The sequence below is a fragment of the Phaseolus vulgaris genome, chromosome 3, assembly GCF_051622355.1.
Source record: "Phaseolus vulgaris cultivar YP4 chromosome 3, ASM5162235v1, whole genome shotgun sequence".
Lineage (NCBI taxonomy): Eukaryota > Viridiplantae > Streptophyta > Magnoliopsida > Fabales > Fabaceae > Phaseolus > Phaseolus vulgaris.
This window is the reverse complement of record NC_143500.1, coordinates 47125798-47196100: the sequence shown is the minus strand read 5'-3', so window position 1 is coordinate 47196100 and position 70303 is coordinate 47125798. Positions and strand designations below refer to the sequence as shown.

At 31.2% G+C, this 70303-nt stretch overlaps 9 protein-coding genes and 1 pseudogene across 16 annotated transcripts; 1 reads left to right on the top strand and 9 right to left on the bottom strand.

Moving 5' to 3' along the window:
* Positions 1–486: 486 nt before the first annotated feature.
* LOC137808142 (putative serine/threonine-protein kinase PBL19) lies at positions 487–3435 on the bottom strand. Of its 2 annotated transcripts, none has more exons than XM_068609106.1 (4): positions 2645–3435; positions 1879–2139; positions 1590–1712; positions 487–1184 (listed from the first exon to the last, which is right to left on the bottom strand). In XM_068609106.1, the coding sequence occupies exons 1-4, from the start codon at positions 2966–2968 to the stop codon at positions 756–758; spliced, it is 1137 nt and encodes a 378-aa protein (XP_068465207.1). In that variant the 5' UTR covers positions 2969–3435; the 3' UTR covers positions 487–755. The 2 variants fall into 2 exon arrangements, with proteins under 2 accessions (XP_068465207.1, XP_090155765.1); XM_090299639.1 differs by having other exon boundaries at positions 1590–1740; positions 2645–3311.
* A 3965-nt stretch (positions 3436–7400) lies between these two features.
* Positions 7401–13362, bottom strand: NPSN11 (Putative plant snare 11). Of its 2 annotated transcripts, none has more exons than XR_016519224.1 (10): positions 12937–13282; positions 12760–12852; positions 12344–12437; positions 12175–12212; positions 11929–12017; positions 11413–11492; positions 8974–9030; positions 8792–8876; positions 8622–8696; positions 7401–7940 (listed from the first exon to the last, which is right to left on the bottom strand). XR_016519224.1 is itself a non-coding variant. In XM_068609104.1 (10 exons), exons 1-10 carry the CDS (start codon positions 13011–13013, stop codon positions 7851–7853), a joined length of 786 nt encoding a protein of 261 aa, XP_068465205.1. In that variant the 5' UTR covers positions 13014–13362; the 3' UTR covers positions 7401–7850. The 2 variants fall into 2 exon arrangements, 1 of the variants encoding a protein (XP_068465205.1); XM_068609104.1 differs by having other exon boundaries at positions 8784–8876; positions 12937–13362.
* A 6193-nt stretch (positions 13363–19555) lies between these two features.
* LOC137805670 (uncharacterized) lies at positions 19556–20310 on the bottom strand. Its single transcript, XM_068605609.2, has one exon. The coding sequence runs from the start codon at positions 20301–20303 to the stop codon at positions 19590–19592; it is 714 nt and encodes a 237-aa protein (XP_068461710.1). The 5' UTR covers positions 20304–20310; the 3' UTR covers positions 19556–19589.
* A 2668-nt stretch (positions 20311–22978) lies between these two features.
* Positions 22979–24018, top strand: LOC137808139 (large ribosomal subunit protein eL43). The gene is made up of 5 exons (XM_068609103.2): positions 22979–23046; positions 23152–23191; positions 23477–23565; positions 23670–23752; positions 23832–24018. Exons 1-5 carry the CDS (start codon positions 23044–23046, stop codon positions 23893–23895), a joined length of 279 nt encoding a protein of 92 aa, XP_068465204.1. The 5' UTR covers positions 22979–23043; the 3' UTR covers positions 23896–24018.
* A 2674-nt stretch (positions 24019–26692) lies between these two features.
* On the bottom strand, positions 26693–29493 carry LOC137808138 (putative casein kinase II subunit beta-4). The gene is made up of 5 exons (XM_068609102.1): positions 29142–29493; positions 28768–28989; positions 28385–28494; positions 28134–28299; positions 26693–27217 (listed from the first exon to the last, which is right to left on the bottom strand). Exons 1-5 carry the CDS (start codon positions 29296–29298, stop codon positions 27087–27089), a joined length of 786 nt encoding a protein of 261 aa, XP_068465203.1. The 5' UTR covers positions 29299–29493; the 3' UTR covers positions 26693–27086.
* A 2230-nt stretch (positions 29494–31723) lies between these two features.
* On the bottom strand, positions 31724–31836 carry LOC137808863 (U6 spliceosomal RNA; annotated as a pseudogene).
* Positions 31837–32252: 416 nt separating this feature from the next.
* LOC137808137 (uncharacterized) lies at positions 32253–36881 on the bottom strand. The gene is made up of 3 exons (XM_068609101.1): positions 35591–36881; positions 33589–33847; positions 32253–32954 (listed from the first exon to the last, which is right to left on the bottom strand). Exons 1-3 carry the CDS (start codon positions 36523–36525, stop codon positions 32790–32792), a joined length of 1359 nt encoding a protein of 452 aa, XP_068465202.1. The 5' UTR covers positions 36526–36881; the 3' UTR covers positions 32253–32789.
* Positions 36882–41387: 4506 nt separating this feature from the next.
* On the bottom strand, positions 41388–45628 carry LOC137808136 (putative casein kinase II subunit beta-4). 2 transcript variants are annotated; one of them, XM_068609099.2, is made up of 5 exons: positions 45313–45628; positions 43306–43524; positions 42967–43076; positions 42713–42878; positions 41388–41871 (listed from the first exon to the last, which is right to left on the bottom strand). In XM_068609099.2, the coding sequence occupies exons 1-5, from the start codon at positions 45467–45469 to the stop codon at positions 41741–41743; spliced, it is 783 nt and encodes a 260-aa protein (XP_068465200.1). In that variant the 5' UTR covers positions 45470–45628; the 3' UTR covers positions 41388–41740. The 2 variants fall into 2 exon arrangements, with proteins under 2 accessions (XP_068465200.1, XP_068465201.1); XM_068609100.2 differs by having other exon boundaries at positions 42716–42878.
* Positions 45629–46997: 1369 nt separating this feature from the next.
* On the bottom strand, positions 46998–50451 carry LOC137808135 (coiled-coil protein). Of its 2 annotated transcripts, none has more exons than XM_068609098.2 (3): positions 50236–50451; positions 49531–50072; positions 46998–47288 (listed from the first exon to the last, which is right to left on the bottom strand). In XM_068609098.2, exons 1-3 carry the CDS (start codon positions 50417–50419, stop codon positions 47196–47198), a joined length of 819 nt encoding a protein of 272 aa, XP_068465199.1. In that variant the 5' UTR covers positions 50420–50451; the 3' UTR covers positions 46998–47195. The 2 variants fall into 2 exon arrangements, with proteins under 2 accessions (XP_068465199.1, XP_068465198.1); XM_068609097.2 differs by having other exon boundaries at positions 46998–47337; positions 50236–50450.
* Positions 50452–58373: 7922 nt separating this feature from the next.
* Positions 58374–62539, bottom strand: LOC137808134 (calcineurin B-like protein 9). 4 transcript variants are annotated; one of them, XM_068609092.1, is made up of 9 exons: positions 62390–62539; positions 61477–61610; positions 60494–60576; positions 60001–60060; positions 59508–59616; positions 59362–59414; positions 59038–59118; positions 58787–58899; positions 58374–58690 (listed from the first exon to the last, which is right to left on the bottom strand). In XM_068609092.1, exons 2-9 carry the CDS (start codon positions 61553–61555, stop codon positions 58627–58629), a joined length of 642 nt encoding a protein of 213 aa, XP_068465193.1. In that variant the 5' UTR covers positions 61556–61610; positions 62390–62539; the 3' UTR covers positions 58374–58626. The 4 variants fall into 4 exon arrangements, with proteins under 4 accessions (XP_068465193.1, XP_068465194.1, XP_068465195.1 ...); XM_068609093.1 differs by having other exon boundaries at positions 61477–61655; positions 62390–62537; XM_068609094.1 differs by having other exon boundaries at positions 62334–62523.
* Positions 62540–70303: the final 7764 nt, after the last annotated feature.

The following is a 70303-nucleotide window of genomic DNA, read 5'->3' as shown; positions in this document are numbered from 1 at the left end:
AAACCATTAATTTATTTTATTCATCTTCCCGGATCCCTAATCAAACTCAGAATAACAGGAATACAAATATTAATATATTCAAATTGATTACGACAGAACTTAAGTCATTAAGGCTCTAATTTTCTATTAATAAAAGTTAAATGGGTTTAGTTAGACAATGAAAATCCTCACTAGTTGCAGAAACGCCTACACCACTTACACCTGTTTTCAAAAGTGCATGTGTCATTCTACCGGAACAGACTTTTCACCTGTACACCGTGCGTTTCTTCTACTTTTCTTCATGAAATTAGAAGACACAAAGACAAAAAGAAATCTTGTTCTTTTTTTCTTTAAAGTACTATTATTTGATCTTAGAAAACATTTTCTGTTTTTTGTTTTATTATAATATATATTACCTGTTAAATTATTTTATTTTCTAATTTGACTTGGCTAAACAAATCATTTCAATTAGTCCTGCTATTGCTTGTGAGAATAAAGACCATCCACATCCTTATATTTTCTCTTATATTTTCTCTGAAGTAAAGAATAATTTTATTAATTGAAAATTTCGTACAATCAAGGTGTATTTAAGCCAATAGTTGAAAAAGCAAGAAATGACTTGGTTTTGTTTGAAATGGGCAAACGAACCAGAACCAAAAATACCCAAAATTGACTTTCAATATTGAGGAGAACATGTGGATGGTGGTAAATAAGAAGAGATGGTTAAAATAGTGAGTTTCCCAGGAGTTCTTGATCCTCCAAAAAAACAAAACTCACTATTTACTTTTTCTGACCAATTTAGACCGGGATGAGGAGGATTCAGCAATGTCCTGAGAAGAGTTTGAAGTTTCTGAATGTTGCAATGCTTGCTGCAAGGCTTCCACTATCTGACTCATGGATGGTCTATCTTCTGGATTCTTCTTCAAGCAACTATCCGCTAACTTGGCTATTTTGCGAGCTCCTTGGGGAGAATACTGGTTCCTGAGACGTGGATCCATTATCACCACGAACCTGCTGGTGTCAGCAGGGTACTGTTTGACCCAATCTAGAAGCTTTTGTTCTGCTGAGGGACGGTTTCTTTCCAGTGATCTTCTTCCTGTGAGGATCTCATACAGCACTACACCAAAACTCCACATGTCGCTCTGAACTTTCAGATGACCCGTTTCAATGTACTCTGGTGCAGCATACCCTTGTGTTCCAACCACCTAATAACCAAAGAATACAAAAATATAAATAAGGACAAATCATTGGTCATGAGTTCATAACTTTTGTTGTTGTAATGAACAGATAGGACAAGGTCTTCAAATACGGTGTGCGACGGCAATTTCGACTATTCCTTTTGAAGGTGTTCATGACCGCAGTTGTAGTCACATCAGTCTTATTATCCACAATATCAAATAACATAACAAAATGTGACTAGCATTACAAATTTAAAACCTTTGATACGATCATAGCCATGTTGCTAAAATCACATCTTAAGGGGTCAGCTAAGGTTAAATCACCAAACCAGCTTTAGTAGAGGTGTGCATAATGAGTGTATGCATGTTAAGTTCCCACAATTAGGTGCCTTGAAATATGAAAGAGGCATTAACTATCTGCAGTGAACTTACCGCAGTGGATACATGAGTCTGATCACCTTGTGGTCCTTCTCTAGCAAGACCAAAATCTGAGAGCTTTGGATGGAAATCCGCATCCAATAGAACATTTGAAGATTTGAAATCTCGGTAGATCACCTTCTCGACATAAAAATGAAAAGATTACCTCCAAAGACAGGAACTCAGATTTACGATTAAAGTTTACATGGGAAAATGCTAAATACAAAAATGGCATGTAACAAAGTTGAATGAAATGACAAGTATATCATCTCAACTTTTGGAAAGTATGGGACTTTTGAGGTACCTGAATTTCCAGTCCTTGATGGAGATAAGCTAATCCTTGAGCAGCACCAAGCATAATCTCCAATCTTGTTTTCCAAGGCATGCATGGTAAACTTTTATTGAATAGGTGATCCTCCAAGCTCCCGTTGGGCATGAACTCGTACACCAACAGTCGTTGGATTCCTCTTTCTCCATCCACGGAGCAGTACCCCAAAAGCTTAACCAAATTTGGGTGATTAACAATGCCAAGAAATTGAACTTCAGCAAGCCATTCTTTATGACCCTTTGTAACAAAAAAATAACAACCATAAGAATGGAGGTACATTAGAAACGTAGAAAACACATATTTTGATAATTCAGTGGCAAATAAAAAAACAAAAGCCAAGCACTTGCTGTGCTTCTGGATCATTTATGTCATACGCAGAAATAATTATCTGATTTTTTATGACATCAAACAGACAACAATGTAGTTGCAAATATCTCATAGCTATTTTTTTTATAGAAATATCTTACAACTATTCTTGTGCTCACTGCACCGAGCTGTAAAGAATTGTGCACTATCAGTTTTGGATCCCAAAGCATAAGATTTTTCCTTCAGGAGAACACGGTATGACAAACAATAAAACTATAACCCACCATCAATAAAATAAAGTTGACTAGGGTCAAACGTAACAGTTAACTATTGCAAGAAAAAGAGAGTAATAGTAATAATGATCATAGGAGCCAAATCTTTAAAGAAAAGCAACAGAAAAGAGAGAAATTGAGGAAGGAAAAAGAAGCATGTATACCTGGAAGCCACGCGTGTTGAGCCTTTTGATTGCTACTGGAAATGGATCACCCTGTCCATCGGAGGGTCTGATGGATCCTTTATACACACTCCCGAACCCCCCTTCTCCAATTTTGAGCGTCCTATTGAAACCTTGGGTAGCATCTCTGAGCTCTTGCAAAGTGAAAACTCTGAAGCTGTTCTCTTTCTCTCTGTACAAGTCCTTCACGCTCTTGGGCGAAGATAGGGAGCCGGTGGAGTTGGCGGCGCGGTTCACGGCGGGGTTTTTCTTCTTATGCAATTCGGGGGCGGATTTACACTTGTCTTTGAAGAAGAAACACTTCATCTTCTCACCATCAAACCAAGGAGAAGGGAAATGATCAGAAGAAGAAGAGGAAGAGATAATTAAGTTGATGACCCAGATGAGAAAATGGGACCTTGATTATATATGTGAATGGTGAATTATGATAAGGAACAAGAGATATGAAAAGGGAAAAAAGTTAGCTTCCGTGAAGTGAAAGAAATGTATTGAATGGGAACGATGAAGAAGAAGAAGGTATGAAAGTAATAAGAAAAACACATCCGCGTGGGGGAGAGAGAGACGATGACAGGAGTAAAGCGGGTTAACGACGTTGTGTGTGTGTGGAAGAAAGACCAAAAGACCAACAAAGAAAGACCTTTCAAAGGTTAAGGTGATTTTTTGTGTCTGTGTGTCTGATAGCTGGAATTAACAAGTACTTTTTTTTTTCTTGACTCACAAAAAATTGGGTCGTGTCTCATACCTTCCTTTGTCATGTCTATCTTTAATTTCGTAACTCACAAAATGTGTTCATTCTGTCCTTTTCTTCATGCCCAATATCACGGGCACAACCTTTGTATCTCTTTGACTGAAACTCTCAAACTAGGTTTGATATAACTAATCAACAAAAAAAAAATATACAATCTAAATTGAATTATACTTTTAATTTAGTTTGTTTAGTTCACAGTTTAAATAAAATTAGGTTGAGTTTATCATTAATTTGTTTGTGATTAAATATAATCTATTATCTGTGTAAAATCTTCACACATATAATGTATCAAAATATAAGAAAATTGTAAGTAAGATGTTTTTATTATATACTAGTAGGAGTTTCTCTCCCCAAATTATAAGTAAATTTTTTTTCATCCTTAATTCTGAATAACAAGACATGTTGCATGCATAAAGGTTGAATTGCAAATCGATATGTTATTTACAATGAGACATATAATTTAGTATTTGAAGCATGGAGTTTACTTTATGCTTTTAACAAAATATATTACAAATTTTGATTTACTGGTGAAAGATAGAGCAAAGAAAAAGATGTGCATTAAAAGTTTCTCTTTATAAAAGTTATTATTTTTTCTTTCTTGTCATGTTTTCCTAAATTTCTGTGTCTTCAAATTACCATGATTTATGATGTGATCTTTGAACTGCATAGGAAGAATGTGCGCAAGTTTCAAAATGCGATTATGAAAGAGATCAATGAATTTGTGTTGGAGACATCACCAACTTTCGCCAAATAATATTTTTATAACACTGAAAGTAACTCTAATAATCTCGTCCCTTATAATAAATAATATGTTTAATTACTGAATAATAATCTCATAGTTAACAACAATAATCTCATATATTTTAATAATCGCCTTCATAATTTTATATTGTTTATAAATCAATGTAAATAATCGTATAAATTAAAAGTTAAAAATACATTTTATTTAAGAATTATATTTAATTATTATTTAATAATCTCATATAAGTTAAGAGTTAACGTCAATAATCTTTTATCTTTTAAAACTTGACATCAATAATTTCATATTATTTAAAAATTGATGTTAATAATTTTATAGACTAAGAATTGACGTCAAAACACTTCTATTTTTCAAAAATTAAATTTCATTATTATTTAATGATTTTATATAACTTAAGAGTTAACGTGAATAATCTCATATCTTTTAAAAGTGGACATTAATAATTACCTTATATGGGTCGATGTAAATAATGTCAAAAGTTGACGATAGAGTACTTCTGTTCAAGAATTGTAAATTTTGTTTTGAAAGTAGTATTGTGGCCAGCAGTGACTTTAGCAGTATAAATCATGAACTATTTAATTCTTGAAAAAAAAATCTTTTATCGGTACCGTTGGAGAATCAATAATCAATACTTTCTGCTGCATAGTGCTATTATTTTGTTCTTTTTTTTCCTTTTCTTGTTTTCATTGGAGTGAATATGTTCTGCAAATTACAATCTATAATATAAATCTCATTATTTTACTATTATAAATTACTTGGATACTTTTTAGGGTCAATAATAGTGATAATAATTCGCTTTAAACTACAAAAGTTATATTCTCACTGTGAATGAGATTTAAAAACTAAATATATAATGAACTAAATAATGTTAATTTGTACAAGTAAAAACTACATTCATGTTATGTTTGACTTTTCAATTTTTTATTGGTCTGCTTTCACCTTTTATATTGGTAAACTCTTTTGGATTTTGAATTAGGTCAAACTGAATTTTGGATTATCGTCACTTTGGGAAAAGCCAAAGTTTAGAAGAAAAAAAGACCCTCATATAGTATTCTTTTATTGTTGATTATAAACAATTTATATTTTAAAATATTATGTTAACTCTTAGCATATATTAATTTTTAAAAAATATTCCACAAGAATATAGAATGATTAAATAATAACAAATATTGGTTGATATTTTTTTTTCACTTTTCAAGAATGTCATGCACCTAAAAGTAGTAAAAAGATGATGCTGTGTATTGATCCAATCAGACCAAGAATACAATTACTTTGGATCACTCTGTGTGAGAATTTATCTTGCTGCATGTTAAAAAAATACCTATCCAAACAAAAATAAGCAAAAATTTATATATATATATATATATATATATATATATATATATATGTGTGTGTGTGTGTTTTTTAATGGTAATAGATTGTAGATATTTAGGAATTTGGATACATCATACTCATATTCGTTAATAAGTAATGAAAAATACATCTACCTTTTACTTATCAATATAGTTGAACTAAACAATTTTATATCTATTTGGAATTTTAACCATTAACATTATTTTTCTTGCTTTCTCTATTGATGATCAAATGGCTTGCAATATTGTGTTATCATAGTTTGGTCCTTTTGAGCAGAATGGTTTTAAAATCATACGATAGCATGTAATGAGTAGCATAAGATAATAAATCTCTTTAATTACTATAATTTGTGTGAAGAATTTTAATAAATGTATGATATCATTACATAGTACAACTAAATTAGGAGATCTTAAGAATTTTACATAAAAACTCCTTCAACTAGAGGAAAAAAACACAACATTAAGTAAGTTAATTAAGTTTTATTATAATTAAAATAAGTGTTCAAGGAAGTCTAAAATAAGTAAGTATATAAGTTAGTGATCAACAATCAAGCAAACAACTAAAGGAATAAGCTTACAAATCAAGAATTAAGGTAATGAAAAATAAAAGCATGTGAAACTATTTTCTATTGGAGGAATAATCTTACATTAGAAATACGAGCCAAGAGTAATTTTTTTTTATCCAAACAAATAATTTTATTTAAAAAAACATATTCAATTAATTATTAAGAAACATATGAAAAATAATTGTAAGCAAAACCACATAAGAATAAGTGCATTGCTCCTAAGAAGTTTTGCATAACAAAAAAGATTTATGGTTCAAAATTTGATATGACAGATGTCCGTACGGTTTTTTAGTATATGTTTTATACTACTTGTTTAATATATTGGGGACCAAAATGAAAGTGACTTCAATGAATACCTTCTCACGGTCTACAAAATTTTCTATCGTTCCAAAATTTAGGAATATGTTGAATTCAAATATCTTTTTAGTAGATAACTATTTTTCTTAATTTAAAATATAATATAAAAAATATTTTTTTAAAAATTAAATTAAACTAAACCCTCATTTGATCAATTAAATAAGTTATATCATAGAAAAATAGTTATTCAACTTTGGTATGTTAGTATAACTATTTATTTAAGAAAAATAAATCATTAGTATAAATACTGTCAATTTTCATTAATAATACAGTGCATTATATTAAGAGAAAATTTTACTTATATGATTCATTTGTTAATAAGATTGGTGCACAGTATTATTAATATAGCATATGATACCATTGACGTAAACTCATAATATTTTTTATATTGACATATTTTTTTCTTAAATAAAGATTGTGCCAAGCAAAAAATTCTAACAACTAATAATGATTTTATTTTTTGTGTATAGCTTTTTTTTATGAGAGTATTATACGGATTCCGTGTTATCATTATTATTATCATATGATTTTAACTTTTTTAAGTAAATAAGAAATTCAAATAGTAAATGGGAATCAATAATTCATATTCTAATTTATTTGTGTTGTATTATATATATAATGCAGTACCAATCACGACACGAATAGTTGGCACATGAATGACAGTAAATTTGTCACCTAGAAAAAAGGTTTTCGACTCATGACCACAAATGGACCACAGTCCCTAGTCCCTACAAGGATCCTCAGTCAACGTCAAAAATATCATTCTTATCAAAAGTCATGCAAGCAGCTACTAGAAGACAGGAACCACCTAAAAAAATAATTTTGCAACCAAATAGATTGTCTCAGTCTCAGCAATAAAATAATCCCCAAAACCATTCATGAGCTGATGGATCCATGCGTGACAGAGAGCAGCAATGTGGACATCGATTAAACCAAAACAAAAAGATTTGCAAGATTTAAAAATAATAAATCAGTGCTTTATATTATAAATTGATAATACTAGGTAGGTTTTTAGAAGTGAAGGTATACAGTAAAAGGCACCGTATATTACAAGATGGACAACAAGACAATCAACAAATAATCTCGAGGGCTCATTTGTTTGGTTTTCCCTATGATTCGATAGACAGAACCTGTATAGTAGTAAAACTGGTTCGGTTCAAGAAAAAATCCAGCATGCATTCCTAGACCCACGTTCTATTATGCCTCAGGCCAACCAACCCCTCTTCACTATTATGTAATACAAACTCAATTAATGGCAACTCTGTTTCTGGAAATAACTTCAGCCAATGTCATCACCATCAAACCAAAGAGCATCAAATCAATTTGATGAAGTCATAAACATTTTCATTTTAGTGCCCCCAACGCGCTTATCCAGTCATCTCATCACCATGTTCATTTTAACTTTTCAACTGTGACTCCAAAGCAGTCTTCGGTTCTGAACTGGAGGAGCCAGTCCTGGAATGTCGCGAATGTCCTTGTTCCCCGGATGCACAAGCTGAAATTTTGAAAGTAAGTCATAATAATCTCAGCACTGTCAAGATTTAATCAATAAAAACTAGTTTGGCAATAGGCTTCTGGAATCTAGTTCTATTAGGTTGTGAATGAAACTTTTTACCAAAAAGAAAAATCACATTCTTAATTGTCACATCCGAAACTACATTTGAATTTTAGAACTTCTTTCACCACTTTTAACTGCCCTGGACTCAATCAAGGATATTTTTGTTTTACATTTTTCCAATGCCACCGGCATTTTGGAGGATGAATTGAAGTGATGGGGACTAGTTTTTGGGCACCGTAACGGTGAAAACAATCTTTTTCAAACATATTGCAAATAGATTTTGGAAGTAATTTCTGATGTCTGCCGTGGCTGCATTGATCAATAATAAAAACATGAATCTTGGCATATCGCATAAAAATACATAAACTACTATGAAGGCCATCTAATTCCGTATCCAGTAAGACTTGGCAACGGAAGTTATTTTTCATGGTTAATCGGTAAATAAATATAATATCCTCCATAAGCAACATATACATGATTTATCCTTACACATTGTCAAGCAATTTTTACCATTAAGTACAAAAAAATTCCCGGCCCAATTAATTTTACCTAGAAATACATCAATAGAGGATAACGGTTCTGAATAAAACCTTTAGTTAAAACGTAATATGCTCTTACCTTCACAATAATGATAGCAATTACTCCCACGACAATAAGGAGAAGCAGCACCATAATACACTTGTCAGTAGCAACCTATTATAAAAACACCTATACGTTACATGAATGATTCATATAGCAACTATATTGCAATGAAATAATGTGGATTCTGTAGAAATTGACCTGCCTACCGATTTCCTTCACTAATTGTGATGCTTTCTTTAAAGAGAAATGGATCGAATCCAGTTCATTGACGACTCTGCTCATTTGTTCCGTCTATACATAGAAGAGCGTACACTTAGCCCCATGTCAAATTCAAGTCTTTTTTTTCTTGGCTAATTTTGGGGTATGGGACTATGCATAAGATTCATACCTGAGCCTTAAGAGCTGCTGCAGTGTCTGTACCAACATTTATTGTTTCTTGAACGACCTATGATTCAAAGGGATTAAAAGCAATCAACTTCCAATCAGCAAACTTCCCCCCTATACCCACAAGACGGACGCAAAAATTAAATGTACAGAATCTTCAAATTAAACATCATCAAGAATTTTTCTTTTCACAACTTTCTCATCCCTTCAAACTTCCAGCGGACAGGTAGTTCAATTATGGCCATTCAGGTTAGTTACACATAAAACACATGTTTTTTCCACATAAAATTCAACAATGCATATGGATAACTTCTCTAATTGCTACACTGGTCTAAAAGAATATACTATGTCATACAAAAAACCTTACAATCATCTTAAAATAAGATAAAATAAGATATGCTTCTTTTGAACAAGGGTGTTTGTCGGCCTGCAACAGAAGGAACAGAAGGGGGCCTTGGATTGAGATGAAGTTTTTATATCCAACATGCGTCAATGCTTAAACTTGGTTGGGAAATGTTAACCGTGTCATCTGAATGGGCAAAATCATTCAAGCAAGGGTTATGAGAAGAATTAAGCCTTCTAGCCTTTCAATCTTTCTTCCAATTTGAGCACTGATAAAACTCAATATTGAGGAAGTTCTTAATAACATTACATGGCAGTTAGGAGATGAGAAGAACATCAACTTTTGGATAGATAAGAGGCTCTCTAGGCCTATTGTAGAAACTCTCAATATTTCTTAACAACTTAACTCTTTGAAAGCTTCTGTTGCAGATTTTATTCAGAATCATAAATGAAATATTCCTGGAATTTTGGTACAAAACCATTCTGATCTGGTTGCTGAGATCAGTAGAATTTATATTCCTTTTTGTGAAGGCCAAGACTGTTTGAGATGGGAAAATACAATTGATGGTATGCTTTCAATGAGACTAGCGTAAAAGCACATAAAAGAATATGGACAGATCATGGCCAGGACTAAAAACATCTGGAACAGGGCAATCTCTCCTTCTAAATCCTTCATGGTGTACAGTAGTTTCCACGTGTAGTCATTGTTGTCAGCATGAGGAAACAGCTGGTCATATCTTTCTTCACTTCTGCTGCCAGGTTGTGGAATTAACTTTACCATTTTATCAGAATTCCTATTGATCACACTTCTCGAGTCTACTTGGTCTGTTATCAAAAGAAGATGGAGTGATCAGGTGAGGACCATTATCTAAGCTGCTGTGATTGGTATCATTAATGAAAAATGGTTCAGCAGAAATAAATGGAGGTTTGACAATGGTAGGCTCATGAAGAAAAGAATTTTTGCAATTGCTAATCTTGCAGGTAGTACTTGTGCTGGTATCACAAATAACAACACTGATAGGCAGCTAGAGGCTTTCCCTGAACCAGCTGCTTGTGTTGGAATTTTCAGAAATAATTTGACTACTGCATCAGGATGCTTTGCTGCTCCAATTGGTGTTAAGGGTGCTTTTATGTTGAAATTATGAGTGTTATTTTGGCCATTGAAATTTCTTATGGCAGAGGGTGACTGCGTTTTTGGCTGGAATGTGATTCTCTATTCATGGTTAAAGCATTTTCTGATGTATCCTTGGTACCTTGGAACTTAAGAAACAGGTGGAAATGTCCTGAGCTCATCAAGCGTGTGTATTTTAGGGTTTCACACATTTTCAAGTTGTGCTGATAAACTTGTGGTCAATGGGATTACTTTTCTGGGTTAGTTCTTTGCAATGATATCCCATCTTTTGTTAAGCAAGACATTTGTAGAGATCGTTTTGGCCTGTCAAACTAGATTTTCTAAAGTAATAGTGGATTTGGTTTGGTTCCCCCACTCTTTTTTGTTTGCTTTATTTCTTTAATGATATTTTGGTGTGCTGAAAATGATTGATATAAGCTATGTTGCCAATTGGTAGGGATTGTAGTCTTATATAGCTATGCCTTTGCATAGCCTACTATTATTGAAAAATATTCTTTCTCCCTCACCCTCCATCACACCTACTTCATTTCCTGGAGAGCCAGAAAAATTCCAGCAAAGATGATGATAGAGAAAATGGGAGTGAACAAAAGCAAGATTGGGACAGCAGTTCTGCAACAGCATAATGTCAATTTAAAAAACTCAAAAAGTTTACAATGTATAAATTTAATTGAGGAAGAACATGTAGCAAATATATTGTAGGAAGCAAAATGGCAAGCAAGTGCCAGTTAAACAACAAGAAACAAATAAGATTATAGCAGGAGAGAAAAATAAGAAGACCAGAAAGACGGTAACGATAACATAAGGTCCCTGCATTTCCACAGCTGCTACATACAAGAAACACGTGGAGGAACCAAGTGATTTCACTCTGGTTTCCTTGGACTAGAAAAAATACAACAGCAACCAAACTACAAATAAATGGGTTGTACACTGCATATTTTAAAAGATGTGATACCCAGTAAATAGACCAACCTTCTTTCCCCTTTCAATGGCTTGATCTGTATCATCCATCATCCTATTCCCCTGTTCCATTAGCTGTTCGTTTGTCATTGCTGTAATAAATCATAAATGGTCAATGTTAAGCACAATAGTATATATCTTAATTCTATTTGCTAAACAGCTTGTTTTTAGTTTCCTTTCTTTTCAAAGGCGTTTAACACCTCCAGGCGTTTGACCAAAAGATATGCATATGTTTTTTAGTGACAAAGAAGGCAGAAAATATGACATTAAAAGAGAAGTAATAAATTATTGCTTCTCCCAGGAAGCAAAAGTAGAAACAACATTGTTTTTAGACAAATTTATTTCCTTCTAATTATACTGTTTTTATCCGACTTACATACTGGTTGGCAACATATATGTCTGTTCTAGCAATAATGTACCAGGTAGTAAAACAAAAATTATTATAGACTTTCATTTATTTGACAGCAGAAAATGTGACACGAAAAATAACTACTCGCATGTACAACATAAAGAAATCAGTCTGCTTACAGGATGCTAGCAAGCCATTTTCTTCAGCATAACCTTCAGATGGCCCCTCAAAGAGTTCAATTCGTTTATGCTCAATGTTTACAGCATACCTGCATTGCAATATAGCACACACTAGAATTGGTCATTGCTATCAAGGAATACATTCAATCATGTCAGAATATAATGACTTTCGAAGTTGAAGAAGCAAGAAAAACCTATGTCTGCTAAACGGGCTAAATCGATAGCTTATACCATGTTTTTACTTACTGTTTTTTCAAAGCAACATATGAGTTTAACTCTTTGATCTGCAACAAAAATAGAAGATGCTTGTAAGTAACATTGACAAACGTCGTGCATAATTTATGGAAACCAATAAACCTAAAATGTGAATAATATCGGTTAAAATATAGGCAAAAAAAATCTACAAGCATCTCACCAATGACTGCTTTTTCTCATTCAGCATTTTGTTGGTTTCTCTATCAAAGCTATTCTCCAAAGCTTTGACTTCTTTATCGAACTCCTTGATAAGCCTGCAAAATGAGATCCAACCGTAAACACACTAGACGAAGCAGCCACGGCAAAACCTCAAATCCAATGTGTGCTCCAATGCCAAACGATTTCACGAAAATCACACAATCAAGCTTTTGAACACAGATCAAAACCTCACGCTATATACAAGTTTCTGGTCATGAATTTTCAATACTACAGATCTGAAACATGTGACACATTATACAGGCTCTCCTGCACAAAGCTTGCATCAATGTGACACAAATGCAATTCCAATACCGAATGATAAACAACAACATCGAAACTCGTTTAACAAATGATACGTATATGGAATGTGAAAAGTACCGTTTACATTCTCTCATTTTCTCCGTGAGTTCTTCCAACTGCCTGCTCTGTCTATTCGAATCCTTAATCTTCTCCAACTTCTGAAATCCATTTCTGTAGCAGAAACAAAAGAACAACATATGAGAAAACAACGTAGAAACGAAACACGAAAGGAAGCAAGGAGGTTGAGGTTCTGACGATAGGAAGCGGAAATTGTCGGCGATTTGCCCGTCGATCTCGGCCAGGTCCTCGCTGATCGCCGACAATTGATCCATCTCGCAGCGAGATCTGAGGCGGAGGGGGCTGTTTGGATGAGGCTTTTAGGAGTGAGAAAATGAGGAATGTGGGTCAGATTTCGCGTTGCTCCCAAACAGCGCGCTGCTGCGGCACTTGGTTCGTTTGGGATGGATCTTCACTGTCTGTCCCTTCCTTTTTTACTTGCGAGGAACAAACAAAAAATATTGGGTTTTTCTTCCCTCCTCTCCCTCGTGATTTTTATTTTATTTTTTATTTTTTTTCTACAGCAGCGTTCTGAGTTGTTTTTTCTAATATTTACTATTATATCTGTAATATAAACGTTAAATTTAAACCGCTACTACCAGGTTTAGGAGATTCCGTGAAGGTGGATGATTGTGGTGTGTTCCGTCACACTTTATTCATTATCGTTGTTTGTTATTGCGACATGGTTGTGCTGTGTGTAATCCACTTCCCTATTTTTCCAAATCAACATTTTCTATTTTCCTTTAACAGGTAAAGAAACTAATATTTACTATTCTTAAAACAGTTAATATTAAATTATTTATAAAATTAAAATTATTATTATTATAAATAAGGTTTGTTAATATGCACTCAATTAATAAGTTTTAATTTGATTTTTTTCAAAAGATTTAAGACAAAGGTTAGCAATGTTTATTATGTATTTTTGCTAACACACAAACAATATTTGTTAATTCTTTAAATCAAACAAACTTGTTTACTTATCTGATTTTTAATGTATTTACTAATTCTAACATATATAAAACTACAGTAACTTGACAGTAACAAAATTTAATTTGTATAGAGTTATTAAAGAGATGCTTAAATGTGTTTTTAGTTATTCTGAAATGAGTAAGTTGGGTTTGTATACATTTTTTTTTCTTATTATAAAATTATATATTATTATTTTTTGTATTGAATAAAATGTCAAGTGACTATTTTAAATCATGTATATATTAGTGTTGTGACATGACACTTAGAAAATTCTTAATATCTATAAAATAAATATTTTTTTGTCTATGTTACTAAGAATATTAAGAATAATAATTGTAAATTTTTAGAGATAAAAATTAAAGAAAAATATATTTTATAGACTAAATAAAAATTCATAAATTTTATAAGAACTAAAAATATTGATTTCAAATTTTATATAAATGAAAACAAACAAACAAAAATTATATAAATCAAAACCAAAATTCGTTGATTTTATATATTAAAAATTATAAGCTTTTATAAGAAAGTGATTTTATTTTTATTGTCTTTTAAAAAATAACCTATTTATTTTAAACCTAATTTAAAATTATATTAATTAAATGTTATTTAATTCTATTGAAACCTTTAGATAATATATAAACATTGAGGTAGCCCTAGAAACACAGAAAAATTGTTGTTTCTTTTCTCCATAAGAAAGTATCAATCACCCTTACACATGGTTGCTTTTCTTGGGTCATGCAGTTGGTGAGTGATGATTTTTTTTAAAACATTCAGTTTAATATTCCAAAGTCATATGTATATATATTTTTTAGAAAGATATCATTATATTATAAAAGTTTCTTAAATATTTCGAATGTGGCTTATAAAGATCTTATTTATGTACTTTTAACCCCTAGTAAGAATTATTCACAAATAACTAATGCTAGATGATTTGAACATATATATAAAGTATTCATATGTGATATTATTATTCCTCAAATCTTATATCACGGCATAAGTTGTTATTTATGTCAACCCTGGTGATATATAAAGACTTTATTATTAAATATATTTGTTAAGATTTAATTTATCGTCAAATATATTTTATTTAAAAATTTGTTTTTTAGTAATCTAAAACAAGCTGCTAAAGTACCAATATATTGTAATAAATGTTTAATTAATTAAGGCTTAAATAGATGTTCCAGTTGTTAAAACAAATTCATAGTACTATTTTAATTATTTCCTTACTACAAGCTATTTGAAAATAATTAATTTCGCTTAAAAATAGAAAAAAATATTTAATCTATCAATTAATAAATAATCTTTTAACATATTAATTTAGTTACTAGATTGAGAACTTACAAGTAACAATTCCCCCACCCCTACCCCTATCATACCCCAATCATCGGCAATGATCGAGCATGCTTCGTCTCTAAAAAAGAAATCTTAAGCAACTTTTTTTGGATATTTTTTAAGATAATAGTTAATAAGCTTAACAGTTTATTTGACAAAATTACACTGGTAATTTAGTTGGTAGTTGATAAGATAGTTTTTAATTCATAAGTTAACTAAAATAGTTGATACGTTCGTTAGCTTTTAATTTTTAAGCTCATTCTCAGTTCATAAGCTAGGTATTAATTGATAAACTCATAGTTGATTGATGTGTTTGACAAAATTAGTTGGTAATTGATAGATAAATTAGCTTCGATTTAGTAAACTAGTCTGGTAAGTTTTTAACTTAAAAAGTTAAAAACTAATAAGTTAACTCATCATGTTAAAGATGTTTGGTAAATTAGTTTATAAGTATAAAATGGCATAAAATTTTAGAAATATATGTTATCTAATTAAATTTTTATATGTTTTAAATAATTAAATGTTTTAACACTTTTATTTTTTTATTTAAATAAGTTATTTTATTTAAATGAGTTTATATAAGTATTAATTAAATATTTTTTTATTAATTTAAACTATTGTTATGTTGATTTTTTTACCATTTTTATTATATGTAATTTTCACATAGCATCATTAATTATTCGTTACTTTAACTTATTTGAACTACGTAAAAAATTAAAAAGCAACTCAACAAATTAAAAAGCAGTGTAATAATTAATCGTGTCTATGATATCAAAATAGATAAAAACATAATTAAGGATGATAGATAAATATATTAAAATACAAGAGATAATAATAGAAGAAAATTATATAAACTACAATTTATAATTTATAAGCTAGTTGAATAACTTGTAAAATAAATTACTTTGAATTACTTATCAAATACGGTTTACCTTATGAGTTAGTCAATTTAGTTCATAAGCTACTCAAATAAACTAGTAAATAGTTTATTGGTCTTACACATACTTTATACTTTTATACATGTGAGTTTAATCTCAATTATTATATCAGAGGTGATAGATAACTAGTTGATACATGTAAAATAACATAAAAAAATATATAACTAGATAATTTTTATTATATAAATAAAATTTGTGTTTCTAAAAAATATTATTATATAATTATAATTTTTAATTTTTAAAATATTTAATTTTATTAATTTTTCACTACTTTTATTTATTTTTTAGAAGTATATTTTTTATATAAATAAATTATTTTATTTAAATGAGTTAATTTAATAAGTATTAATCAAATTAAATTCTTTAATTATTTTACTTATTTTTTTAATTTAAATTATAGTTACACTGAATTTCTTTTCTACAATTTTTTTTATAATTTCCACATAACATCATGTGATAAATTATTTAGTGTTAATTAGTTTTTTTTAAACTTAAACTACGTAAAAAATTAAAATATAAATATAAACCAATAAATACAAAATAGTAGGAGGAAAGATAATGTTAAGTTTGAGTTAACATTTAGATATAAACAATATCTAACATGGTGGTTAACCAATACAATGATAACATCACTTTTTGACTGAAAAGAAGTAGAGAATTGGACAAACTCACTCATTATAGATTATGAGTATATAAAAGTCATGAACAATTTGTCTAGACTTTTTATCATTGAGGATCTTGATCATGACCGACTTGTCTAGACTTTTTATCATTGAGGTTCTTTTGATAATATGGTTCTTTCCCCTTTACCTTGTCAAGAGACATCTTTCAAACAATATTCAAAGATCTTATGTAAAGACATTTGAAGACTTCATTATTGATGGTGATCAAGGTCTTACTCACGAGCTTCCTACCCCTACTACTTATTTTTGTCCGTGTTTTCCCTCCACTCACCTGTTTATCCTTCCAAGTGCTCTTCATATGTAAGATAAGGCAAAATCAAGGATGAAGTGACTAACAAAGATATTTGGAATAGAGGACAAAACACAAATTTTAGTGAGAATTGAAGACAACCCTTTGATTTTAACCAGAGTCGCAAAATTACTCATATATTCTGACTCAGTGCTACTCCGGGATACCACATTATATTTGTGCGAAGGCCAAGATACAATATTTGACCCAAGGTAAATACAATACTCAGTAGTTGACTTACGATCATCAACATCAAGGCCCCAATCGAAATCACAAGTCAAGGATATGAAATGTTTACTTTTTTCAAATGAAAAAAACATGATCCGTGGATCCAACAAAATATTACAAGATGCGTTTTACTACTTCCAATGATGCTCATGTGGGCAATGCTTGTATTGACACACCTAATTGACAACATAAGCAAGTTATGGTCGCATGATCAAAATGTATGGTAAAGGTCCTACTGTAAAGTAAGACGAAGGGATGAAATTATCGGAGTTGGTTGAGGCTTGGAATCCAATATTTTTGTGTGAGCTAAAAGTTCCTTAATATACCGAGACTGAGATAGATAAATGCTGTCATATTTTGTCCAAGAAACTTCAACACCAAAAAAGTAATGCATAGGCCCTAAATCTTTCAAAGAAAAATAATTATGTAGCATTGATATAAGATAATTGATAACATTAGATGAGGTACCTATGATGATTATATCATCAACATAAGTAATAACTAAAAGAACAAATGATTCCTATAATTTGACAAAGAGAGACAAGTTACTTTTTGTAGAGTTGAAAACCATGTCTTACAAGGTGTAACTTAGCTTATAGTAGCATGAATGTAGTGTCTGCTTAAGGCCATGGGTAATTTTTTGTAACTTACAAAAAAGATTACAATTACCTGAAACAAACCCAGGTTGTTGTTACATGTAAGCAATTTCCTCTAAATCACCATATCTTATTAAATCCATTGACAATAAATATGGTCTTATGCCTTTGAAAAGTTTCATCAACATTAAATTTATTTTTAAACACTCATTTACGACCTACCATCGTTGCACCTGAAGAGAGAGGAGCAAGAGTCTAGGTATGATTTTTAATGAGATTTTTAATGAGAGCATTATATTTTTGTTGCATGATTTTATACCAATTAGGGGAAGATAATGCTTGCTTAATAGATGTTGAATCACAAAGAACAAAAGAATAATTTAATGTATAAAGTTTTGGTTTAAAAATTCTAGCCTTACCTCTAATAACCAAATGGTGGGTGACTTTTGAAGTAACATGAGAATTGATATCATCAATATTTAGAGTTTTAATAAATAAAAAATCAATATTTAGAGTTTTAATAGAAGCATTAAGGTTGTTATTAGTAGATGGAAAAGGTAAAATAGTAGAACATGGACTATGTAAAATTAGTAGGCATAAATCTATTAATAGTATTAGGATGAGATACATATTTAATGACAACTAAAGGAGAAAAACTAGTGAGACAAAACATTTATAGGAATGGTAGAACAGAAAAAATGACATGGATTTGAGTAAGGAAACATGTTCGTTAAATATAATATGACGTAAAACATATGTATCATTTGTTTTGCAAGCTATAACCTAGAAACAAAAAGCAAGTAGAACAAAAATCTAGCTTATGACGATTGTAAGGATGCAACAAATGATAACAAGCACACCCAAACAATTTGCAGTAACTTGAAATTTAGTATGAAGAAAGAAAATCCAAGTATATTTATAAAAAAAATATCCATCAATGAAATATAATATTTAGCACCCTTAGACGCACACACACAGAGAAGGATCCCCAAACATAAATATAGACAAGTTGTAAAGGAAGGTATACAAAGTTGTAGGTGATAGAAAATATAATATTACATTTAGCACATGGATAATAATAAAAAAATGTTTTACATTAATTTAAATTGTTTCACATCCTAAAAAAAAAGAGTGATCAAGTGTAGAATGCTAAAGATTAAAAGTAGATTGTCTAACTAAAGAAGTATCAATAGGTAAAAAACTAGTTGAATGCTGAAACGTGGGAAAAACATACAATCCATCCTTAATTTTTCCTTTTTTCCTTTAAGAAGACTTGATTTTTAACCTAACAATGGTTATAATAAAATTCAAAATACACATTATTATCTTTTGCAAATTTAAAAACACTGATGATATTTTTGTTAATTCCAAGAGCATGCAACAAATTATTTAAAAATAAAGTATTGTTCACTGATGTGTTGTATAGTAAAACAAACATTTCCAATATATTTGATAAACATACTAGAAGATAATACTATATTAAGTTAAGTTAATTACGGTGCATTTAAATACTCTAATAATCTTATAAAGAGTTACGTTATGACATATTTAATTTCTGTTTTTAAATTTTATTATATCTTTTGTGTTGATTTAAAAAAAAAGCATAAGTATTTTTTCTTTCAATAGTTTAGTTGAAAACAAATATCTGTAAAATATATTTCAAAATTGTCTCTCTTTATAAATAATGAATTTACTAATAATATTAAACAAAAATTAAACATTTTCAGTCTTCTAACCTATAATAAAATAATTAAGACATAAAAATAATGAATCATTTGCCTTCTAAATTCAATTAACACATTTAAATTCTCAAAAATTAAAAAGATATGCCTAGACACAATATTAAGAAAGGTACAAGATTCAAGCATACATCATAAGAAAAGCAAAGGGGAGATCCTGATTTGTGTGCCCCAACATTTGGTGTTGCTAATATTGGAGAATTATTAAGGTTGTCTCTAGCAGGAGTAGGAGCTGAAGAAGGTGAAATAGGTGAGGCCTTACATAAAGGTTCTGTGCTTTTAACGCATGTAAGTGAAGGAACACATGTACAAACTTCTGACAAAATCCCATCAATTCCATGACACCGAATTGAGGATCCTGCTACACATAAATTTGGACTGATAACTTTAACGTTGTTTAGAACATAGTTCTTCCTACCATTGTTAGATACTCTTAGCATGCAATTAGGCAATGAAGTAGGAATAGTTGTTCCAGTGGGGAACTGTCCCAAGACTTCAAAGAGCAGAGGTGATGGAATTGAATGCCTGAGCAAGAAATCGGAGACAGATCCTTCTTGCAAAACCATGTTAGCGAGCATTCGATCGTTGGGCATCAAGAAAGTCACATTCCCCACCAGTCTTGTATCAGGTGGAGACATGTTGATGAGCATCACAAAGGTAAAGTAATTGGCCCTTTGCATCTCTCTAGTTGCTGCAACCAGGTCTTCATTCCTTGCAACCATTTCTGTTGAGGTGGCTGACAAAATCAATATCAATGTGAGGAATATCACCATGAACATGTTATGTGTCATGCTGAATGTTTTCTTCATATGTTGCTGGCTTGGTTCCTCTCCTCTTTTTAGGAAGGTGGTTTTATGATGAAAATGACATTCTAGGTAGATTCTCAGAATTGAGAAAGGAAAAGAGGTAACTTTTTGTGTGCACATGTAAAGTTGCTGGTTCACCTACTGAGCTCCTCATGCTTTCTGGATGATTGGAAGCTCAAACCAAAGCATGTATAATGAATTTTTTCATAACTAGCACATGACTTTGGCCTTCCCATGATTCTCCTAATACATTAGAATGTGATAAAAAAACATTGCAGGAATATGTGGCTTTGTCTCTTTTATTACTGTAAAAAATAAAATGCAAACTTATACATCAGACAACATCAGTAATATATTATATAACAAACATGTTAATAAATGTATTTTTTTTTATTGTATATCGTATTCAACCTCTTCTTGGTTATTGTTGCCATTATATTAAACCTGGACTTGTAAATGTGGCAAAATCTACATAAAGGTCTTATTACGTTGAGTTTGATTCACAACTACTTATTTTGCAACCTAACCTCATGTATCTTAATTAGAATACATATAATAATTGTAACTTATTATTAATAAAATTCATTATCACAAGAACAACAACATAAAAAAAAAATAAAAAAATACATAGATGGTTATATGCCAATATGTATTTATTCATTCAATTCAAACATGATCCATACACAATTATTCAATTTTTTGTTCCTTAAAACTAACACTCTTACAAAATTATGTATCAAATTAATTTTTAACATTACATAACTTACTACCCAATATATAAATAATAAAAAAATAATAATAATAATGACGTGGCAGAAGTCGTGTCAAGTTGGCACGACTTCAGTATGACAGGGCAGAAGTCGTGTCAAGTTGGCACGACTTCAGTATGACATGGCAGAGTCGTGTCTAATTGGGACAATTTGTGCATATGAAGTCGTGCCGAATTGGCACGACTTGCCTAAATTTGTAATTTTTTTAAAACGGATCCCATTTTTGGTAAAAAGCAAAAAAAATAATCCCATCATGGTCAAAAACCCTTATCCATCTTTTCAACACATAACTTAAGGGACTAAATGGACTTTATTCTAATAAAATATAAGTCGAGGTATATTCAACTATATTTGTTGCCACGATGGTCAAACTTGACTCTTGAGCCTATTGTTCATCACTCGTGAGAGATTCAAAATAACTTTGCAAGAATAAATCTTGATAAACCTATTTGACAACAACTAATTTAGGACTTTTACATTAGTTGCAAATTTGAGATAAAAGAATCCTTTTAAAAGTTCAAAATTTTCAAGGGACAATGAGTCATTTTTTTGTAACAAATCATATGATTTAAGGATATCATCCAAATAGAGCATATCAACATGAATATCATCGTGAGATCCTGAATCAACCCTATATCTTCATCAAATTTCTTCAACTTTTGACCAACAAAAGATCATGTAACATCCCTAGTTTTACCCATATTTAATTAAATAAAAGTAAAACAAACAATATTTAATTAACCTATATCTCATAATTGTATCTCAAAAAGATATTCATCCATCTTCACAGATGGAATGTTACAGATCCACCCTCCACATAGCCAACAACAACTTCAGGAAAGATATCAAGACTGCCAACTCATGCGTGAGACTATATATTATGGGTGGTCCGATAGCGGCCCAATAGCGGGTGGCCTGATAAGTCCAACAAATACTCGCTAGGATAGGCTCGAAATGACTCTGATACCATATTACGAAAGTGGACTTTAAGCCTAACTCAACCCCATAAAACCGGCTCATATGATTGAGGTTTGCACCCACTTATATACAATGAAAGGCTCTAATCTCTAGTCGACGTGGGATCTCCAACACATAATTTTTTTAATTTTAAAAATTTCAAAAAATTTATTTATTATTTTCTTATTTGCATATTCCCATCAAGATTGAAAAAAAAAAGTACTAACTATAATGATTTATTTGATTTTCATAAGAAAAATAAAAATTTGAATTACAACCGTGAAATAAATGAAAGTAACAAAAACTCATAATGAAAGTGGAAGAAAGAAAAAAGTGGTGAGCCACAAATTTTCAATTACTAGCAAAAGAAAAGCTAAATAATTTATATATAGTTCTTTCTAAAATTTTGTTTTGGAAAAGCAGTTTTGAAAACTAAACTATAACATCAGTCTTAAAATTTATTTATAAAAAAATTATTTTTTTATATGGTTGTAATATATTCATATTTATTAAAACAAATTATAAATCTACACTCTTAATATAAATATTTAAATAATAATATTTATTTGATTTTAAATATTTGTTTACTACAATTATCACTAATGTTATCGACTATAAACAATTTTTTTTAAATTTGATATTAATTTTTTTAGTTTTAAATTTAAATAATTCTAAAATGATAAAATAGCCAAAATAAAATATAAAATATTAATATAAACATAAAATAGAAAAAATTTATTTACGAAAATACATTTATAATAAAGAATCCCTAAATAGGTATAGATTATATAATATTTTTAAAAAACATAAAGCAAAATCTAGTAAGTAAATAAATCAGAGTTCAATAAGAACCAATAAACCGGATATTTACCGACCCGACCCGAACCCAATGTGGTTTTCTATAAATTTCGGGAAATGACGATTAGGGTTTCTGCGTCTGCTCCATTCATTCGTTCACCGCCCCCAAACCTCTCTGCAGCGCCTTCGATCCAGAAAACATGGTATTCTCTCTTCCCTCTCTTTCCATTCTCAAGCATCTCACGTTTTTTTCTATTGTTATTATTGTGCCTCATTTTATGTTAAAACTGCGCATTTTGTTTTTGCAGACTAAGAGAACAAAGAAGGCTGGCATTGTTGGAAAATATGGTATGTATTATTGCTTCGATTTGACCCAAATCTCATGATGTTTTATGCAATTAGATTGTTGGTTCAGTCTTAATTTTGTTGCTTCCTGTCTTAAATCTTATTTAGTTTTGAGAATAATGTTTATTGGTTGATGTATTTTTATAATGTGACGATTGCTTGCTAAAACACTTTGTTTTGGAATGAAGATTGTTATGCGAACATAGGTTGTTAAGAATGCTGTCACAGGAACATGTTTATTTTGCTTTAATTAATTCCTGAGCAATTTTTCCGATTTGTTTTTATCAGGTACCCGTTATGGTGCCAGTCTGCGGAAGCAGATTAAGAAGATGGAAGTTAGTCAACACAGCAAGTTCTTCTGTGAATTTTGTGGAAAGGTAGCTAAACCTTGGTTTCTTGTATATGTTTAGATCATGTGTCCACTAAGTTTACACTAGCGTTTCAAAATGTTTGAATTCTGATGTTCTAATTTTTCTGGCAGTATGCTGTGAAGAGAAAAGCCGTGGGAATATGGGGATGCAAGGACTGTGGTAAAGTGAAAGCAGGGGGTGCTTACACTTTGAAGTAATGCTCTTCTTCCTCTGTACATAAATGTTTTATTTTCCAAACCAGAGACCTAATTTTGTTCTCATTGTTTTGGCAGCACCGCAAGTGCCGTGACTGTAAGGAGCACTATCAGGAGGTTGAGAGAGCAGACTGAGAGTTAAGCTTGTTGTTAATGCTATCAATTAGATTTGTTTGGAAGTTGTTAGTTTTTGTTCACAGTCAAAGTAAACTCTTTTAATTTTTTTATCTGAGTTAACTCTTATGAATTTAGTTGTTTTGGACTCTATGTCGGAGTAATTTTGCTTATAGTTTCTTTTTATCGTTGCAACTATAGTCTCTGAATCTACATTCTCAAGTATTTTATTTTTAAGATTTTTGTTGTTGGAGCTCACCAATGCTTTACTCCTGATCGTTTTTGGTGTATACCGATCATTGAAAATAAATTTTTGTATAAAGCTATTAGGTTTTTAAATTGAAATTCTGTTGGACCAGTTTTCATAGAATTTTTGTTTTAAAAATGTGTCAAGTGAACCGAATTTATTTGGAGAGAAGTTGGATTCTTAGATGTTAATTGTAGAAAGTTTATTTTGAAGGAAGTTTTAAGTAGTTAAATGGATAGGTCGAACACTTGAATTCTTGTTTCTTGTTGTCCGGATTACTTTAAGGATTTTTTATACGGTCATTAACGATTAACGACTCAAATTGTTTAATAAGCCTTTAATTAAGCAAATTATTATGTAAAAATTGGAAATTTAAGAATTAAAGTGATCGAACGCCTTTATATGCGTGACTGGCAATTTGATATGTATTGTGATTTATCAAATAGACAAGTGTATTAGAACCCATTTGTTTTGGATTTATTTGAATGAGTTCTCCAGGGAAAAATAAGAAAAACTGTAATTTATATTTTATAAACTAAAATTAGTTTAAGTATAAAATGGAAATAATTTTCGTTTAGTTTTTATCTTATTTTATTTTTGTCTCTTTAAAAGTTATTTTTTAATTCAATAAGAAGCCACTTTTTAATTGTTCTTAAGGAGTTAATGAAAATTATCCAAATATATAATGGTTGATTTTACTTTTTAATGGTGTTAAAATGTTTTTATCATAAGGTTGGCATGCCAATTTTAATTTTGGTATTCTATTCTGTACTGTCTCTTGTTGTTTATGTTTCAGAAATTTTGCAAAATATGTGACTTTCATCTTTTAAACAATTTTGTGTTCTTTTCCAAATGTCAAATGTTAATTCTTTGCAGTATTAATTATTTTTTAACCATTCTCTGAGATGATCTAGCCTCAGAGAATAACTTGAACATGTCGAAGGGCTCAAAGCTTAGTGTGAGCTCCATGATTATTAGGCGTGCATAGATTTTTCAAGTTATAAATAGACTTTTTCTAGTTATCGTACACACAACAATTGGGCAATTTGGAACTAATTTAGAGGCATTATACGTTATTTTTGAGATATTAACAGAAGGTTTTGAGATGGCTTCTCTGTTTTTCAAATGTTGCCTCTACAGTTTTAAAAGTTATGTAACCAATTCTTCACATAGGTGACCACACGAAGACAAAAATCTAACAAAGTGAAACTTTTATAGCAAGTTAACCTAGACAGAACCAATGCAAAAATATAGAAAAAAGAGAGACATTTACTGCGTGCGTGCCAAATGAAGATTGCCAGAAATAATCAAGCAATTGTATATTCACACAATTTGTGGATGATAATTATCTTTTGATTGTTGAGGAAAAAACGTTTAAAAAAGGGTATTTTAAATATATCATTTATGTAATATAGACACTGATATAAATTTAAATTTTTAAAATATTAATATTTTTTTTTTTAAAATTGTAGAATTGATAGAATTGTTAGAAATCTAACATATTTTTTAAATTTAACATTTTACAGATACATGTGATACAAGTGTGTCTGATATACACTATTTAAGAAAATTATCTAAGCTGTGATACAAGTGTGTCTGATATACACTATTTAAGAAAATTATCTAAGCTTCATAATATATCAGACACATCTTAAATTCTGATATACACTATTTAAGAAAATTATCTAAGCTGTGATACAAGTGTGTCTGATATACACTATTTAAGAAAATTATCTAAGCTTCATAATATATCAGACACATCATTTAAGAGAATTATCTAAACTTAATAATATATCATAATTGTCTAATTGTCCCAGCTTCATAATATATGAGAATTGTCTAAGCTTGAACGTTAATTGCATATTGAAGGTGGCGTAAATGCCCACCCAAAAGATTATTAAGTCACAACTACTTGTCCTTGAGTAATTGGTAAATTTCTTGTTTTTTAATAAACTTGCTGTCAATAGAACAAAATTCGAAAGGATTTGTAATCGCTTTTACATTTTACGTTCAGTAAATAGAACTAAATCTAAATTTTACAGCCTACCATTTTTTAAAAAGTTCCTTGGGGATTTACTGCTATTCTTTTTAACCACTGGTATCGTAAACAGCCAACTCCATAGCGAGTTCAATCAATTTGACCATCAACTGTCTTGGGACAACTGAATAGAACCGATAAACGAGTAACTTAATGGTCTCGACTATAACATAACTAGTTTGATCCGCAACTATTACGATCAGAACAAGAATAACGTGAAACAAACAGGTTGAGGGAACTGAATTGACGGATTCATCAAAATGAAAGTTGAAGAAAAAGCAATAAAGATATAATAACTTATCCCTTGCCCTAAAAACTCTCTGCATCACTAATACGCCAGTGAATAATTTTCAACAGTAAGTATTCTTGTATGCACACAAATGGCAATGCATAATGAGAGGTTTCACCAGTTAGTAATCAAATATATTCAGAATCCAACACACTGACTTGAGGTCAGACATGCTGTGCATTCATATTTTCCATATAATCAATATTAATGTTGGAATTGTATAGGCGAGGTTAACATCCAAGCAAGGGAACTTTAAAACCAGTATAATGTATGAATGCATTGGGATCATATCCACAAATTCAAAGACTACAGATATGAGGTAAACGACGTAAAAGTAGTAGGGTAGTTCTAATCCGAGACATAACCAAAGATAATTTTAAGTTAATAGCAAGAATACAATTTGTAGGCCATTAAAAAAGTATCATCAAGTACCTACGCACTTGCTCATTGAATCGGAAGCTGAAACTAAGCACTTGCTTCACATATCTGCATATTTCTTTACAACACGCTCCTAAAACAGATGCCTAGATTGTACTGGTTCAGAAAGCTTATGATCCACCGGGGGCAGCCATGAGTACCAAAAGGAGGAAGAGTTAAATGAGACATGGGCAGATTCTTACTTTCATGAAAGTTTGAGCATCAGCTTTATGGCTTATGAACTTTGAACCCAAAAACTCTTGGAACATAGCCTTGTGATGGTTTCTGTGGTTTCAGTTGTCCATATGTCATCAAGAAGAGGTGTGGAAATGTTGTTCCAAAATAAGCTCCATCAATGTCTAGACAGACTCAAGGAAATTTGGGAGTAAAATTTGAACCGCAATTATATAGAGTGTCATACAATCCTACCAAAATTCATATATATACATCAAAATTTAAAATATAAAAGTTTTACAGAAAAAAAAATGCAAGAGGAACAAATAAATAAAATATTGTCAGGCAATTTCAAAATACACTGAAAAATCAGAATGTCCAAACTTCTTAACTTCGAGAGATTAAAGAAAATTGATCTCCAAAAGATTTTAAAATTCAGAAGTTGTTAACTTCCTGCATCATTTTCTAAACATAAGTGTGCCCTCCATAGTATTCAGAAACAGTCGTAATGCTTGAAGCATACAGCAGCTGGAAGTACAGTAGCAAATATAACTTTTGTCAAACAGGACAATATGGCATAGAACTCCTTTATGACCAGCCATTTACTAGACATCACATATCATATCACTCGTACTAGAATATCTAGAACCCCCAGTTCTCATAACGGTTAAAGTTAAACAAACTTGTTATCTGAAGATTACTTTCTCTTATTCCATAAGTGACCAATATAGTACGGACTACATCAACAAGACATCAAAGTATACTCTCAGAAAGTGTGTCCAGAAATTCTAATATATATTAAATCATATAGAGAAAATAGTTTACGATCCACACATGCAATTATTTTTACTTTGGAAAGAGCAAACACAAAATGGATTGCAAGTAAATTTTTAAATAAACCAAAACCAAAAAGGACACATCCTTGCAAACAAACTGCTTATATGGTCAGACTCAAAAATGAAACTCGTGCAAGGATGAAATTAGAGGCACAACAAAAGAGAATAAAAATAGAATTTTCAGAACACAGTTATAATAAGTAGCTGCTGCATCAGCTCAAGTCCCACACAAAAAGGTACATTAATAGAAAGTATATAAGGATACTGCCTTGATACTTGGAGCGAGGATAGTAAAGATCTTCACACCTAGGGCAGTATATTTTTACAGTACTTGCCCTAGGAATGTCTGACTGGCCAACTGGAAGGCAGGGCTGTCCAGAGCAGTAAACTCTCGGGCATCTACCAAAATCATAGTTCTTGTATTTGTCAAGCTGCAAAAGAACCAACGTCACTGACCAAGCTAATCCCCTGGATGATTGACAATTAAAAGAGTGAAAACCAACCAATAAATCTTACCATGGCAGCCATTCCTTTGCTGGTCAACACATATCTGGCATGAATCAAACCGTAAAGCATTTCCGCCGCTGATTCAATCAACTCATTCTGTTCTTCCGTGAACATGTCACCTACACATTCCAACCAAACCATGTAACCACTACAAAAAAAGGTACATGAATGAATGTTCAATGATGTTTTAAAATTGTAGTAATTTTTTTTTGTCGCAATTCTTGGTTGATATTTTCGGAAATTTCATTGAGATGAGAGGAACCCCAGAATATCTTAACATTGATGTCGAAACCACCGTTGCGAACCATGCTTTAAAACCTTAATCATAGTAATACGAATTAATCTGAAAGGACAAGAACTCTGAGCGCACAGTAGAGTAACAAAAAACTGACCATGGGATGATTCGACATCGAGAATCAAATCAAGGGCATAATCATAGTAGGGCACTTGACTGCTCAATCCACAGAGGTTGAAGTCATCCTGGATGTAATCATCATCAACCTCGCAAAAGAACTCGTTTCCCCTGAGATTGCAGAACCAGGAGATCCAAGAGGTGTCATCTCCATCCGAACCGCTAACATCGGACTCTTCACTCTCCGTTTCAGATTCCTCAGCTGCAGGGAATGCAGATGAAATTAGAAATTAATATTATGATGTTAGGTCATTATTTTTTGGCATTGATTGAGTTTCCCTGCAGTAGTCTGGTCTGTGAGAAGAGAAGAATGTGGTGAAGCAAATTGGAAGGGAGTGAAAGAAGAAAAGGAACCTTGGAGGTTGGAATTTTTGGAGGTGGCGTTGATGGGGCGAGAAGTGGAAGGAGAGGATCGTTCGAGGTGCTTGTCGAGAACGTCGTTGATTCGCTTCCGATCCTCCGATTTGGAAGCAGAAACAGTGACGGAAACACCTCCTCTTTCTTTGTACATCCCTATTTCTCTTCTTCTTCGTCTTCCTCTTGGGGCTATTGAAGTTAGCCAAACATGGTCTTAAGATGAAAAGAAAAAAGAGTGAAAGGGTGAAGGCTAGGGTTTTTGATTTTTCACAACACAGCACAACACAATCCTTATTCTCACTTTAAGCTAACCAACCCCATTCTCATTTCTATATACCACTCTTCTTCCTCTTCCAACTTAATTACTATTAATTACTATTAATTATTTTCTAATATTTATTTATTTTTTCTGAGATTAAGGAATCCAGATATAAATGCAAGTCAAATTAAATTACTATTATTATTATTATTAATCACTGTTTCTGAGCATTCAATTAGCTGTTTTAATTATTGTAGATGTTTTCAGTTCTCTTTTAATTATTCCCACTTCAACCATCTCTTTTGTTTTTAATTGCATTTGATATTGTTTTATCTTTTTATTATAGAGTCATTTTCGATTTTTCAAACAATTTTTTAATATATTTAACACACTAATTCAATAAAGATAAAAAAAAATTAAATACATGGTTATATTTAAAATGATAATTAAGGGTATGAATTATTTTTAAAAAGTATATATATACATTATATTATCTTTTATATGTATATATATATATTATTGACATACATTTAAAATTTCCTACTTAAGATGTTTTTATAAATTTATATTATCATTCGTTTGACGTCAAATTATATATTATGATCATATATTCAATTCAAATATATATATATATATATATATATATATTGCATTTAATAAATATTATATAAAAAGTATATTTATATATTTAGATAAGTATCATATTAATAAGAAAATCAAATACTGTATTTTTTTTTCTGCTACGAATTAATTCATTTATGTTTACAATATGGTGATTATTGCTGATATGAGGAGGTTTGACACATAACAATATTGTGATTATCTTAATATTATATTAATATGTATATATACACTTTTTCTATTAAAAATATAAAAAATAACGTGTTTTTATTTGATAACCATGAGAAAAGACAAATATACTGTATTATACGGGAAAACATCCAAAGAATTTTTTCTTGAAAAATAATTGAATAATTTTTTATGACTAAATAATGAAAGAATATCAATCATAATTCATAAAAAAGTAGTGAAATTTATTTTAATTTTATTTCATAATCTCAAACACACTTTTTTTTATCAAGTATAGTAATTAAGAACTGTTAATAACATATTCTATTATATAGTCTTCCTAAGCAACACTATGTTGATTGAAATTTATAAAATTATAAGAAAGACATTAAATATAACTTTAATATATTTTTTAATTTTTAATAATTTTAATGAAGAAGAGAAAATTTGTTGGAAAATGAATAATAGATAATATGTTACCAACACGTATTATATTAATTACATAGCAATTAATATAGTGTGTCTTTATTAGAAAATCTCTTTAAAATTGGAAATTTAAATTATATGCTACTCTCTAGGCAAATTAAATTATTTTTTAAAACATTTGTCAAAGTAGCTACAATAATAAATTTGACAAACATTTTAAGAAATCATCACTCTTTGTTCATTTTAATTGTAAGTTTTTTCTAAAAATGATATTTCTGTCATTTTTAAAATTTAAAAATAACACATTTTTTTAACAATATCCTTAATAAAATAATATTAAAAAAAAATGAATGAGTTTTGGTGAAAAACTCTTATAAAGAAACATATTATTGTTTAGTGTACATGTCTACTTTCTCACTGTTTTTTAGGTGTCTTTTAAAGTTATCTTGAAGAAACTAATAAATACAACAATTTATTTACTTTAATAAAACATTTCTGAGAAATTTTATTCTACTATTTTATTTCCATATCATAATAATATATATATATATAATAATAATAATCAAGGATTAAATAAATGATAGGGATATAAATAATAATAAAATAATATTTAAAAATGAAAATTAAATAAAAACAAAAATATTTCAAACTGTGACACGTAAAAGAGAGTAGGTGATGATAAATATAAAGTGGTTTGTTATTTAAAAATTACTTTATATATGCCTAAGTAATAGATTAATATATGTAAAATTTTAGAAAATTTGGATCATTATTTTTAAAATAGCTTAATATGAAGCTAAACTATTTGTTTAAAGTACATACAAGGAACTGAGTATGTGAATGTGCAACGGCGCCTTTCCGAATCTTACAAATGGCAATGAAAAATATTATTAAAAAAATAGTATATACGTATATAATTTAAAACTTTTTCCATTATTATCTAATTACAAATATGTATAATATAATTTTTACTTTTATATTAATATTATTTTCTAATTGTTTGATAGTACTAAAAAAATACATTAATATCTTAAAATCTACATTAATGTTTACATAAAAAACATCTCTCTTAAAAGAGATTAAAATCTTGCTGCATCACGTTTACAAAAAGATTATTCTCTTCTCATCTTCTCTCGTTATACTTACTGTCATCCTTGCGCAGGGCCATGCTAATCTTCTCTGTATCGTTCCAATTTTATCGGATGTCCACGAAGGGACACTTACTTTAGATTGATTGTTAACTCAAGATGTTATATAATTACAAAGTAGAGATATTTTTCTTTTACTTTTGAAGATTAAACTAACAATTTTCTTACAACTAGGACTAAATTTAAACATATCTATGGAAATTAAAATCATATTTAGACATAAAAATAAGATAAAGAGAGTTTTAATAAAATGCATTTCTAATATTTCTCTTAATAACATTGTACTGAACAAAATACTGAATAGCCAGCCTAGTGGCTGATATGAACCAGCCTTTTTGACACCAGTGGCATCTATCTTTCTGTAGAAAATTGCTATGATGTCGCCATCATTCTACAAGATACAATTCTTTCATTTAATAGACATTCACCTTTAATCACTTTTTTCTATTTTCAGATATAATTTATACATGGTTGTTTGATGCACGATAACGAAATTCAGTTTTCTAAAGCTTTAACTCTTCACCAAACACATACAGCACTAGTTGGTGGGCAACTTTTAAATGCACCCACATGGATAGATACACTATCATGTTTACTGCAAATAGCCAGCATGCAAATCCTACGCTACATGTTTTTGGCACTTTTGCCTTGCATATTAAAGCTTTATAATCTATTTTTCTTACTCTTATACACATAAAACCAGACATCAAAAGTGAGGACCATACTTGCTCCACAATCTGCCATTGAGTTCAATTACCGAAAGTGGTTCCAAGCAGGCACACCTCGCACCTGTACCACGATATAAGAAATGGAAACATCTCTCCAGTGGGGAGGGGAAGAACATTATAACTTAGTAATCAAGTTTCAGAGAAGATCCCATTATTTGGACATGTTTATGATTCTCCTTCCTTAATTCGTTCTGCTTGCTTTGCTTTCTCATCTAATAATAGTGTGTATGCAAACCTATGATGGAGGATGACACTGAAGCTTTCTATCATCACAAGATTGAGGAAATGATTATTCTCATTTATCATCACTATTATTGTTATGGTGCATCCTATTTTGCACAGCTTTTACAGCTGCAACTCTGCCTGCGTTGGCTGCTTTATTAGCTGCTGCGATTACCTTATTCATCCTGTCATCTACCTTTACCATGCTGTAAGCTTTCTCAGCAGCAGAATGAGCATCCTGCACCGAACGAGAGAAGTGAATACCATGATTTAAGGACCACCAAGTTGATGAAGTTAGGGAAAATTCAGGTTTCTTCCTGATTTTGTTATTTGATTATTCTTCATAATAACAACCAGGAAGAAACAAGGAAAGAAACTATATTATGAGAAGCAAAACATTATGAGGTTATACAGGTTTTCTAATTTGAGCATAGAGCCAAAAATATAATATTTATTATATTGAAAATACAATAAAAATCATTCAATGTTTACTTTTTCTTTTAGTAATTTAAAAGTATGTAATCAAGTGTATTTTCTTTTTCATACATTGTGATTGTGATGACAAACGATCCAACCATTAGATCCATGGCTAAAAGGATAGAAGAAGATGAAGCTTCAAAGAAGAATACTCTACTATTTTGGAGAGTGGAATATTAGAAATTTGTGGATGGTTTGTCATCATATTGTGTCTATGCTTACACATTAGAAAGGAAGTTAATTACATTTATATCATTGTTTTTAGTTTTACCCTTTTCCTAATAAAAGAATAACTACTCCCATCCCTTATTCCCTTTCTTTTCCAATCTACAGTGTTCTTGGTACAACTTACTATATACATATTAATTTATTATAAGTGCAAAATGTAACATTACCTGTACTGCATTGGAAACCTTGGCATGGTCCACATCACATGGAGAACCAGTAGGATTATTATGTCCTTTAGGATCATCAAGAATCCCATTCTGCCAGTGACCACACTGTGTTTCCCCATTTCGGAAAGTGTACATTCCCAGTCCTTGTCTTCTTCCTTCATGCCATGCCCCCTCATACCGATGACCATTCTGAAATTGATACACTCCAAAACCATGCATCTTGTCAGCAAAATATTCACCAGCGTACATGTCCCCATTTCTGCAGTACACAAAATAAGTGTAAAGACACATTTAAAAGATATTTTTCGTATTTGTTGAGTCAACCAAGCCTTCCCATTGCAATTGTTCTATTGTAATGCATTCAATATATGCAGTGAACTAAAGATACCACAGAATTAATGACAATCACAGCCTTGTACCACCTTCCAATAAGATTGTTCTTTGATACATGTTAAAAAATGAGAAGTGGTTAAGAATAGGGAAATTATACAGTTCTGGAAACGTGGATCAAATTCAATAGTGAGTTTCAATTATTAATGTTGCAAGGTTAAAGAAGTTAGACAGAGTCAGAGTTACATAATTACATTCTCATATACTGATATAGTAACTGATAAATATTTCAAGTGCAATTACATCGCTACAGAGTAACAGAGTCAGTATTCCATATCACTTCTCAAGTATGTTTTAGCAGGATGTGTATATTGCACGTAAAATTGGTCGAGACATAATATACTTGATTAACTGACATCAGCAAGGACAGGTAGAAAATTCATAATCATCAAGGAGATCATCAATAAGCAGGCAATTGTCTACAAGAAAAGTGGCGCAGAAAACTTTTATCTACTGACACATGCTTACAAGCAGGCTGTGCTTTGATCCTAATGAGTTGAAAAAGTATACAAAACATTTGATTAAATTGTTGACTTGTGGTTAGTGAGAAACCAGAGCAACCCATTTGGCTTCTGACAGAAATTGAAACAACTGATTGAACTACAGTGTAAAAGCAAAGAAGGCAGAAAATCTTTTATCTGAGCCAGTGCAACAAAACTTTGGCATTATTAGTTCCAAACCTTGGAGCATAGTAAATCCAAATCAGTATACGTGTAAAATCTGTAAAATAAGATAGGGAATGCAACCTCATAAATCAAAACTCGTGTGTCTAATACAGGCTGTTGACAATTTGAATGGTCATAGTTCAACCGAAACTTTATATATAAAAGGGCCTAGAATCATAATGACTGGCAGACGCAAATATCTGCAGACCTAATATGGGTAAATTTCAGAAGTCATAATTGAAGCATTGACATATTGGATGTAATGCTCCTCTCCTGGCCAAATGAACATATTTCTAAACTTTGGCCAAGGAAACACCAACGTTTTCATCAAAAGAAAATAAAATAGGCTTGAATCAGATGCAGATAGAAGTTCCCCAACAAATCATGGTTTTGGAAATGTTCAACAAGTTCCAACAAGAAAACCAAAGTCTCATTGCATTGAACATCGAGAACACTAAACCTGAACACGTTATGTAAAATTTCAAATAGAGTAAAAGTAAACCCCCACTTTAATGCTAGAATTTGTATGCATCATGCACTTCAATTACCTCTATAACTGAAAAAAAACAAGTATAGTCCCTCACTCTGCAAAACATTATTGTTTACATCTTGTCTGGATAAACTTTTCAAAAGACAGGCAAAATAAGAAAATAAAAGGTACAATTTAAATTCATCTTAAATGTTAAAATTAGTATTTGCATGTACTAAATTTCAGCCCTCAGAGAAATTAAATGAGAGGGATTCTATAAATTAACACACGTGTAAGCTAGTTTTAACTTCATAGAAACTTAATCCATTTATTTATTTTCTTCTCCTATGAAGACTTAATAGTATCCATACAGAAAGCTAATTATTCCTAGAAACGCGAAGGGCTAAAGTGAATGACATCTTGCAACATCGTAACTAAAGCATATGAACAAATTGTAAATTGAAAAACAAAAACACACCTGAAATGGTACTGTCCGTGTCCATGTTTGACACCCCATTTGAACTCCCCAACATAGCGACTCCCATCATTACAAGTGTGGACTCCAAACCCATGACACTGCCCATTAGACCACTCACCACCATACACATCACCACTGTAGAACCTATAGATCCCCATTCCATGCCTCAAACCTTCCCTATACTGGCCTCTATACCTGCTCCCCCTTGCCCATGTCTCCACACCATACCCATCATACTTCCCATCAACCCAATCCCCCTCATACCTCCCACTCATGTGATAGTGATAAACCCCACTTCCCCAACACTTCCCCTTCTGGAATTCACCCTCGTACACATCCCCATTGCTGTAATCTTGTACCCAACACCCCCAACTCGTGCTCTTCACTTGCTTAGGGTTCGACCCAATGGACCACACCACAGGGTGGGTAGAAGAGGAGGAGGAGGAAGAAGAAGACGATGATGAGAATTTGGCGGGGAACAGTCGAGTGAAGAGCAACAGTGCCAGATTGATGGAAATCAACAGTGCTGCTGAGCAAGCGATGACGGAGAAGAAATCCAAAGGGCTAGGGTTTGAAAAGAGAAAGTAGAGGGAAGGAAGGGGGAGGAACATGAGGAAACGGAAGCGAGGGAGAAGCTTCGAAGTTGGAAACTTTGCGCCAAAGGGTGTAGGAAAGAGAGAGCAAGGGAGGGTCATGACGGGTATTCTCTTGCGGGGCGAGGTTTCAGATGGGTTATTGGAGAAGCGTTCATGGTGACAGGGAGTGTTTGGTGAGTTTGGTGGCGGTGGATGAGGAGAGGAAGGTGAAACCTGAATTGGGAAATGGGTTTGAGTTTGTTTTTGGTTTTGGGGAAGAGGAATTGAAGTAGCATCCTCAGAAGAGAGGTGGGAGTTCTCTTCTCCGATGTGAAGGTCGGGCTTGTGATGGTGATGCATTAACACAGAAAGGAAGTCGAACTGTGACACTGCTTTGTTGGGTGGTGTGTGAATATCTATGTATGTGTGTATGAGATTATGATTATGGTTTTGTTGTTGTTTTTCTTCTGTGCAAGTTGGTTGCTGCTGCTGTCTGTGGCTTTGGTTTAATTTGTTGGAATAAGAGGAAAGGGAGGTAGGAAGTTGCAGTTTCTGTCTGTTACAGGAGTAACAATGCTTATGCCAAACCCAATGGAATGTAGCAAGTGGGATTTGGAAAAGGGTACCTGTGAATTTAAAAGAGACCTTGCCTTTGCCTGAATTTTCTAAACTGCCACATCAAGTACAAATACTTAGTTTGCAACTTGATTGCAGATGCAAGTTGAAATGCAAGTTGAAGGGATAAATTATGAGTACCTGTTTTTTACTGCTAATGATAAGGAATGATTATAACTATTTTTCTTTTCTTTTTAATTCTGCATGCAACTATAAACAATAATATTTTATTAGAAAACCCTTAAAATATGTGATGCACTGTTATCTTATTTATTTTTAATTAGTTCTTGGGAATTATATTCAATAAAACAATCTTAGTAATAAAGGGTATTGGTAAGATATTTTTTATATATATTTAGGAATTAAAATAAATATTTTATTCATTTAAAGATTAAATTAACGTCTCAGATGTTGTTTATTTTTAATGATTACTAGAATTCCAATGCTTTAACATTAGGAAAGAATTCATGGTATTACAACAATGATTGAATATTTAGCTTGGCTCTTAAATGAATCCTTCTTTTGAAGTTGGATTAGGTTAGGTTAATTCATGAACAAAACATGAAAACATTAACTGAATTAAGTTAACAGAGACTTCACATGCAAATCTGCTACCAATGGTCAAACTATGTGATGTCAGTACTCACTTTTATCTTGTGAAGTTCTCATTTTTCAATACTCTACTTATCTCACCATATATTCAATACACATTCATCACTTTTTCATGCAAACCATTTAATAAATTATTTATTCAATAAAATCCTACTATATATTTTTCATGTTGATAAGTCAATAGCATTTATGTTTTCGATAAAGATTCTTTTGTTTTTACAAATAATTAATTTGTTTACAAAACATGTTATTTAGATAGATCATTCAAAAAAATTGAAAATTTAAAAATTTGTAAGATTTTTTTTATTTAAATCGAAGATTCTCAAAATTAAAAAAAAAGTAGGACTTATAATTTTTTAATACCATCTCTTTTCTCGTATTTATGCTTATTTTCTCACATTAAATATTTAAAATTAACTTCTGTTTATTAAAATACCAATTTTTAAATATATATTTAATTGTTTTAATATAGTAGACATTGAATCAATTTATCTAAATTAAGAATTGATATATAAGAAGTTTCAATTGTTTTACCCAAACATATGACAAATTTAAATCAAAGTAATTTATTTTTCTAACATTTCAAATTCCTTGAATAATTCTTCATTCAAACACAATGCTACATAATTTTAACAAGAAATTAAAAAATATTTTTTTGTGAAAAAACCAGGGATATTAAAAATAATTAGTGCAGAATGTATTTTTACCCATCCCAATAAAAAAAACTTCTCCGTTTAAATTTCTTAACTAATGATGACGGGTTAACATTTTCCTAACCTAAAGTTATTTTTGACTAAAATAAGTTTATTTTGTACATATATGATATAATTAAATAAATTTATCATAAAATACTTTTAATATTTAAATAAATCACTTAAAAGAAAAAGGAAATACAGCACAAAAATAGATAATTATAAATTTACATAAAAAAAACTCTGTTTTCAATGAGTGAAGAGGGTTGATTCGTAAAATACAAGCATATTGAGGGCAGAAATGTAATAAAACATCTGATAACTGCAACTGTAATAGCAGGTAACAACGATAACCGTGCAGAAACCTATCCACGTGGCACGATGTTTCAGGTACACGTTGGTTTCGTTTCAGCTTTTGATTGCTAATCCTGAATTGCAACCAAACTCTGAACCTCAGACCAATCAATCACATGCTTCACCTATATTTACGTAAACGCCACCTCCTCTCTCTTTTTCATTTACTCAATTTTTATTTTTTTTTTGCGAATCTTAATTTCATAAAACAAATATAAGCATATTTAAAATTATATAAATGCAGAAAATATAATATATTCTTTGTATTTTATCATTCTAAAACCAATTACCCATTCAAATATTTTTTTCCTTTGATTACGCTTTTCGTCTGGTCTCGAAATGTGTGAATAACAAAATAATGTTAATAACAATAAAAAAAGATAGAATGAAGGCATTTGACAATGACAGCATACCCTTTTAAATTTGTCGATGTGGAACAGTGGGCATGTTCTTGAGTATTGATAAAATAAAACTATGATGTCGACAAAAGTAGTGGCACATCACTATCAGAGAGATTTAATTATAGTAACTTAAGAATTATGATGATAAGAGTATAAGAAATGAGATATATTGTGAGAGGTGACAAGAATTAAAAAAGGGGGTGGAATCTCCATATGTGTATGATTGTGCAGCAATCCATGGTGAGGTTGAGTGGCCTTACTTTGTTCTTATCCATATTTGCCAATAAAATCTTAGTCATGGCCTTACATTACCCAAACCCTTTGTCCTTATCTTCCTTGCCTCCTTATCTCCTAATACCATTCACCCTTCTTCCATCTTTCAATGTCAATCTTCATACAACCTTCTTTTGCAATCAAAACCATATGAATAAAATACTCATGGACTATCTCCTACTTTCATCATCTCTGTTTCAAACTTCACTGCTTTCATTTATCTACTTATTTAAAGTGGAAGCAACTTATATTACCTTGTCTTTTTCTACCTTTGACCTGGTTTTAGAGTAAAAGAATACTCAACCTTTTGAACCACACACATGCTTAAGCTTCATACCCACTTTCTTTTTTCTTTTCTTTATCTATCAAACACCTTTCTGTTTTTCTCTCAGTTGTTCTTGGGTCTTACTGTTGCAGTCAAATTTTTCTGTTGAATCTGGTCCTGCAATCTCTGATGTCAGCCTTTTCAATAAATTTGACTGACTTGTGTAACATTTAACCACACATATATTTTGAAGTGACAAAATAGAAAACTATTCAGGTAAATTAACCTGTATATTGTAAGAGAATATTTTATGATTCAGTGTATTCAAATGATTCATTGTATTGTAAAACAAATTTTGATTTCTGAGCCGCAATGCATGAAATATCCTCTACACCCAGTGTGACGAGGACATTCTATATAGAAAAGGTGCTGGTACAATTCAAGTGTAAATACAATATTTAAAAAATAAAAATATTTTTTTTACACTTAGATGTTTTTTCACCCTACTTTTCTAAAAAATATTAATATTTTAATTATTTATAATTTTTTTATTTTAAAAATTATTTTAATATTTTGCATTTTGTTTATATTTTTATTAAGAATTTTTTTAAATTTTTTATTATAAATATTAATATTTTATTGGTAGTGTAAGGTGAATAAGAGTGTCAAAATATCAACACTCTTAACAAATTTAAACTAAAATATGACCTAAATTGTAAGGATCATGTCCATTAAAGATATAAAATATAAATATTTTATTATTTAAGTTGAAAAAAATTATAAATAAAAGATATAATTATTTAAATTTCATTTTAAAAAATATCTTTAAAATATATTTGCTCTTACTTTTTTCTAAAATCTTATAGAATTTGTGTATATTTTCTTAAATTAGAACTTCCAGGGAGTGATTCTGGTCAAGAGTAGAGTACTTCAATTAAAAGTTGTCCTTAAGTAAGTGTTTTTTTTGCCTTTTTTGAATACCTTTTAATGATGTTTGCATGTGTGTTTTATAGAATAGAGATGAATCTCTACTACTAGTTAAAGAACACACATGTATGTTTAGATTGTTGATGAACATCTTTTATATACATGTTTAACTTTTCTATAAAAATAAAGGAATTGATAGTATAACTTGAGTACACAAGTGTTAACACGTAAAGAAAATAATATTAAGAATTAAGTAAATAAACTCTTTAAAGAAAATTGTAAAGAGATGTTAAATATTATGTGGTAAAATGAAATTTAAAAAGTAAATTTAGACCTTGATCTTATATAGAAGATGATCTAAAATACTGACATTCTTGGAGTATCAAAATTAATCTTTTCATTCATGTGAAATCCACTGGTGAAAGTATTAAGTAAAAGTTATTGAAATAAGCACGGGCATAGTAATGTGAAGACAGTATGAAATAAGAAAAATAGGAATAGAAGAGAGAAAAATGTGAGATAAAAGGGATAATGTGATGGGGGAGAGAAGCAGTGTTGTGTAAGCTATTGTGTAATTTTTTATTATTATTATTTTTTTTATAATATTCAATTAGAGAAAGTTTTGTGCAAGAGTAGAGTAGTAAAAACTTATATTAAGGAAATAATAAATTATTAAATTATATGTAATTATTGTATGCAATATTGTAATTAATTTAATAATGATAGAATTTCATGATGAGTGAATCTTTGTCTAATTAGATTGGTAACGAGTCTGATAAAAACCTCCTATAAGATTTCACTGCCGAGCAAATTCAGCAATTTACAAAAGCTATTTACTCACTAACAATAACAAATTCAGCAATTTACAAAAGCAATTCAGCAATTGACAAAAGCAATTTCATGATGAGTTAATCCTTGTCTAATTAGATGGTCTCCCTACACTACTATATATTTACTATATATTTATATACATGATGTAAACACAAATAAGAAAATACAAAATATCTTTTTTTCTTCCCAATTTTTATATTATTTTCTTATAACTTCAATAAAATGAAATTGAAAAGGAATGCGGGAAGAGACAGGAATACATTTTATAAGTAAATGACATGAATACATTTGATAAGAAAGTGGCATGTGCCACTTCTTGGGCAGTTTGACATAAAAGTTGAGAAGTGCATTCAAGTTCTTGACCTAAAATTCTATCAGAAAAGCTTTTACAATGGCAGACTGAATTTGAAACTAAAACCAAAAATTAAGCGCTAGCTGCCTTGCTGTGTGCCTGCATATATCTTTACAGTTTACAAAACACTTGGATCTAGACTGTACTCATCTCAGAAGCTCAAAATGAACTGCATTTTAAAGAAATACAACAAAGAGTAAACAAGGCATGCTCAGATTTTTACTCTGATCAAAGCTTGAAATTCCACCCAGCTTCAGGACTTGTGAACTTTGAAACCAAAAACTCTTGGTACATAGTTCTGTGATGGCTTTTGTGGCTTCAGATTCCCGTAAGTCATCAGAAAGAGGTGAGGAAATGTGGCTCCAAAATAAGCTCCATCCATGTCTAGAGGCAGTTCAGGAAATTTGTGTATGAAATACGGGAAAGTATTTCCCTCTTAAGTAATTTAACAACCATAAGCCAAAACACAGGGCATTCCAAAATATCCAGGATCTAGTTAGCAATAACAAAATCTCAACAAAATGATTTGTTAACTGAGTTAATGAAATCACAAAATAAAACAAATCAAGCAAATCTTCCTAATTTTTTTATGCCACTTGTTTCTGGATGGCAGCTATGTGAAAAATGAGGAAAAAAAGACTTCCACTTTCCATTCTTTTTCTGAGTTTTTTTTTCCTAAAAGCATACAAGTCGGCAATTTCAAACAACTGAGGGAGATAAAATATTATGTGTTATTCCCCTAATAATCATATTTCATATACGACATCTCAAATACCAGAAGCAACAAATCGAAGTAAAAAAAACCCTTTTAAGAATAAAGCTTGGTTTTTTAGTGTATATATAGTACTACCAGCTGATCTAAGTAGAAAAAATCCTTTTGATAATTAGTTGAGTTCCTTGTGTCATTCTTAATGATAATTTATGCATGCATGACCAGGAAGACCTCGGGATCAACCCACATTTTCTTTTCTATTTTATATTTTAGATACCAATACAAAAAGAAAAAAAAAAGTAACACGCAGCAAGTAAAATGTACGAGGAAAGTGAAATGCTAGAAAGCCAAAACTTGATATGACAGCTAACAAATTACAACCTTAATTGACAACCAATAAAAGAGTCTAGAAGGCAATGATGAAGTGTATGGATGGAAGAATAACAAAATCCAAATTTTCAAAAGACAAGATAAATAGTTCACAGAAGTTCAACATGGCACTTCAAAGGATACTACCTTGATACTTGGACTTTGGGTAGTAAGTGTCTTCACACTTGGGGCAATATATTTTTACATTACTTGACCTAGGAATATCTGACTGGCCAACTGGAAGGCAGGGTTGTCCAGAGCAATAAACTCTTGGACATCTGCCAAAGTCCAAGTTTTTGAACTTGTGAAGCTGTAGATAATTCAATGTCATTTATCAATCCCATCTTTGTCCATAATAAAACATAAAAAAAAACAGGATAACTAGGAGAAAATCATACCATTGCAGCCATTCCTTTGCTTGTCAAAATGTACCGGGCATGAATCAGACCATAAAGCATCTCTGCTGCAGATTCAATTAACTCATTTTGTTCCTCTGTGAACATGTCTCCTAACAATTGGACAGACGACACTACCAGTCAATCAAGAAAATAGCAGAATGGCTAAAGAGGTAATAGGAAGTCATATAAGTGAACTTCAATTTAGCATCAATGGAAGAAGTTTTTGCCTTACTTTAATCTGAATGCAGTGGTAGCAAAGCAACAGGTATTTTGAATTTCATCACATAACTTGGAATATAAAATAAAAATTGAATTCAAGTAAGAAAAGAATATGCCTACCGTGGGAGGGCTCAACATCCAAAATTAAATCCAATGCATAATCATAGTAAGGCACTTGACTACTTAATCCACAGAGGTTGAAATCATCTTGTACAAAATCATCATCAACTTCACACAAGAATTCATTTCCTCTCAAATTGCAAAACCATGAGATCCAAGATGTGTCATCCCCTTCTGAGACACTAACATCAGATCCTTCAATATCTGTTTCAGATTCCTCTGCATCCAATACACGTAAAAAATAAGGATCAATTCCAAGTAATCATGTTCTCTCCAAAACATTGTCATGCAAAACAATAGGTCTATTTCACTTCTTAGTTAAGTGCCCGCAAATTTTCATATTCCTTTCACTTTTTATCTCACAGAGCCAACAGCTTTGAAAAAGTTGCAAATAACCAAGGCAGTTTCATTTCGAGAGTAGGTAAAATTCTTGTGTGAGCATTTAAAGAATTTCATAACTTTTAGAAAACTCAAATATATTAAATTTAAATTTCTTTTATTTTAAATTCTATAATTATTTAAATATTTTGTTTGGATTAGACAATTCATATTTATTGAATTTGAATATTTTTTAATTGGATGGAGTATTTTAATTATTACTAAATAAATACGAAAATTTATTTATGTATAAAAAAAATTTAATAATTTAAATATTAGTTAACATCACTAAGATTTTCAGATCTAGCCTGTTTTCAGTTGACACAAATTCTTTACTCACGTTAATTAAGATTTTTTCTCTCCAAAACCTTTGGGGGAGGCTTTTTTTATCAATTTTTACTAGAGTCTACTAAAATTTCTTCCAACTAACATTACTGGAAAAAAAAAGTTCTAATTGGCCAAAGTATTCCCCTCAACATTAGAAGGAAAAAATCTCGACAAACTTCAGACAAAAAAAAAAAAACTTTAAGATGTCAATAGAAAAATAATCTCTGCAAGGATTAATAAAAAATAACTGCAATAGACTCTAATAGAACAAATTTCTAGCTGACATCCAAAATAAAAAATAGTGACTCTATTTGAGAAAACCTTAACTAACATTGACCTTAAAATAGCATTGCATATAAATAAAATGTACCAAGAATAATCACTATTAAGGTTGATTAAGAAACCTTGACATATATGCATAAAAAAAATAGTTTCGCTAAAATCAATAAAATGTTGTGGTTTATGTTGACAAAAAAATAGCCCAACCCATATTAATCAAGAAAATATTGACCAATATTAATTAAGAATTAATTCTGACCTGCATGTTTTGACATGAATTGAAGATATGACAATTGGTGTCAACAAGAAATAAACAAGAATTATCTTCTACAAAACATTGTTGATGTCCTTTGAGAAATCTCTCACTAACTTCAACTAAAAAATAACAGTAACATATATAATAAAAATAAAAATATATCAATAATTATTGAAAAATAATCACGATGAATTTGAGCATGAAAGAAACCCCATCCACACTAATTGAAAAGTCTTGATTGTGCGTGCAGCATCATGACCGATGTCTAGACAATGCCTCAATCCAAATTAATTCAATAACACGATAAACAAATATACGAACAATTTCAAATTCTTAAATTTTATTTTATAGAATTTAAAATTATCAACTTTTAATTAATTAAATTACTCTAAAAAAATATTTTAAATTTCTTATCAAAGAATATATTTTATGATTAACATTTGAAATGAGTTAGTATCTGCATAATTGTCTTGTCCAAAACACTCTAGGGTAGAAAAACAGAGATATTAGAGTATGATGATCCTGGGCTTCCAAAACTGCCCCACTCATGCGAATGAAGAGAAATCATAATATACGACCTTAAATTCCATAATTTGAATACCGAAGCATGAAACAATTATCTGAAAGAGGTGAGTTGAATTCATGCATTGAGATGGAAGATTGGAGAATGATTTGTTTTTGTTGAATAAATGAAAGAAAGAAATGCGGTGTTTGTAAAAAGTGATAAAATGAATAAAAAAGCTGGGGGGAAAGGAGAAAGAGAAAACCGTGTTGGTTGTTAGGGAGGGAGAGACAGCGACGGTGAGAGTTGTTTGGCCTTGCAGTGGAAGGAGAGGGTTGTTGTTGTTGCTGCTGCTGCGTCTTCTCCTTGATTCGCTTCCGAACAACAACACTTTCTCCTTCTCTTCCTTTGTAATCATTCATACCCTCCTCCTTTCCTCTTTTCCCTCTTCTCCAATTTCCAATATCCAATCTCCAATCGCCAATCTCCAATCTCTATATTAATACATGTTTTCACGATTACGATGCTTCTTCTCACTGTCTCTCTTGTTCTCATCCATTCTCTAACAAGAAATGATTATTAGTTTGTTAGTTTCATTAATTAAATATAAGAGTTCCATTCACAATCTCATTTTTAGTAACTTCTCTCTCTTCTCCATGCGTCTACGTGTCTCCTGCCTACTTGCCCAACCATTCTTCCCATGGGGACCCTCTCTTTATTTATTACGTACCATGTTTCTTCCCATCTTTTCGCTTCCACCATCAATAACATATTTCTTCCCTTTTACACTCACCATTCTCAGAAACATATCAACATTATAATAATAGTGCCACTAATATAACAGTGTCTACACTTTAACCTTTTTCTACCTGTTATATTAAATGTTTTTATCTGTCCACTAAATATAAACATGCTTCAGTTTTTGCTATAATTAATATAAAAGTCAATATTTTTGTCATGCATGCCAATTTATAATTAGATGATAATATGTTTGGAAGAGTTATGATATATATATATATTAAGAACTAAAATAAACTTTTACTATAGAGCTTAATTGACTGTCAATTTGTTGATTTGTAATATTATACTTGTTTCCACCTTGTAAAGTGGAGCATGTTCTTTGGAGTTGGCTGGGAGGTGGTATCTGTTTTCAAATGAATCGAGCCACATTGCAATCATTGTTGAATTCTGCAAACATAGTACAACACTCATGTTGTAACGGTATGACTGCATATTGTTTAAGATTATTTGGTCTTGGTATCAGTATTACCTACTGCTACAGTAAAAGTATTTCATCAAGCTTATGATTGAATTTCAAAATTTGAAAGCTTTTAGGGCGCCTATGCACCACCTTCTTCTACAAATATTGTACGGGTGAATTGATTTTAATTTGATTTATTCAACGCAATACTGATGATTTTCACATGGTAGTTTTGGACATGCCAGTGATGGTGGTACTTTTAAGGATAGTGGGGGTGATTTGGCATGTATAATGTTTTGCAGCATATTTTGGGTTTGCGATTTCATTGCACGCTGAAATAGAGGCGGTAATAATTGCTTTGGAGCATGCTTTCAACGAAAAACGGTTAGATATGTGTCTCTAATTTGATTTGAAATTGGTAGTGACTTTTAGAATTATGAGACTGGATTTTTCAATTAGAATTACTTCTTTCCATATGTGATATATGTATATAAAAGTAATACCTGTGCACACAAATTGGTAAATTATAATGTTCATAATAGGTAACATTTTGTTTAGGAAGACCTTCTACTTAACTTTCTCAGTTATTAGTTCCTAGCATAAATACTATTATATGGTATTGATCTTGTTTAAAACTTTATAATATTTAACTACTTAAGTCAGAAAAGGGATGCAAAAGATGGTGAGTAATTGCGGGAATTGCAAGACGCGACCCATACCAAGCTTCCTATGAGAGCAGTGTTCTAGAATGAAATAAAAGGGATGTTAGCATTAAGAATATACAGGTGGGGAAAGGCACATTTAAGTACAGTAATAGTATGATGCCATAGTTTAGTCATCGGCAAAATATCTCTCCTCTGCATCAATATTGGCCTCCCTCTGCCAATGATCGTCGAGGGTCTCGTCATTATCTATTTTAGAGTAATCAAGATGTTCCTGATCTTCGCCTAAAAGAAACTTCTGCTGCATAATGTAGGTGAATTGATCCATCCTGTCCTCCAGTTCTTCTGCAGATACTGTTTGTTCCAAACTAACTCTGCCTGGATTGGATAGGGAATCATCATTTACAACAGCCTCATTAAGGTCTCTCTGCCAGTAGGAAATAGCAAAATAACTATTCAAGTCCCCAAAACATATAGTAACCGTCATACGGAAACAATACATAGTTTCATTAATAGCCAAACTATTCAAAACAAAGAATTCAAGCAAGAGATATAATACAATAACAGGGTATATAATATAATCCAAAAACAAACGCAAAAAAATAACTTCATTGCTTCAATGTCTTGAATACGCGGTGTTATCACTGGATCCCCATAATTATTGAATATATTAATTTCAATGTTTTGCTAATAGTGACCATCATAAAAAGCACAGTCGCAGTTACTACATATTAGATCAGTCCTTGTAAGCTAATTCACAATTACGTGGGTCAAATCAAATGAAGAAAATAGTACCATGAAATGGATTCCAAATAGTGACATGCGGTTGAAATTATGTAACAGATTTGAAGTAAGAACTGAAGTATGCAGTTGATTTAGATTATTTATCAAAAAACCCTCTACCCTAACTCGTTATCTAGAGAAAAATTAACCTTCGAAATATAATTACTTGCAACTTAATTGATACATTAATCATCAGTTGAAACCAATTAATCTTCATCATAAGGAGAAAAACCATCTTAATCTCCCTCTTAACCCATCTGTTTAAGTTATAAGCCCCCTGCTCTTCCAACTATCACCTCAGAACTAATTCTCGAACTACTATGTAAACTCATTCTACAACTTCCTGAGACCTATCAGGAATCAGAATTATCAGAGAAGAATTTTTACATAATGCAAAAATGATTAGCTAATTGGCACAAGTATATGTATTAGATGCTATTCATATTATTTAGAGAGACCAATACAAAGTTATATATCATGAGTCATTTTTCTCTCTGAGTAAATATGATGTAGAGTTTTAATTCAAATAAAAATTAGAATATGCAAAAGCAGATTATCAATTCCAAATGTGGTGTGAAACAAAGTTAGGCATATCCTCAAGAGCATTGGGACCAGAAGATAACTTATTATGATAATACAATACAAGATAGATGATGATGTTATAAAAAAGAGGGTCTTGTTCATGCCGAGAAAGTGTGGGTCAACTGTTCTTAAATTGTTCAGCCAGGTTGCTTTATGAATTCCTCGTTCAGGGCAATTTGAGTGTAGTAAGTCCCCAGATAAATATTTTATTACTAGCCTTCATAGTTTTGGTAGGATAAATAAGCTAATTTTTTTGTACCAATGAACAACCTATGCTGCTTCAATAGCATGGTTTATTTAATTTATCGAATAAAAATTTGAATCATGAATCATTTAGGTACAATGAAAGACCACTTCAAATATAGTGTAAACAACATAAACTAGAAATAGATAAAACAACTTAAGCAAAAGTCAAACATAATAAAACAATTATTCCATACTTAAGTTTGTGAGGTTTTTTTTTTTTTTTTTGAGAAAAATGGAAACAAAACAATTAAATAGCTAAGTACATGCATTGAATCAGTAAGTGACATAAAAGCGGAATAACCAAATAGGATAACAAGAGTTTCTTCAAATTCCTTTCCACCTAAAAATTTAAGCTCACGTGACTTTTTAATTTTTTCATAAAAATTGGTGAAAAGGTGAAAAAACATACTATTAGTTGAATCGTATCATAGGTAAAAAATACACCGATTCATTAATGTATTGTAAGATACAAAGCCATCTAAGATTCATCTTAAGATACAGATCAGTAGAGACATCAAATTGTGCTTCGCTAGACTCTAATAACAATGAATAGGACCCAAACTCTGACATGTTTAAGGCTTCATTGGCACAGCACTAGATTTATGATACTTCTTTAGTGTTACACAGTCAGCCTTCTTAGCGGGATTTTGTTAACAAATATCTTGAGGAGCTTAACAGCTTTGTTCTTTATATATATATATATATATATGTGTGTGTGTGTGTGTGTGTTTTTTTCTAAGTTGTTAGCTGTTTCGTTCTCTCGATTAGGAGGATTTTCCATATCCCTCTTCCCCATTGTAATTTCTCTTCATCTTATTTTTACTTACATCCGATTAAACAAGAACAACAACAATAGCCTTGTTATCCCACCAAGTGGAACGACTATGCGAACCACACATCACCAATCAATGAGCTCAGTTAAAAACCAAATTTTGACTGATATTATTTATCCTAGTTAAACAGAAGAAAAGACAAATAAATACATGATTGAGAGTTTAAAGCGTTGTACCTCTACAGGCTGTTCGTTGCTACCACCTCTTCTCTCGTCATCCACTTTCTCCTCCTCCGCCTCGTCGTCGTCCTCCTCCTCCTCCTCCTCCTCCTCCTCTTCTTCTTCTTCTTCCTCCTCCTCTTGAATTCTGTCATTACCAACCCAGTCTCTTTCCGGCACTCCCATCCTTTGCTGCTCCCCTCTAATTTTTGCAACCAGCGCCGCTTCATCACACCTTCTCATCAGAGTCTCCGACCACCGCTCCCCCGGCCGTGCCATGCGTCTGCCGCTCTGGTCCTGAAACTTGCCCACATACTCATGATGCAGATATGGCTCTCTCTCCCTCATGGCCTCCTCAGAGAAGTAGTGGCCACCGCACACCAATCTATCCAAATAAGCCCGCCTCCGGTTCTTCACCGTCACCGACCTCATCCTCAACTCCTCCTCCGACGGACTCATTATGCTACGCAACCGCTTCATGTGCCAATTAATCTCATAATCGTCTTTCATCGAGTCGAATTCACTAAGTTCATTGCCCGTAAGCTTGGAACCGTATCGTTCTACACACAATACAACAATACATACAATTCAGGTACTCATTATCTCGTCTCTTACCTAAGTTAGGGTTTAATTAGGATTCGATTACAGCAAGGAAATATCGAAACACGCACATATGAATTGAATAAAGAAAGGGAACAAAGTGGGAGGTGAGCATTAACTAACCTAAGAAAAGAGCAACGTCTCTTGAGAGAAGATCGCGGAAAATGGCTTTGCGTTGAGAAGGGAGAGAGACAGTGGATTCGAGCGCGCGAGGAAAGTAAAGGTTCTCCAAACATGACAGTCTCCCTGAAATTCTCTCTTTCGCTTCCTCACTCATCGTCCTCACCGTCTCTTTCTTCTGCTCCATCTCTTCTTAGTTCTTTTGTTTTGCGACCAACATCAACTCTTTATATAGGCCCGTTTACGCCTTTTGGACCAATCTACAAAGCCCATTTCGCTGTGTTTTAAAAAAAAAAGTTTGGAATGTAAAATCGAACTACAAGATTATATTCTTATTTAATTATTATCTTTCCTGATTTACAATTTTTAATAAATAAAAGGAATGGTTTTAAAAGAAAGTATTAGAAATTCGATTATTAATTTTTTTTAATAAATGAATTAAAAAATGTTTCACTATTTTGTAGGTTGGGTTTGATGTGTTTTTTTTTTTTTTTTATGTAGCATTGTTTGATTTTATTTTAAACATAATTATGGTACCCCAAGTATGCAATAAAAAGTCATCTATTTTAAATCTCCTAAAATTTAGAAAAAAAAGAAAACACGTGTTCAATTCAAATATAAATAGAGTATGCAGTATACACATAAATAGTCTAACTTTTGTACGTAAGAAATTATGTAAATTAATTTTTATAAAGTGACTCATATGACTTAGAGTTTGGGCTTTGGGCCCAAATATGATTTAATAATAATAATAGAATTAAAGACCCATTGGTTAATGTGAGAAATATATATATGATGATATACCTAATGGAAAACCTACATTTGATGGAGATTGGGTACTAAAGGTTATAGGGTTCTGCAAATAATATAACACTATGAAAGATAAATGGAATATGCATGAATTGCATAGCATGTTAGTTCAGGAAGAGACTAGATTGAAGAATCGAGGAAATCACTCCATACATTATGTGAACAATCAGGGAGCTGGAAAGAAGGTCTTCAAGAAACATGGAAAGGGTAAAGGACCACTGAAGATAAATGAGTCCTCTACTACGCTCTAGAAGAAGAATGACAAATGTCATTTCTGCAAGAAAGCTGGACATTTCCAAAAGGATTGTCTGAAACGTAAGGCTTGGTTCGAAAAGAAGGGGATTACTTTCAACCTGAACCATAAAGCCAAATGAAAAGTTTGTCTTCATGGGGAATAGAGAGAAGGTTCCAGTGAAAGCAGTTGGCTCGACACTGGATTTTATTTAGATTTAATGGATAATTTTTTTATTTATTTTATGTACCTAGGGTATCTAGGAATTTAGTTTTATTGTCTAAACTTGATGATGTTGGATACTCTTTTATATTTGGGAATGTTTCAGTTTATATCACTGTACCTGTTTCATTGTGGATGTATGCTTTAAAAACTGCCATGTATCTGTTGAACAGGGTTCCTACTAAGGCAGTTCAAAAGACACCTTTTGAATTGTGGACAGGAAGGAAACCCAGTTTGAGACACCTGCATGTTTGGGGATGTCAAACAGAAGTTAGAATATACAATCCGCAAGAAAAAGAAATTGGATGCAAGAACAATCAGTGGATATTTCATTGGTTATCCAGCAAAGTCAAAAGGGTATATGTTTTACTGTCCTACCCATAGCACAAGAATTGTTGAATCTGGAAATGCACAGTTCATTGAAATTTGTGAAACCAGTGGGAGTGATACTTCACAAAATGTGGAGATTAAGGAAGTTAGAGTACAAGTTCCTTTAACTAGTACCTTTACTTCAAGTATTGTTGTTCCTAATGTAGTTGAGTCACTCAACAATGAAGAAGAACAACAAATTAATGATCATGAAGTTAACAATGAACCTGTAGTAGAACAACCACAAGAAATAGTATTAAGAAGATCTCAAAGAGAAAGAAAGTCTGCTATTTCGAATGATTATGTGGTTTATCTACAAGAGTCAGAAAATGACTTAGGTATTGATAATGATCCAGTTTCATTTTCAGACGCCATCAATTTTGATAAGTGGTTAGATGCTATGAAAGATGAGCTTAAATCAATGGCATAGAATGATGTATGGGGCCTTATAGAATTGCCAGAAGGATGCAAGAGAGTCGGGTGTAAATGGGTCTTTAAGACTATATGTGACTCTCATGGCAACTAATGATCTTGGTCTATTAAGTGAGACTAAGAAGTTTCTCTCTAATAACTTTGAGATGAAAGATATGGGTGAGGCATACTATGTGATAGGAATTGAAATATTCCGTGACAGATCACAAGGATTGTTAGGTTTGTCTCAGAAATCATATATTAATAAAGTTTTAGAGAGATTCAGAATGGATAAATGTTCGACATCTCCTGTTCCAATACAGAAAGGAGACAAATTTAGTCTCATGCAATGTCCAAAGAATGATTTGGAACGGAAACAGATGGAGAATATACCTTATGCATCTATTGTTGGGAGTTTAATGAATGCTCAAAACTTGTACACGACCAGATATTAGTTTTGCAGTTGGTATGCTTGGTAGATACCAGAGTAATCCAGGATTGGATCATTGGAAAGTTGCAAAGAAAGGTTTAAGATACTTGCAAGGAACGAAAGATCACATGCTTACTTATAAAAGATCTGATCATCTTGAGGTGATTGGATATACAGATTCAGATTTTGCTGGTTGTGTGGATACACGAAAGTCTACATTTGGTTATGTGTATCTTTTAGCCAGAGGAGCGATTTCATGGAAAAGTGCGAAGCAGTCAGTCATTGCTGCGTCCACTATGGAAGATGAATTTGTGGCATGCTTTGAGGCCACAGTTCAGGCTAATTGGTTGCGGAATTTAATTTCAGGACTTGGAATTGTTGACAGTATTGCCAAGCCGCTGAAAATTTATTGTGATAACTCCGCAGCAGTCTTCTTTTCTAAAAAACGACAAGTATTCCAAAGGTGCTAAACATATGGAATTGAAATACTTTGTCGTTAAAGAAGAAGTTCAGAAGCATAAAGTGTCAATAGAACGTATTAGCACTGATCTTATGATTGTTGACCCTTTAACAAAAGGGTTACCGCCCAAAAACATTTACTGGTCATGTTGTAAATATGGGCATTATGTTACTAGTGAATTATGAATGTTGCTATCAATGCTTATTTGACACTTTGAGCTCATTGATAAATAAAGTTTCTGAAATTTATGTTGTTTTCTACTTTATGTATATGCATGCAAATTATGTTATTATGTTGTGGAAAACAAATTATGTTGTTATTGATGACAATGACATTATGTTTGAACCTATTATGAATTTCTCACTATAAAGCCATATTAAGGAGAAAAGATGATATAGTAGTACATGGAAGGAAATGTGTCGATTAAAATGACATATAACCGCCATGACTCTTATTATTTCTGTATCCTTGATTATGATTAATGATAGAACCAATTTATGTAAGGCCTTTTAAATGCGCATTTATGTAATTATTAAATCATGAAAATATTATAACTCATATGAGTCAAGTGGGAGAATGTAAGAAATTATGTAAATTAATTTCTATAAAGTGACTCACATGACTTAGAGTTTGGGCTTTGAGCCCAAATATGATTTAATAATAATAATAGAATTAAAGGCCCATTGGTTAATGTGAGAAATATATATCTGATGATATACCTACTGGAAAACCTACATCTGATGGAGATTGGGTACTAAAGGTTATAGGGTTCTGTCTCTGCAAATAATAGTTGTCTCACTGTTAGCCATCACGAAAGTGTGTGTGACAAGAACGGAATTGCTAAGAGATAGATTGGGAGAAAAGGAGATAAAGTAACTGCTCAATTAGGATCACTCATGGATAAAGTTAAGTGTCTATTCCTTTTTGATTGTGATTGTATGATTGTGTGAGAATCATGATATGATAAGATCTATATGTGAACATAATTGTATGTGTTCAATTTACGTTTATTCATGTTTTAAACCTACATTGTATACTATGAGTTTCTTAAAATTAATGTTTGGTTAAAATTATAAAAAAACCATTTTTTAACTAAAATTAATAACTATTTGTTTGGATTGGACAATACAAAAGCCTTATTTTAATTTTATAATTATATAAAATATCTTATAAACACTAATAAAATAAAATGTTGTCTAGAAAATGCATTTTTAATTAAAAGGGATTATTATATTTTAATTAATTTAAAAATAATATTAGAAGTAAACAATTAAAATGTCAGAATTATTTTAAAAGTATATACATAAAAAATAATTAATGGTGTACACCTCTTAATTCGTTTATTGTAGCATTTGATTGTAAAATGTACAACTTTATTTGGTTGTTCTTTATTCACATTTTCAGTACCTTAAGGATTATTATTTATTATCAACGTTAAATGTTTTATACACATATAGATCTTGACATGAAATTAAAACAAAAATAATTAAAATAAAATAAAAAATCAATTACAACATGAAATCAAAATTACTTGCATAGTGCAACACTACAATACAAATATGTTATTTTTCTAACCCATCATTATTTGTATGTTATGTTTCTCATTATTCCAACTAAGTCTAATGTCTTTCTCAATTAACTTAATAAAAGATTGAAAATTATTTTTTAATGAATCTTTAATTTTTTCCCTCCCACAGTTTTTCCAATCTTCCTTACTCAAAATGTGTTTCTTGCCAACTGGAAATATATCTATCTCTTTAATACATATTTTCAAGAAATTTTAAAATCCCAGGGTCTGTTTTATACTGTGGCTAGCTTTCTAGTGTTCTAAATGATAAAGGTGTAATTATATCATGAAATAACAACATATGATTCTTATTCAATCATTTAAAAATCTGATTAATTAAGATACTAATCACAAATGCATAATTTTAAAATCTAGCTAGTAGAAGATGAAATCATTCTAAATGAGTTTTAGCAATTTAATAAATATAAACTTCTAGCAAACAACATAAACATGCTTATTTTCCCACCTAACACATAATTTCTTACTAAAAATTACTCACAAACAAAGAGAATTATATCAAAATATTATGGAAAAAATATTTTTGTATATTCATTCAACGCACGTTTACTCCCTGTTATTTTTTACACTAGAATCAAAATCAATAATTCACTCCCTGTTACCACTCATATGATTGAAATAACCTATGTTTAAGTATCAACTTAAAACATATTCATCCTGATTTGTAGTGGCCATCAATAATACTTGATCAATATCAGAATCTTCATCTTTCTTGGATAATTATCCAGTGTTGTTACTGTGATCAGTTTCCCAACATTCAGCTGCAAAATGACCATACTTACCACAATTATAACACTACGGTTTTCTTTTATCATGGAATTTCTTGAATCCATGATCTTGACTCACTCTGCCAGTAGCCAACTTCTGCCTTTGCACACTGTTTTGACTCTGGATCTGATTGCTTGAAGCAGATCAATCACTTGATTGACCTCCTTTTGCTCTTCCTCATCCTTTCTTTTTTCCAACCATTTTTTCCTCTTCCTTTGCCAGCAATTTGAGCCTGGAAAACTTGCTTTATTATCTTTTCTTTTCCTTTTCTTGAAACTAATCGTTGCTCATATGCTTCAAGGGAATTCTGGAATTCTTCTACTGTCATTGCATCCAACTCCTTGGATTCTTCAATGTCCACAACAATGTGATCAAAGGCAGGAGTCAAAGTTCTAAGAATCTTCTCAACCACCTTTGAATCAGGAATTGCTCATCACAACATCGCATGGAATTTGCAATTGCTTGAATTTTACTGAAATAATCATTCATTGATTCTTGATCAGCCATGGACAATAATTCAAATTGTCTTATGAGTGATTGCAATCTCACTTTATTAACCCTGCCAGTATTTCCATAGGTTTGTTCTAATATGTCCCAAATATGCTTAACAGACTAAGATTTTGAGATCTTCTAGAAAATGGCAGCTGAAACACATTGATGTAGCAACATTCATGCCTTGCAGTCAATCTTTTTACTTTCTTTTAATTGTTTCTCAGACTTTTTCTTCTGCTCCTCCTCAGTTTCAAGCCCAATCTTGACAACTTCTTCCAATTCTTGAAAATCAAGAAACCACTCTCCTGAGAATTGATCTTCTTTGAATTGAAATTGTAAATGTATTATTCATAAAACTGTCTTGATACAAAAGTGTGATACATTTATTTATAATTGTCAAAACCATAATGAATAGAGAAACATTCTAATAACATAAATAATTAGCTTAGGATTTGATTGTTTTAAGAGTTAACAAAGTAACTCTTTATTTAGCTTATTCCAATATCCGTAATTATGTCTTTGGAGTTTCCAACATACATGACTATCGAGGAAAAACAAAAAGGTGAAAGAAAATTTTGTAGAATATATTATGGAAAATATCATAATATTATGAAAAATATATTTTTGTATATTCATTTAATGTATGCCTACTATTTATATACAATCAGATTCGAGAGACATGCTCCATATAATTTCCTACTCCATATGTTATGCCTATTTGTCAGGAATTACACCAAATTATTGTTTTATTTACATTGATACACTTTCTATACTCATTTGTATGAAAAATATAATAATTTTAATAAATCATATATTGAATTTGAAATTATGTGATAAATAATACTTTTAATATTTTTTAATAAATAATGTATCCTACCAGTAGAATGTTAGAACTATACTGATACTAATGTCAATCAAATAAATGATTTACACATAAAACTAAAGAAATATTCTCAATAGGAAGATACAAGAAATATTTAAATTACAATTATAATATAAGTAAAAACATATATCATATCTTTAAATAAATTAATCTCCAAATCCCAACTACCAATTGAAAGAACAAGATAAAAAAAGGAAGAACATGATTGTCCGAAAAAATTAATAGTTTATTATTATTACCAAATGTTAAAAATAAGCATGATATTGGAGGTTAAAAAGATTATCCTAATTTTTCAACTTCATTTGTTCAAATTAAAAAAGGTAACAGCAAAAAAATAAGCACACTTCTATTTTGAACAATAATATAAATGGTACAAAGAAAAATTGTGATTCATATTTGAATACATTAAAATATAACAACTTTCCCAAAATTGGATTAAGATCTCAAATAAACTAAGAACGCTCGTTTATTATACAATATAAATTAGAGATTTCATTCACAATTGATTGAACCCAAAAGATTTTATTTTCCAAAAAATTACCATTAACATGAGAATAGAACATAAATGTTAGCACTTTCATAGTGTCCACCAATCCAAGGTGGTTCAAATTTCAAACATACTAAATTACTAATGGACGGAATGAATTGCATTTTCTTTATGGGGAAAAGTTTCTTTCACACTAAATAAGAAAATAACACACATTTCACAATCAATTGTTTTAAATTAAAAAATAAAATAATAATTTATGGATTATGGAGTGAGTGTATTTAACTCTATAGGTGTCAAAGTAGTGATGTCATGACACTTGTTAAATAGAAAGTATTTATTTGATAACTTAAAATAATAATATTTTAGTTCAATTTATTTTATTATTAAAAATAATTTATAAAGTAGGTATATTTGTTAGAGTGTAGTATAAACACATAATGACTGATGTTTGGTAAGGAAACTAACATGTGGTAGATATGTATTGGAATATACGAGAAACATCATGATTGTGCCTCAGTTCTTGTGTTTTGGTCTCTCTCTAAACTCAATCAAAGATGCTATTATTTAGTTTGACTCTTCACGAAACGAAACCACCAAACACACCCCTCCCTAGTTGAGGTCATTCTGTCTTTCCAAATCTTATTCTGTCCCTTCGCTTTCCATTTTTCATCAAATAATAAAATAAAATACAAATTTCAATAGTTCGTCTACAACTGCATCATCCTGACGTATTTTTCGTTTCAGAATTTTACTTCCTACCATTTCTAATCCCATATCAGGAAGATAAATTAAGTTAATCTTACTCGTTATTTTTTTAAGGGTTAATAGATTATCTAATATCTCTAATCAGATAAATTAAAAAGACTATTAATCTGTCTGGCCAAATGAATGACTCGGTGGCATGCTTAGTTATAAGAATTTGATTCTAAAAGATCTCTAAATTTAGTTTACTGTTCTTCCAACTTGTTCTGAACACAACTTTGTACAACTTTTGGATTCCATAAGCTGTTGTTTTTTCATTGCAACTCATGTCAAATATATCTACTAAAAAAATCCCTTAGAAATAAAGGGTCTCCAAACAGGCACTAACATGACATGTGACTAGAAAAATTCAAATGCCAACTTCATTTACAATTTACTGAGTAAGGCTAACTTGACTAATCAAATAAGACTCCCTATATTTCACTCTTTCTTCAACACATCCAATTTTCCCACCAATCGCATAACCTAAAGCTTTATATTTTACGCAGCAACTTCATCCACGTTAGAGTTAAAAATAAAACTTGGGAAAGAAGTTGTTATGTCCCTGCATGTTCAAGATTAACAAATTATTACATATCCAGAATATAAAAAATGGATAAAGGTAAATTCATATGTACCATAAAAATAATTCAACACATACCTCAGATAAGGCAGCGTCATGATTTTTAATAGTGATGGATTCTTAGCAACAAAATTTGTCCATTCCTCCAGGTCTATTTTCCCATCTTCGTTTAGGTCAGCTTCCGAGAAAGTCTAGACAAAAAAAATCCAATGACAGGCTAAGACTTTTATTTAGTTTGTGATAATAAAATCTATTATTTTCCATCATGCAGACAAGGTATCTATTGTTACTTTATATTATACAGGAATTCGATAATAAGCATAAGCCACCTTGTTCAGAATTGTTTCAATGACATCATCTGCCAACTTCATGTCCGATTCATAAAGAAGTGCAATTAACATTTCTTTAACCTGAAAGCACAAAAAAGAAAAATGAACAAGTTTACAAAAAGAAAAATGAATAAGTCCATTCAAATTATAGGACAGGAATGCAGAGGCTGCAAATGGATGCCACGACAAAATACACCAGACCAAAATGTAAATCATCACATCGCAGCCAAGACCTATCTATGCGTAGGTGAGCACTTATTTTGTTTTGTAGCGATGTGCACTTTGTTAGCATGAAGACAGATGAATAAAGAATCATCATCTTACCTCTGCACGCTCTATAAAGCCAGTATTGCGCAAATCATAGAGCCTAAATGAAACTGAAACAAGACATCAATCAACCTAATGTATCAATGGCTAGATCACGCAGTAAGGAATTTAGGATAAAATTGAGGATTTGACTATTAACTTACAGGCTATCTTGTCTTCTAATGACACATTTGGATGGAAAACATTGAGAGATCTAACAAAGTCTTCGAAGTCAATGACTCCCTTCTTCTTGACATCAAATAGATCAAAGATCTGCACGACGGTATCAATGGAAATCTAGTCAACTGAAGGATTACTTCATAGAGATGCCCGAGAGTGACAATGACATAATCAAACATAATCTGCATACATAAATTTGACAAAAACTGGATGGAAGCAAATGGTTCACAATAAATGTTAGGGGCATATGCTGAAAGGTTAATGTATTGAGATTCTTTCAGAAGATCAAAGAGAAACAGAAAATTTCTTCAATCCCTACTTTTATTGCAAATTGTTGATCCAAAGATTACAATGAAATTTTCTTTTGGACAGTCTATAGTCATTCACAAATGCTTTCAAGAAACATTGGCCATTCTAGCATACTTATTACTAACTATCAAGAGAGCAAAAACAGTATAAGTAGGAAGTGTATAGTACCCGAGTTGCAAAAATGTTCTCCTTTTTCTTGTTTTTGAAGATTGCCAATTGAAATTCTTCCTGAAAGGAAAGATCATCAAAACCAAAATATGGACACCGAATTCCATGTGAGAACAAGTTGTCTTAGGACAATAAAGTATATAAAGTATTTTTATCAAATATATGAAAGAAAAGCTTAACAAAAGTGATATTCTATTGTAGATCATTCATGCCTGGAAGCATTATTGAGAAAATAGCAACCGATTATCCTTATATTACACATAATTGAATAATTGGAATATTCCAAACTGAAGTAAAGTACAAATTAAATTCTTGACAAAATTACAAATGGAAATGTATGACCAGATCTCTCATGACAAAATACCCATTGCAAGAGATGTCAGAATATAACTAAGTCCCTCAAAGAATGAGGGGAGGTACAAACCATAAAAAGTAACAATCATCAAAAACAACCTTATGCGGAAAATGGAAAAATGAAAAAAAATCTTAGTACCTTGTTTATCAGTCCATCATCGATAACAGAACTGCTGATGCTCCTAAAAAGCTCATACAGTGCTTCAACCTCACTAACAGTAACTGGGAAATGGAAAACCAAAACTTGATATTAAACTACAAAACTAAATATGGAGAAATAGGCAACAATTTTGTAACAAATGAATCACTAGATGGAAACATTGTTCTAAATAATTGACTGGTAACAGATCCCAAGACAACTATTAAACCCATTTCAATTGATATAAGGATACAAATAAACGCAACTCACTCCAATTTCATTACTTAAATTTGCAAATTTGTTATTGCGTGTGTGAGTAGAAATTTTTTGTAGCAAATGGAAGAGAAAAGAGGCTTTTCTGATTAAGTTAGTGACAGAGTGTAAATTCGAAACTAATGGCAGACTTAGGGAATCTAATTTAACAGAAAAGATGTAAGGTTCTTTAATCTCTTCAATTTTGCAAAAAGCAACCAACAACATTTTCTTCGATTTACTTCACTAGATAAAGAAAAACTAAAATTTACATTATTGCCTTACAGATATACTCCATTTATATACCCACAGATAAAGCAATACTGACAGAGCATGGTCTTTTCACCTTAATGTAGGCAAAATTAAGATAGAATAAGATTGGGTATGACCAAAGGGAAGAGCCTGTTTCTAAAGCTCCACGCTTGCTGACTTTCAACAATAAACCAACCAAAGTAACTTTGTTTTGTTTGTTACAAATTTGCAATCTTTCCCATCCCAAAAACCTCACAGGCGCTGGAACATACCATAAATAACAGCAAGCCCTTACAGATAAAATACTACAACTTTCGTTTTTCATGATTTGTATTATACTTATTAGATTCGTCAAGCAAGAATGCAAGGCCAAAAGTAAATTCACAGAAAAGCAACTCCTCAGAAGGAGATGCAGTCACATATCATTGTACAAGAATTAAAGCATTGCATCCTTTCTCTGGAAGTGTTGATCAACTTACAAGCAGTCTCTGCTGCAAGAGTTACTGTCTTCTCCTGTGCAGGAAACTTTCTTCTTGACCGAGAGACGAAACAGCCCATTTATGGAGAAAATGCAGGTAAGGAAGCACGGCACAGGACCAGCGCTCAAACTTAACTGAAATATATATCATCAAAACCATCTTTAACCATTCCAACCCAACTGAAACACCACAATATTTAATAATAAATAAACAATTCAACCCTACAATAATGCACCGTAGATGGACTAAAAAAACTAAAAGTTATTTTAAAAAAAACTAACAGTGTTCCACTCCAAAGGATTCCAACACTCTATGTCAGAAGCAATAATTGATAATTAACAAATGAAGGCTATGAGCTCAGGTGTCACAAAGAGACATAATTTATGTAATTATTGCAAAGACTTTTTCAAAAACAAGTTACAACCTTAAGAAGCAAAAGGAGCAAATAACAAACATATCGAGTAATCAAGAAATAAAAAAAAAATTGACCTTGAATTCCGATTTATCCCATTACAAGAATGATGAAACAATCCTCAAAAACTTAAAGAACAATCAACATCACATAATCCCATCGACACGTGACACAAGCCAAACTTATTACTTTATTTCCATAATCTGGAAATCACAGCGTACAAAAGGAGTCAAGAAGAACAACGGAAAAACTATTTGTCAAAAAAAAAAGAAAAATGAAAGAAAGAAAGCCCTCAAGCCTAATTGTTCAGCAAAAGAAAAGAAAAACCACAACAACATGAAACCCACATTGTACTTCCTTTTTCCCCTCCCATAAACCCCATCAAAGAAAGGGGCATCTAAATCAAAACAAGTGAAACTCGAAAAAAGAAAAAAAGAATCCTCACAGGGTAAAAATGAGCACAAATCGGAGCCCTGAGAAAAAGATGGAAAAGAAACTGACCCTCTTGAAAAGCGTGTTCAGAAAATGGGCATAAGAGTGCGTTCCGAGAGGGAGGTAGAGAGAGAAAATTTGGATACGCGGAGATGCAGAGAAAGAGAAAGAGCGAAAGGGAAAATGAGACTGTCTTATGCTATGTATGTATGATGCCATATTTATTACCTTTTATATATATATATAAATAAATAAATATATATGTTATTTTTTTGGAAAATATATATTGTATAATTTAGAGATTCACGCTGTCTTGTCTGAACTAAAGTAAAGTTGGAAACGTTAGTCTTAGTTGAGAAGACTTCGTTTGGCAAATAGTTAAAAATTTGAGTTCAAATAAATTCAACTGAAATTAAGACAAATTTATTTATTGTAATTTTTAATTTAAATAAGTCTAGAGACTAATTTTGTTTAATGTGGTAAACGAAAGTGTCGTTGACACAGGTTTGGACGAAAAATAAAAGTTCGTTTGGATCTCCCCAAACACAGCCGATCTTTTTGTTGTTGGATGGCGCCGCGGCAGAACCTATATGCAATTTCATAAATAAAATGCTCATGGAATAACTTTTTGAATTAATTTTGATATTGAATATTTACTAATTATTATTTAAATATACAAAATGGAATCAGTGGGTATCATTTGGAATATTCCTAATATTAAATGGAGGTTTTCCCATTTAGTCAATTGTTGCCTCGCATGGGTTTCCTCTCACTTTGTTTTCTTTATTCTATTGTCAAACCAATTAATCAGTTGTTCACTTAAGGAAGTTGAGAAAAACAAAAAACTTGTTCACTTACCTCGTTTTGAATATTCCAATTGTTGAATCAACTAAGCAATTCAATTTTCCTTTTGTCTAGAAGTAGGGATGATAAAACAATAAATGTCAATAATAAAAACAATACATGTCAAAACGTCCTTATGTTTTGGTACATGCCCAAACATGGTTTATGTACAGTATCCCTTATACAAAAACAAAAATTACGGGTAAAAGAATATTATCACTAGAGTTATAGTTCAAAAGTCTCGTCTCATTATATTATAGACATGAGTAAAATATGATAATTAAATTTATTCAATAGGTGAATCTTGATAATATTTTAAAATATTTCAATTATTTTAATATAAACTATGGTATTAAAGTGTGTTATTTATGATAATTTTTAAATTAATATAAAAATTGATATATCAATAATTTTTTAATTTTTAAAATAGTATGTAATTTAATTAATATAATAACTATTTCTTTAAAAATTATAATATTTTTTAGAAATTATGATAAAAAATAATATAGCTTAATATTTGAACAAATTTATTGGATATCAAACAATTAAAAGAGTAAGAAATTTTCAAAAATAAATAAATCAAAGTTTAAATAAAAGAGTGAAAATAAATTTTTTAAATCACTTAATAAATTAAATATATTTTAAAAATTTAAAAACAAAAAATATAAAGAAAAGGAGGCAATGAATTTATAAAATTAAACCTGATTGATACTGGTATTCATTATCGAAATCACATGGATATTCATAAAATAAACCAGTGTGGTTTTATTTATCATTCTAAATTATTTCTTTTTTAAATTATATCAATCAAGAGCATGCATTTCAATTTTTCATGATTCACATTGAATTTACTTTTAAGAACAATTCCATATTTGTATTAGAGATTACTTTTTTTAATGATGGATCTTCTTAAACGGAAATGTATGTACATATATTCAATATAAGACAAAAAAAAAGTAAATTAGATAATAATATATAATGATAAGTAACTGTAACTTGAATATATATATATAATATTCAAGCTAATTAATATTGTTAGGTGTTAGAAGTTTTTCTTTTTATATTTTTACTCTTAGAGTTAATCCTGGTCAATATAAAACTTCAAACAGTTTGTATAACATTCCAAAATATTATTAGTTTTACTTTAAACCTAATAAAAATTGTATAAAATATTTAGTAATTAAAAAATATATTATATATATCAAAAAATATATAAACTATTCTTTTATATCTTTTTAGATATTATACTATCTGCACACATTTTATTCATGTATACAGTACAATAATAATAGCAGAACATAATACAAAGATATAAGAGAAAGCTATTTACAGAAATATTGCATAAAAAAACTTTATTTGAATTTATTACTATAATAAATTTATAATTGAATTTCATTCACCCCATCTTAGGATATACATGGATATGTAACGCCTAAACAACATAATAATTATTAATTTAATTATATTTTAAGAGATAATTGTTTTTTTAACAAAATTAAAATATGCGGTAAAAATTCATATATACATATATATATATATATAATATAATTTATAATTTTTATATTATTTATTTTCTACCTCATATATATATATATATTTATTGTTCCTACCAATGATGAGTTATTTTTCTTTCAAGGTGTATGTGGATATGGTAAGAATATCTGAGTTACTCCAATGAATGGTGGTTACACCTATAAATGATTTTGTGCATAAGTTAATAAATAATAAGATAAATTTACTTATTGAGAAAATTGTGGTATTTATAAACTCGTGGACTTAAGTAGGGACCCAAATAAAATGGTTACTTTATAATATTTATACATGTTCACACAACATAAAATCAAATAATCTTATAAAATAATATCTTTGTCTTGCAAGAGAAATTGAAACTTGAGACCAAATATTTTCTACATTCAGATCTTCTAGTTTATGATACTATTGAAAATTAAAGTTAACTTCCCTAACTTCAAATTTTTTATTCTCATGAAAATTCTACCTCAAACACTCAAACATGGAAAATACTCCAAAGTTTAGGAACCTAGATCAAGTTATCAAAACATCATCAAATTTTAGTATGAGTTTAATCAAATTGTAAGAAATACCTGTCCCCACTAAGTATTTTTTAAAATATTTTGAAATAATAATATAAATTTTAAAATAATTATTTATAAGATGAGAATATACAAATTAAACACAATATAATCACTTTTGCACACACAAAAAAACCTAAAAATTTGTGTTTACGGTAGTTTTCTAGTGAATATTCAGATGATATAGAATTTGATAAGTTTTAGATAGATTTTATTTTTTGTGACAGCGTTAAAAAAACGCACAGCAAAACCCCTCCTTCAGGCACCATTTTTTTTCTTCCTCCATCTTTCCCATCTATCTTCTCTCTTAATTTCTCACTCCATACCTCATCTATTTTAGAATCTGATCGGACCACGTTGTAGCTGACAAGTTAAGGAACATTTCTACCCGATCATATTTTTAAACAGAGTAAGTTCATTTTTATTCTATATATCTTTTGTTCTCTATTTTTCCTTAGAATTTAGTCATCAATATTGGTGGGGTTAGTTGAGAAGTTTAATCCTCTCAACTTATTCTACTCTATACTGAATTTTTGTTATGTTTGGATAACTTGCATTAGGCCTGTAAATCTTGAAGCTTATCCAGACGGTGGGACATAAAATTCTAAAAGTTGCTTGGAAAGCAAACAATTGAGGTAAGGGAAGCTAAATTTAATTTTTAATAGAACCCTAGGCTAGAAGATCTGGATGTAGAAGGGACGTGGTCCCAATATTCAATTTTTCTTGCAGGGATGTTGTGTGTTTATATATTGGGTTGTTTGTTTGTATATTATTTAAATTTAAAAATATTATATTTTGATGATTTAGTATTAAAGTGTTATTTTTTCTTATGTCAAATATTGGGTTGTATTGAACTTACCCTGATCCTTTCTGTTGGATTCGCTGGTAATCTTTGGATCAGGTGTTAGTCTCTGGTAGGACTTACTTAATACGGGTCTTCCGGAAGACGTTGTTTGTTGAATATTCTGGATGTGTAGATCCATGTGAGATCTATGTGATTGATTTATGTTGGAATTTGAAGAAGATTGAATAATTGAGAAATTGGCCATGTAATTTGATTTTCTCTTTTAATTTAATTTCGTATATTATAAAATTTTATTTTCACTAGCTTACCCTTGCTTTTTGTGTTGTGTTTAAACTGCGATGACGATACTATGTACACGAGCAAATGACCATACAGGTGCAGGAAAACCTTAGAGGTTTCAGAGTTTTATTTTGAGCTATGGATATGTAAATATTTGTATTTCTATAAATCCTAATCATGTATTAGGAATACTTTTGAAAAACTCCAAGTTTGTATAGAAATACGTAAAACTTGTATTGTAATAGTTAGATGTTATTTTCTGGGGTGTTACATTTAATGGTATCAGAGCGGTTCATCCTTAGGATAACCTGAGGGTAGTGGGTTTATTCTGTTTCTCCTGTGTGTAGATTTTTGGTTACGTCTAGCCTCAAGACTTAGTTAAAAGTTTCTAATAAGATATTTGACAAAGTTGTTTTTCTTGAAATCTTGTTTGTGTTCAAGTCAAATTAATAGTTATGAATAAAGATGAAAGTATTAAGAATGAAAAGAATCTTGATAGAGTGGTGAGGGTGCACACTCATGACTGGATCGAGATTATTTTATATCTTAATTCTAAATAGCTAAAGTACATTTCAAAGATAAGTTTTGATTGGTTTTTTACCTGTTTCGTATGATTATTTCTTTGAAGTTAATTTGTCTTAAAGTTATAGTTGGAAATTTTTGGTAATTTTTAATCTAATTCTCTATGTGCTTAGAAGATGGCACGTAGACCACCTACTCCTCCTCCACCAGTAGATATGCTCAACTTAGCTCGGGCAATAGAGATGATGGCAACAACCTTGCAACAACAGAGTGCTACTATGGCACAACAGCATCAGGCCGCCCTTCATCAATTAGAAACAGCTAGATTAGCAGCAGAAGCATCTCAGCTTCATCAACAACCCCATACCTTTAGTCTGGAGGATTTTCTGAGACATAATCCACCCAAATTTAATGGCAAGGTAAATCCAGATGGGGCAGACCAGTGGGTGAGAGACATAGAAAGAATCTTTGAAGCTACTCAATGCCCCGAAGAGAGAAAGTTATCTTATGCCATCTATATGCTAACTGAAGAAGTTGAATTCTGGTGGATAGGCATGAAGCAAATGATGGAAGACAGAGGAGAAGATGCCACTTGGGAGAACTTCAAAGTAAGATTCCTAGAGGAGTATTTTCCTGATAGTGTCAAAGAAATTGAATTCATGCAGCTAGAACAAGGAAATCTTTCAGTCACTGAATATGCTACTAGGTTCAAACACCTAGCTAGATTCTACACCCAGACCATGACAGAGGCTTGGAGATGTAGAAAATTTGAGTTTGGGTTGCAGCAAGAACTTAAAGAAGTGGTGATTCCTATGTCTATTAGAGATTTCCCTGCTCTAGTGGAGAAAGCAAAAGTAGTGGAGAGTTTGAAAAATAGTAGCAGACTTGCTAAACCTCAAGTGGGAGGACCTTCTAAAAGCATGCCTAAATATGAAGATAGAAAGAAACCTTATTTCAGACCTCAATCTTATAGCAATGGAAGACCCAGCTCTCGATCATCACCTAGTTTCAAATGTTTTAGATGCGGTGGGCCACATGTTGTTAGATTTTGCCCCCCATTCAGTGTCAAATGTGACATGTGATAGATGTCACAAGTATGGTCATGCAACAAAAGACTGTCATGTCCAATTGGGAGCTCTAAATTCCGGCGGAGTGCAGCAAGTACAACAAAATAGTAATAAAAAACCCAAAGTTGCTGGCAGAGTTTTTGCTATTAGTGGAGCTGAAGCGTCATAGTTTGATAGCCTTGTTAGAGGTATTTATTCTATCCTTGGAACACAGTTATCTGTATTGTTTTATTCTGGGACAACCCATTCTTTTATATCTTTTGATTGTGCTAAGAAACTTAAGTTGCCAGTACGAGAATTAGAATTTGAGTTGGTGGTGTCTACACCAACAGAAGGGATTATAGTAACTTCTTCCATGTGTGCTGAGTGTCCAGTAATTATAGATGGGCAGAGATACAAGATCAACATGATTTGTATACCTCTAAAAGATTTGGAAGTTATATTGGAAATGGATTGGTTGTCTGCTAATCATATCCTTATAGATTATGCTCAGAAGAAGTTAATTTTCCCTAAATTAGAAGGAATGCAGGTTATCTCAGCTCATCAGTTTGAGAGAGAGATACAAGAAAGTGCATAATGTTTTATGCTCTTGGCTTGTTCTATAGTTACTAATAAATTACAAAAAGATATATTTGTAGTTCAGGAGTTTATGGATGTATTTCCTTATGAGATTCCTGGACTTCCACCTAAAAGAGAGATAGAGTTTGCAATAGACTTGATTCCTGAAGCAGGCCCAATGTCAATTTCTCCATACCGAATGGCACCAACAGAGTTAGCTGAATTGAAGAAACAACTAGAAGACTTATTGGAGAAACAATTCATTCGACCTAGTGTTTCTCCATGGGGAGCTCCAGTGCTATTAGTGAAGAAGAAGGATGGTTCGTCACGTCTATGCATAGATTACAGACAATTAAACAAGTTAACAATAAAGAATAAATATCCTCTTCCAAGAATTGACGATCTGATGGATCAGTTACATGGAGCAGTTGTCTTTTCTAAAATAGATATGCGCTCAGGTTATCACCAAATTTCAGTGAAAGCGGAAGATGTTCAGAAGACTGTTTTTAGATCAAGGTATGGTCACTGTGAATTTTTGGTTATGCCATTTGGTGTGACCAATGCTCCAGCTATCTTCATGGATTATATGAATCGGATATTCAAACCTTTTCTTGATAAGTTTGTGGTAGTGTTCATAGATGATATCTTGATCTATTCTCGTACAAGGGAAGAACATGCAGAACATCTTAAGAATTGTCCTGAACATTTTGAGAGAAAAACAGTTATATACTAAACTTTCAAAATGTGACTTTTGGATGTCAGAAATACAATTTTTAGGACATGTCATCTTTGCACAGGGAATATCAGTAGATCCTTCTAAAGTGGAGGTTGTACTTCAGTGGGAACGTCCTAAAACAGTTACAGAAATTAGAAGTTTTGTCGGGTTAGCAGGATATTACAGGAGATTTATAGAAGGTTTTTCTAAAATAGTGGCTCCTTTGACCCAGTTGACGAGAAAGGATCATCCTTTTGCATGGACTGAACAATGTGAGAGAAGCTTTGAAGAGTTGAAAAGAAGGTTGACTAATGCTCCTGTATTGACAATCCCTGATACCAATCAGTCTTTTGAAGTTTTCTGTGATGCTTCCTATCAGGGATTGGGTTGTGTTCTGATGCAGAATAAGAAAGTTATTGCCTACGCTTCGCGTCAGTTAAAGGTGCACGAAAGAAACTATCCAACTCATGATCTTAAATTGGCAGCGGTTGTTTTGCTTTAAAAATATGGAGACATTTTCTTTATGGAGTTAGTTTTGATGTGTTTAGTGATCATAAAAGCTTGATGTATTTAATTGATCAGAAGGACCTTAATATGAGGCAGAGGAGATGGATCAAATTTTTAAAGGACTATGATTTCCAGCTAATATATCATCCTAGGAAGGCAAATGTTGTTGCAAATGCGTTGAGTCGTAAAAAATACAAATGTCTTCGCATATGATTAGAGAGCTAACATTGATTGAATATTTCAAGAGTATGAAATTGGAGGTTTCCATGTCTTCAAATTGCATTAGTTGTAATACACTTGTTATAACTAATGAATTTCTGGAGAAGGTGAAGGAGAAGTAGTTGGAAGATTCAAAATTGAAGAACTTCACAGACTTATTAAATACTGACAAAGCTAAAGACTTCTCTTTAGGAGTGGATGGTATTTTGAGATTTAAAAATAGAATATGCATACCAGAGGATAATGAACTAAAACAAACAGTGTTATCTGAAGGTCATAAAAGCAAACTTAGTTTACATCCAGGAATGACCAAGATGTATCAAGATCTCAAGAAGTCTTATTGGTGGCATGGCATGAAGAATGATGTAGCTAAGTTTG

Bases quoted from the DNA above. Each gene is read 5' to 3' on its own strand.
- LOC137808139 (XM_068609103.2), top strand. The intron at 23,192-23,476 runs GTATGTATTATT...TGTTTTTATCAG, and splicing joins TGGCATTGTTGGAAAATATG to GTACCCGTTATGGTGCCAGT. The intron at 23,566-23,669 runs GTAGCTAAACCT...TTTTTCTGGCAG, and splicing joins TCTGTGAATTTTGTGGAAAG to TATGCTGTGAAGAGAAAAGC.
- LOC137808135 (XM_068609097.2), bottom strand. From the start codon at position 50,419: ATGGAGCAGAAGAAAGAGACGGTGAGGACGATGAGTGAGGAAGCGAAA. The intron at 50,073-50,235 runs GTTAGTTAATGC...TATTGTGTGTAG, and splicing joins AGACGTTGCTCTTTTCTTAG to AACGATACGGTTCCAAGCTT. The intron at 47,338-49,530 runs GTACAACGCTTT...TCCTACTGGCAG, and splicing joins GCAACGAACAGCCTGTAGAG to AGAGACCTTAATGAGGCTGT.
- NPSN11 (XM_068609104.1), bottom strand. From the start codon at position 13,013: ATGGATCAATTGTCGGCGATCAGCGAGGACCTGGCCGAGATCGACGGG. The intron at 12,853-12,936 runs GTCAGAACCTCA...TTTCTGCTACAG, and splicing joins GACAATTTCCGCTTCCTATC to AAATGGATTTCAGAAGTTGG. The intron at 7,941-8,621 runs GTAAGAGCATAT...TCAAAATTTCAG, and splicing joins TTGCTATCATTATTGTGAAG to CTTGTGCATCCGGGGAACAA.
- LOC137808136 (XM_068609099.2), bottom strand. From the start codon at position 45,469: ATGAATGATTACAAAGGAAGAGAAGGAGAAAGTGTTGTTGTTCGGAAG. The intron at 43,077-43,305 runs GTAGGCATATTC...TCCAATTGTTAG, and splicing joins GGATGTTGAGCCCTCCCACG to GAGACATGTTCACAGAGGAA. The intron at 42,879-42,966 runs GTATGATTTTCT...AATTATCTACAG, and splicing joins GCAAAGGAATGGCTGCAATG to CTTCACAAGTTCAAAAACTT.
- LOC137808134 (XM_068609092.1), bottom strand. From the start codon at position 61,555: ATGGGCTGTTTCGTCTCTCGGTCAAGAAGAAAGTTTCCTGCACAGGAG. The intron at 59,617-60,000 runs GTACTATACACT...ACCGTCGTGCAG, and splicing joins AGAACATTTTTGCAACTCGG to ATCTTTGATCTATTTGATGT. The intron at 58,900-59,037 runs GTGGCTTATGCT...TTTTTTGTCTAG, and splicing joins TTGAAACAATTCTGAACAAG to ACTTTCTCGGAAGCTGACCT.
- LOC137805670 (XM_068605609.2), bottom strand. From the start codon at position 20,303: ATGACACATAACATGTTCATGGTGATATTCCTCACATTGATATTGATT.
- LOC137808137 (XM_068609101.1), bottom strand. From the start codon at position 36,525: ATGCATCACCATCACAAGCCCGACCTTCACATCGGAGAAGAGAACTCC. The intron at 33,848-35,590 runs GTGTGTTTTTGT...TGTGTACTGCAG, and splicing joins CACGGACAGTACCATTTCAG to AAATGGGGACATGTACGCTG. The intron at 32,955-33,588 runs GTAATGTTACAT...CGTTCGGTGCAG, and splicing joins AGGTTTCCAATGCAGTACAG to GATGCTCATTCTGCTGCTGA.
- LOC137808142 (XM_068609106.1), bottom strand. From the start codon at position 2,968: ATGAAGTGTTTCTTCTTCAAAGACAAGTGTAAATCCGCCCCCGAATTG. The intron at 2,140-2,644 runs GTATACATGCTT...TTTGTTACAAAG, and splicing joins TCAACACGCGTGGCTTCCAG to GGTCATAAAGAATGGCTTGC. The intron at 1,185-1,589 runs GTAAGTTCACTG...TTTGGTTATTAG, and splicing joins AGACTCATGTATCCACTGCG to GTGGTTGGAACACAAGGGTA.
- LOC137808138 (XM_068609102.1), bottom strand. From the start codon at position 29,298: ATGTACAAAGAAAGAGGAGGTGTTTCCGTCACTGTTTCTGCTTCCAAA. The intron at 28,495-28,767 runs GTCAGTTTTTTG...TGGAATGTGTAG, and splicing joins CGATGTCGAATCATCCCATG to GTGACATGTTCACGGAAGAA. The intron at 28,300-28,384 runs GTAAGATTTATT...GTTCTTTTGCAG, and splicing joins GCAAAGGAATGGCTGCCATG to CTTGACAAATACAAGAACTA.